At 34.2% G+C, this 51,326-nt stretch overlaps 1 protein-coding gene across 1 annotated transcript; it reads right to left on the reverse strand.

Moving 5' to 3' along the window:
- Positions 1–815: 815 nt before the first annotated feature.
- Positions 816–50,160, reverse strand: LOC129270704 (uncharacterized). The gene is made up of 31 exons (XM_054908024.2): positions 49,491–50,160; positions 40,669–40,989; positions 39,316–39,603; positions 38,503–38,640; positions 36,685–36,840; positions 34,353–34,490; positions 33,836–33,871; positions 32,557–32,841; positions 28,857–29,168; positions 28,316–28,389; positions 26,733–26,988; positions 24,114–24,349; positions 23,028–23,091; positions 22,101–22,203; positions 20,619–20,728; positions 19,629–20,059; positions 18,563–18,650; positions 17,898–17,974; positions 17,306–17,342; positions 16,871–16,968; positions 15,577–15,702; positions 14,085–14,257; positions 12,328–12,463; positions 11,658–11,807; positions 9,817–9,916; positions 9,128–9,204; positions 8,341–8,475; positions 7,030–7,161; positions 5,813–5,961; positions 5,022–5,157; positions 816–4,126 (listed from the first exon to the last, which is right to left on the reverse strand). Exons 1-31 carry the CDS (start codon positions 49,594–49,596, stop codon positions 4,049–4,051), a joined length of 4,746 nt encoding a protein of 1,581 aa, XP_054763999.2. The 5' UTR covers positions 49,597–50,160; the 3' UTR covers positions 816–4,048.
- Positions 50,161–51,326: the final 1,166 nt, after the last annotated feature.

Raw genomic sequence — 51,326 nt, forward strand, 5'->3', positions numbered from 1 at the left:
AAAACCTATTCATTCAGATTATGTTCTCATCAAGACGGTGTGCAATCTATCATAAATATCACTCAATGATGTAACGCGGTACGAGTTATTATCGGAGTTGGGGAGACCATTCTTGGGAAACCTATATCCATAATATGGTGACCTGAAGTTTTGGCATTTGTCTATATAAATTATAATTCTTCCCTCCTCTCATTTTCTTCACTTTTCTCCCTCCCTTTATTTTTTTTATCCTTTCCTTCCTTTTTATCTTCTTTTCTCGTTCCTCCCCCTTTTCACCTTTTTCCCAACAATACAAGAACCAATTTCTTTCCATTTCCCGTCATAATCTATGTGTCTGGTATATAAAGGCTCATAGGTTCACATGTCACAATTGATATTCTTCCCCCAAGACGTAAATTTTGATAAATTGATAGTGTTTTTAGTGCATTTGATCAGAATCTTAGAAAGGGTCTGAAAGCAAATAAAAAAGTGCAGTTTTGAGAATTAGAGCAAACCTTTCATTTTATGTATAAATTAGCACAATCAATTAGTTACAGATTTTTAAAAAGAATTATGATCTACAATATTGTAGATTATGAGCGCGCCAATTATCGTCAATAAAGATCTCAGCCCCCTCAGTCTTTTTAGGCATCAAAATAACCCCATCTTTTTCGGGTCATGGCTTAATCGATTTTTTTTTTTTTTTTTTGGGGGGGGGGGTTGCCTACAATATCAAATGGTCAAGGTAATGAACCTGGCTAGGGTTTCGTAAAAATATGACATGGTTTTGTAAAATTCAATACTGACAAACGACAAAATCTATGCCAAAAATACAATTAATTTCATAATCATTTATTCTAATAATTAAAAAACTATTTCAAAAATAATATGACATATATTTCAAGTATCAATTTTACATTCTAGACAGTTTTTGTACGGCTATTACACATCTCAATTGATAGAATATTTGTAAAGAATTGCATATTTCATAGAACGGTTTACATTTCTGAAAAGACATTGGTCTGCCTTGGTAAAGCTCGAAGTTTTATCACTCAACAGACAAATTTTGGATGCATATAATTACGTATCTTATACTTATAGTTTTGTCACACTACAAAAAGACATTGGTGATTGAGAAACAATTTCAAGTTATACAAATATATATTGCTTCGTCAATGAAATTATAATTTTTAAACAGCTTAAAAGTGATTTTTTCATAAAAATCAATCTCTTAAAAAATACACATTCATTTGAACATGCCTCTGGTAAAAATAATTATTACTAATCAATTTAGAGTACTGATATAATGCATCAAATACTAATTACTTTGTATAAAATATTTAGTACTATATCCTTCTCTAATAAAATATAATACATGATTTACTGCATCACTGTCCCAACTGCATTCAAATATCAAATATTGATAATGAAAATATAAAATAAATACGAACTAAAAAATGAAAGGAGAGATGGTCCTGCAGGAAATGACTAAAGACAAGACATTAAATAAAAGAGATTGATCAAAATCAATGTGCACAACATGATATATTTACACAAGAGATTTATGTTGTAAAATCATCATTAATGCGCAATGCAGAAAGTCTAAAACTCGATTAATCATATAAAATCATTGAAATCAAATAGATGATATATCATTATCATACAAAGTAATAAGAATGACATCTAGAAATGAGATTGAATGTAAAATAGATTTAATTGTGAGTACTACCATTATTTTTCAAATACCAATTTAAATATCTGTAGAATAGTAAACATTGGCTTAATGTGCAAAAAATGGTAAATGTTGATAAGTTGAAGAAAGGTATCGACTATCTACATGTAGTATTTGCCTGAAATATTTATCCTCATCAATATATTGTTTTCTAATCTTATCTGATATTGAATTCTCACATATGCAGTCACGGATCACACAAATGAAATGAATTAAAATGATTTAGGATAAGTGTTATGTCTCTAATAAGAAATAGTGGGAGGTTACTGTAGAAATATACCTAATATAAAATAGTAATAATTTGAGAAAGAACATAATGATAAATGAAGAAATGAATAAATAAACATAACATAAACATAACTATGCTTAAACTTGCAATGTATGACATATAAGTAGTCTTTAAAGGGGAATCCAGCCTTGGCCATAAAATGTTGTGTTGGGAAGGAGAAAAATCAATTTAACAGAATGGTGAAAGTTTGAAAGAAATCAGACAAGTAATAAGAAAGTTATAGCTGCTTTAAACTTGAGATCATTAATAGTATGTAATTTCAAATTGGCAACTGGGTAAGTAAATTATGACAAGAGGCAAGGACAACTTTCCCATAGGCCATGTACTTTATCATCAGGGATTTGTGGTTTTCTCCTTAGTACCCATTCCCCTGGGGCAGTAATCTAAATATAACCCAGGTAGTATATTGTTTTATGTCCTCATGAAAGAAAAATGTAATTTGAAATTAAACTTTTGGGAAAAATGACATTTTAGCCATAATATGTATTGGAGTACATGGAAGAGTAGTCCTTGCCTTACATCACTATGACATCCCATATGCGGCCAATTTGAAGTCTCCATGGGTATAGTGATTACCAATATTTACAACTTTTAAAAATGTATAACTTTCTTGTTGTTTGTCCAATATTGTTCAAACTTTCACCTATCAACTTGTCTGATTTTTATTTTTCTTATAAAAACAAGTTTTTATTTGGGTTGGATTCCCCTTTAAATAATGGCTGAAAATCATATTATTCACAGAAACCTTAAAGAAATCATCTAAAGACAACCTGAGTAATGAAGGAAACAGAATCCATTGAAAACTAGCAACAAAAAATAGAGCAAAACACGATACTTTCAAAAATAAAGAAGTCTCAAAATATAAAGTGAATGGTCAAGTCCACAGAAAGGAATAATGAGCTGTGGGAGGGGTAAAAATATCCAAAAGAAACCCCTATGTAATTTTCTAGGATATCTGATGGATTAAGTAGTGAGTAGACATTAGAATGGAATGCTTACTGGTGATACTTGCATACTATAACAGTTTTCTACCCGTTTTCTCTTTGTATAATTTTTTTTGCATAGAAAATTGTGTCAATTCACAGTTGACTTTGAAAAGGAAATTAACTCCTCATCTATATTAATGTGGAAAAGAAAGATTGGTATATACAGATATGTCCTGGTTTAAAGTTGTGGTTTAACTTCATAATTGTCTGGGAATGATAACTGAAGCAAAAGGAAACAAAATGGTAAACACAAGAAATACACAATATAAACAGAATGTTTGGCTCCCCATAATTTTAGTAAACCTGACTTCAGAATACGGGCCATTATACACACTGAAAATAACCAATGTTACATGTGATACAGACCCTCAGGACTTTCCTCCTTCCCGTAAGTTTCAAGTAATGTGGGTTAAGAGAAAAAAGAAAAGAGGTAAAGGAAGAAAAGGGGGAATGAAAACAAAACAAAACAGTCATTTAAAAGGGGGAGAGAGAAAAGAGCAAGAAAGAAAGAGAACAAGAGAGAGAGAGAAAAAGAAAGAAGAGAGTGGATTGGTTCTTGAAGTATGTCATCAGTAGTTCAGGTACTGTCCCAAGACGATTTCAGCTGCCCAAAGTTTTTGTTGACATAACGATGTTTTTAATCAAGCTTTTTTAAAAGGTCATAGAATTCATTTTTGGATATCATAATCGCACATTTTTTGAGAAATTAAATGAGCCCCTTAACCGCTCAAGAATTTAGAAATTCAACTCCGTTGTTCAAATCTACTTCCTTTTTAATTTGATTTTTGCCTCTTAGGTAAGACAACGACAATAGAATACCATAATACTCTTTTACATTAAAGGTAAAGTTCACCTTTCAGTCTTTATTCCTCTTAACAACCCCCCCCCCAAAAAAAAAAAATTAAAATATAAATAATCAAAAATACCCTGACACCACCTGTGGTTGCATTTTTAGGCACTTTTTTCACTTTACACTATTGAAGTAAAGTCATATGGTAACTATATTTCATGGTTGAGATTTAGCATCATGGAGGCAACCTTCTTCAAGGAGAACGAGTCTCTTCACATATCTAGGTTTGCATACTCATCAAACTTCTTCATATACTCCGCAATGCCATCATAACAGATCCTGTACTGTTCCTGTGAAACAGATGGAGAAATGTGCAGAAATATATGTTCAATGCGGCAATGGACACAATGGATCTCCTGTCTGTGAGCGTAAGGATAGTCTTGATATATAACCTCATTGAAAATTTTAAATATATTGTGAATTCTTTTTTTTTATAGATAATGGTCATTTGTTCTCTATTTAAAAAAAAAGGAAAGGCAGTCAGTATACTAAGATATACTATTTTCTTTTAAAATAGTGTAACCAGGTTTCATAAACTTGATCCATAAATTTTCAAAATTACGTTGACAATGCCACAAATATCCCAAAAATGGTCAAAGTTCGTTGACCCTAAGTGACCTTTGACCTTGGTCATGTGATGTTCAGTGATACACTATTACCATTATGTCCAAGTTTCATGAACTAGGTCCATATACTTTCCAAGTTATGACAACATTTCAAAAACTTCACCTTGATTAAGATTTCGATATTGATTCCCCCAACATGGTAAGTGACCTTTGACCTTGATCATGTGACCTGAAATTCAGGCAGGATGTTCAGTAATACTTGATTACCCATAAACCAAAGTTTCATGAACTAGGTCCATATACTTTCTAAGTTATGATGACATTTCAAAAACTTAACCTTGGTTAAGATTTCAAAGTTGACGAAAAAAAAGCGAAAAAGCGGCGCCTACATCCTCGCTCTGCTATGCAGGCGAGACAAAAATGAAGTAACAATTGTTGGCAATTAACTTTAGAATCTTTCTTCCAAAATCCTAAGACACCTGCTAATCATAACCTATTCACTGACTGGAATGTGTAAACTTTAGCAAGTGCTCAAATAAATAAAATTCCATCCCCAGTACAGTTCCTTGAGCATCAAAATTTGATGAAATGGTGGAGAGGTTTTTGGAGTTCAACTTACCGCTGTTTCGATCATACTTGGTCGATTTGCCCGTAATCTCTTGACCGCTTGGAAGATATCGACAGAGCTATCCGTTATCATCTTCTCAGCTGCTGAGTAGATAGCAGCAAACACACCACTCCTACCAATACCATTGCTGAAAACATCAAACAAGAATGAACAAAATCCCTTGTAATAGGTGACAAATTTCCATGTCTTGGCCAAATTATTAACTTTCTGGCCGTTTCATTTTCCCATGTAGGTCAACTACATATTTCCTACTTGGCAGATATTTCACAGTTCCTCTAGTGGATTCTTCATGTTATTTTATCTATGTATATATTCACCAATTCATAAATTCATTAACATATTTATTTACCTATCAATCAATTCCCGAATTCATTCATTTATTAATTTCTCTATTTTATATATTTTATCTGTGTTTTATTATTATTCATTTACTATTTATTTTTTATCTATTTATTCATCCATACATGTAAGTGCATTCATTGTGGTATAAAACATCATATAAGCAGCCTAGCATCTGAAATGCATAACGTTACAACTGTGCATGGCAACAAAGTATATATGTTACACCAAGAATATGATAAATACATCTTGATAAAAAGCAACTGAAAACAAAGAATATGTGAGAGGTCCATTCCAAATGACATTTGTATAATAATACAATTCACATTCATGCCAAATCCAACCATGAATTGGGTTGATATGAACTGAATAGCATTGTATCGAATTCAATTTATTGGATTGATTTGATTTGAATTGAATTGCATTAAACTGATTTGACTTACATGCAGTGTAAGACAATTGGACCTGATGCCTGTGATGTCCTAACACACTCGCTTACAGCATCAACCAGATTAAGGATAGGTGTTAATGACGTCGGTCTTGATTGGTTATGATCCCAACCAAACAAATGAAACTGCTTTACCGTAAGGACCTGTCATGGATGAATAAAACTAGGTTAGGCATCTGTTTATTGATTTGATATTTTTTTTAAGAATCTGAAGTTTTATAGATCAGCAAACATGCCATGCTGCTGTCAGGGCTCTTGTTCTTTCCAGAATGGACTCCTGCAATAGTTCTTCAGTGTTCTCAGCCGACTTCAGAGACTACAGAACTTAGCTGCTAGGCTTGTCTTCTCTGCTCCCCTTCAGACTCGCACAGAACCTCTCCGACTGCAGCTCCATTGGTTGCCTGTGAGACAGAGGATACCCTTCAAAATTTTGCTTCTAGTTTTCAAGTCTCTAAATCACTGAAGTCCGGAATACATTGATAACATCCTAATTCGTCGCTCTCAAATTCGTACTACTCATTTATCTTCATCAATCTGGTTTATTCAGCACCTTTCTAAGAGACGAGAAGGTGAAACGTCCTTCCCTGAGCTTGCTGCAAGGCTATGGAATCACCTCCCTGCTACTGTGAAGGCAGTCCCCTCTGTTGACTTATTCAAGAAAGCCATTAAATCACATCTATTTTGCTAAAAAGGACAATGAATTGCATGGTCTAAGAGGGAGCTAAATTAAATTTCATGTCTTATATTTTATATCTAAGTAGGATTTTCATTGGTAATTTTATTGTTGAATATTAATACTGTAAATTTGGTCAATATTCAAAATTATGTACAAATCTAATGACTTACAAACCTGAATGTATACCTATTCTTTCATACTATCCGAAAGAATGAGTGAGATCATCTTTAAATTTGATATGAATACAAGAACGGACAATAGCTATACATTTCTTAGCTTAAAGACGGAAAAGCACACCAACTATTCAAAACACCAGTGATAAAACAACCAGAAAACCTATAATATAAAATGAACATTTCACCCTTGTATAATCTATTTCATTACATGTAATTTGTTACTCAATATTATGCATATAAAAGCAGAGCTCTGAAGGACTTTTTACAAAAATAATTCAAATTATTTAACTGTCTATATCGACCTATGAAAAAATATTTCCAATAGTGTCTACGGCGAGTGAAAAAGAAATGAAAACTTACCCCTTTGCGTGGTCCTTCGATCTCAAACTTTCTCATGATGTAATCACTTCGGATGGTTTCAGCTGAAACTATGGTGACCTTGAGAGGACCAAACTCAACCGAGTCTTGATTTGGCCAGTATTGAGCACACGACTAGTAAAAAATAAGTAGAAGAGTAAAGTCGACAGTGACCATTTAACGAGGAGGCGCCAGGAGGCAAGAGGACCCTAAGGTATATATGACATAATTTCTCTTCCTTCAACTGAATAATAGTACTGAAGAGTTAAATGATTAAGAACTCTCTTTATGATAATCTTATTTCCCCTTTGGTCTTTTCTCCTCTTTTTTGTTCTACTACTTGAAAGATCATAGACAGGGCAGTACACCCTGCCCCCCCCCCCCCCTCCCCCTATGTAGCGCTGATCCTATTTCATAACAAACACATATGTAATCTTCTAATAAGAATAAAGTAAATATTCTCATGACATTTCAAATATACAAAATGGCTTTCATAGCAAATGAGAAATATCTTTAAACTATTCTTACCACATCATATCTTAACCTAGGCCTACAGCTTGATTCATTCTCTTTTCTTTTTTTTTGTTCTTATATTGTTAAGTGCTAGTTTGGAGTTTACTCAAAAAGAATGTTATAATAATCTAATAATTTGAAATATTGAAGTATTAAAATGAATATTGTCAAGAAAGAAAATATATAAATACATATGAGTGAATTTCTTCTACCAAAAGACAATACTTGACCCTCCATTTAGACAAGGATACACTATATTGATTAAATCTATTCTACATCACTAAAAACTTTTTACAGTTTTATCAACTTGAAAGATAAATATAGAAATGAGACAATGATGTAAAACATTCCTAATCAGTGTTATTATCTAATGCTATCTTTTCATCAACTTGATTTTCCATTGGGGGACATAATTTTGTACAGTTACCTTTTTTTTAACCATAAGAAAATAAAACATTGGTCATCTCTTTTCTAAATGTTGTGATTTTTCTTTTCTTAATAAATCGATCAATCAATGTCTAGGTGTGTATGGCCTGTATCCTGGAATCTGATTTAACATAGACCAAGGCCTATCTCTGTGCAAAATCACTGGACTCTGAAACGTCAAAAAGTTTCTTTACATTGTTCATTCATTATGTTAACTTTGCTTTTTCCTCATGTATTTGTCACTGTTGGCTAACCAAAGTTATACCACAATTTTAGACCAGAGTTTAAATTAAAATTTAGTTCAAAATATATGCTTATGAAATATACAAGCTGACCACCCACAACATTATTTTATGGCTTGATTGCTTTTCTCACCTTGTCTTCGAGGTCCAGTTCATTGAGCATAACGATGGCGGGACATCTCCAATCATAGACCATTCTCCACATATCACCGGTAGTATGAGGGAGAGGCATCTGAGTTGCTATGAACACGTCCTTCTTCATGAACGTCTGAAAACAGTCAAATTATAACCCATTGTTTTATCTCAGTTAAAATTGAAATAATACCTATAATATATAGATGTACTGGCATAAAAGTGAATTTACATCGTGTTCATAACATTATCTGAACAAAGGCATTGAGCTTTACCCCATAAATATATAAAGCCAAATGGCCTTTGGTCAATACCATTTTCTGACCTAAGAAAGTATCAACCATTCTTCTCCTTTAAAAAACAGGTCCAGTGTCTCAAAATAATCCATATCATCATTTTGAATATTCTCATTATGTTATTTTATTAATGGTTTTATAAAAAAAACACAAATTGATAATGTAAACTAGAATACCATATCTTTCCTGTGAGTGTGCACATATAAAATATTTAATCTTATTAAAAAACTCCCCTCAGACAATCCCCACTTGAATCCTTTGCTAACTATAGAAGGGAGTTTATTGAGGATTAGTTTCAGGCAAATAATAAATAGAAAAGGGAATACAAGAGCTACATAGCTGAAGTAGCTCATACGCAAGATATTCATTTGTAGCTTATTACTTGAATAGATCAGCCGAAGTACAAAGCATATCAGAATTCCTTGACTAAGAAGTATTTTAAGACTAGATACATGTATCCAAGGAGTATGAAGCTTTTAAGATTATACTTACATTAAGGAAAGAGGCATTGATGTAATCTGTGCTTCCTCCTTCTCCCTTTGTCACCAAACACGGTCTGTTTTTCTCCACTGGAAAAGAGATATGCTGTTATGATAATCTGACTTAAAATGAGTTATGCTGAGAGGAAATACCTTAACTGATCTCATTACTGCATTACTAGATGAATGAATTGAACCGTTTACCATAGCTACATGTATGGTAATTGCATAATTTTTACTGAAATTAGTACATGATAAAATAAGTTACTATTTGAAGCTGAAGTCAGGTGGGAGAATAATGAAAGAGATGTTTTTTTTAATTCATGGAGATATCTTTGTCTCAATCATTGAAACTAAAGGAACAAACCTGGATGTCATATTAAGAACTTCAGCTGCAGATCCGTCAAGGCACACCAAAGAAGCCTACATGTAGTACTTAGTATAATTTTATATTTTAAGAATCTGCCTCAAAGTTTGTTTAGGGAAAATAGAAAATTTAATGAAAAAAATAAGTTGGCATTTTTTACTATTAGTAATAAGCTACTGTAATGCTTGCATCTGATTGGCTAAGAGCATTTATATCAGTGAAAATCGCCAGCATGATGGTTCATGAAACAATTCTCAGGTCTACATGTAGTTTCAGAAGCAACCTGCAGTGGCATACTGCAAACGGATGAAGGATTGAAGAGAAGGTAAACTCACTTGGAAGAATGTTTGGGAAGCGGTTCTTGTCGATGTTAGCAGGTAGAGCAGCAGCTTTGAAAGCTTGTGGTCCGGCAGGAGGGGTGAGTTGGTCCAAGATCTATCAAGAATTAAAATACATAACTACATAACATACAAACATACAAAAAGATAATCGCTAGAGGGTATTCATTTGTCTCGCAATCTCCTATGGTCAACAAGGAAATTCGTGATCACTCTCGCAAAAAGTGTTCATACTAGCTTTCTAAATTGACTACCGTATCAGATAATTTTCGTCACTTGATAAAGAGTTGCAGCGGCACTCGAAAGCTCGTGAACTTGTAAGCTAGTGAACACTTTTTGCGAGAGTGATCACGAATTTCCTAGAAAGCTAGTGAACACTTTTTGTGAGAGTGATCACGAATTTCCTTGTTGACCATAGTAGATTGCGAGACAAATGAATACCCTCTAGCGATTATTTCATTCCGCAATAATAAACCTATTTAGTATTATACAAAAAGATTATTACAGACTGGTAGGGATGCCTGGATGAAACATGCATATTCAGGTCAAACAACAAACCCATTTAGTGCAGATACAAAGGCAACATTTAGAGTGATAACTGGATTAATGAATTATAATGGGTTTTAATTTTCTTTAATTGATATCCTAATATATTCACACTTTTTATCAGTTTTGCTTGAATGAATGAAGTACATTTATTTCCAACGATAAAAGCATTAATAAATTTTTAAGAACTTGAACAAAACAATGAAGGGGGAGCAACTCAGAAAGCACGGTTTGTGATGAGTGCACCATGACATAGACAATAATAAATACATAATACATGAAAAAAAAACTTGGTTAAAGGTAACGGTTCACGTCCATATATCCTGGTTGCACATTTTTTCTTTTTACACTATATCATATATTAATTTATGTTATTGTTATAAAGTAATTGATGAATCATGTTACCGTGTGTTGGATATTCACATTTATTCATAATTAAAAATCACATAGAGAACTATTATTACTAGTTATCATGCACTCAATGAAAATGCTCTATAATTATCATTCACAGATTAATATCAGCTCAAATACTTCAACCAAATCAGCTGAATATGCAAGCACAGAAAATGCAGGTATATCTAAAGTAAAGGATAAAATTTGATCTCTATAAAGATTAAGGGCAAGTCCTAAGAACATTTCTAAACTACATGTAATCTTCAAAGGGTTCTGCTTCAAGCATAGTTTTGTTAAGCTCTTAACATGCCAGGGAAGTCAAGTGGAAAATTTGTATTTTAAAATTCAGGATACATAACAAAGAATGACAATAACCACTAATAATTAGATATTGAGTTTAATTATGATTTAATTATGAAGGGGTCAAGGAGAGCAATATCACTCTAAAACATGCCTCACGTAAAAAAAATAAAAATAAAAAAAAAATAAACAAATAATTATATTCGCTGTACATTTTTAAATTATATGCAATGATAAATTCATTCTACATATATGTCTCATTCTGATTTAGACATTTTAATTCATCAATTTTTTCAATATGATATTAATAACAGCTTTGACTAAATCATCTTCTGCAACTATATTGCTATAGGTAATTATATATTGGTAAATGTTATTTCAATTTGTACCGTAATGTTTTGTTTTGTAACCCATGTAAATACTTTGACCTGCCTTTGTTTGGTATGAAACAATGGACCTTTGCTTTTTTATGTACACGTATTTGTTTGATACATTATCAATATCTTGAACATGAATAAAGTCATGATGAAACAACATCATCACTTCTTTATCATTTTACAAGCTAAGAAAGGAAATGACATCCTTGTTATCATATTTACCTCGAATTCTTGCTCAATGTTGAGTTTCTGAGTGACTGGATTCCTTTCCTTCAGTGAGGAAAGCTTTGCTTCAAAATGGGCCACAGGGATATCTGTATTGCCACTCATGTAGGCCTCAACGAGGGCAGTATGGATTAGAATGTACTGGTCCTGAAATCAGACAAGAAATAATCATAATTAAACTTTTACAAAAGAAGTGGTAGCATATGAAGTACAGTACCAATAAAGTATGAGAAATAGTTAAAGTTGTATAAAAAAAGAAAAAATAGCACTTAACAGCCTGGAGTTGCTGAAACAGGGAGGGGTGGGTCTGGGTGGGCTCCAGCCGCTCCCCTCCATTTTTTTTTTCCAAACCGTGTACAAAAAACATGAATATGACCATCTGATTGTGATTTGTTGCATGGTCAGCTCCCTTACCCCCCCCCCCTATTTTCAAAACCATTCCACAGCTGCAGTAGTAGTAACAGAAACAAAAGTGTCAATAAATGTATTATTATCTTCACAAGTAATTATAATGGATTTTAAATTTGAAAAATTGCACCAAACACAGTTGGAAAGTTCCCAATCAGTTCAAACATTGAACCTGTAGATTTTTAAAAAAAACATTAACATGTAGTCTGTGAAACACAAAATAAATGTTTCCCGTACAATTTCCCATGAAGATACTTACAGCAGTTTGAACCATATATGGTCTGTCCTTTCTCATATTCTGAATGAAAGCAAAGATGTTGATATGGCTATTTTCTTTGATCTTTCCCAGCATGCAGTAGAGTGAGATGAAAGTTCCCGTCCTTCCAACACCAGCACTAATAAAGACAAAGTGAAAAATCGAACAACTTTTAAAAAGAATCTATGAAACCATACTTATAATAATATATTATTTCTTTTCACAAATAAAGTTCGTAAAATATGGTATATCTTGATATCGAAGTCAGGCATTTATGTACAAAGGGAATGGGGGCAGGATCCCTTCCCTGTTAATTGTGAAATCTCTCCTTTTCTACAATTTCAATCCTAAAAAGCAAGAAACCCCTCTGTCATTAGCTGTTCACTTTGCTCCCTTTTTTATTTAATATTTTGGAGCATTATATATTCTTGCCTCCCCCCGGAAGAATTTTGCGTACAACCTTGAAATAAAAGGATTCCATCAGTCTTCTGAAAGAATGAATGCACATTCTCTGATTTCTGGGTGAAGTAACAATTAGACATGCACTTGAATGCACCTTTAAATCAAATTAAGCACAAGTAGCAAACACACATTTTGAATTGGTTGAAAATTAACTTGTGATTGACTGTTGGAGTTGCATATGATTGAGATATCTAATGCAATAAGGCTGCGTTTATGCGACCTCAAGCCAGAATCATGATTTGAATCATGATTTGAATCATGATTCAAAACACAAACATGAATCACAATATCACAGAATCAGCGTTTAGACGACCTTCGTTCCAATGCTGTTTCTCCTCAGATTCGGGCCAATCCAGTGCGCATCACTAGTGCGCAGTTTGACAGAGGAAGTTTTTCGCACGTGTTTCGGCTCTCGAAGAATATTTTGCTTCCAGAATCCAGTCTATATACCTCATTTTGTTTACTTCTATCATATAGTGTCCATATGCTTCATCTTGTTAGTTTATCCAAAATGGTGTTCGGAAGTGAATTTCAGCGTAGATCCAATTTAATATTGATACTGTATACTCAACAACAACTGAGATCATTGTCTGTCCAGTTAATTCATTTACTAGAACTTGAAATTGAAGACATGACCAAAGAATGAAAAGTAGTGGACGATGCGATGACCAACACAGACTTGAACATGACAAGAAATGCATGCATAGTACATAATCATGTACATACAATGAGCATATAGAGCGCCTTGATCTTGGCAAGAGTCAAACCGAAAGTAGCCCGACACAACAGTGAGGTCATGGAATCATGATTGTAATCACGGTATTGTTTATTCGAACATTTTCGTACGTGATTCTGCAGAAACGTCTTTCCAAACGCCCTTTTTTTCGTGTTTCATGTTTGTGATTCTAATCATGATTATATTCAATTTCGACTAAACGCAATCGTGATTCTGCAGAATCATGATTTGAATCATGATTCAGATCATGATTCTAGGGTAAAAAAGTGGCGGATAAACGCACCCTTAGAAAGACAATGCTTCTGCAAGTTACAATCAATCATATCTATTGATTTGATTTCATATTAAAAGATGGGAGTTATTGCTACCCTGTTTGGCATTCAACAACTCAAGGGATAGAGCCTTGTCAATCTGGCGCTGCACAGCGGCTGCCGGGCCAACCATCATTTGGGCAAAGCAAATTCTCAGAGTATTTCATTTCATGTCTATTTTGAAAAATATAATATGGATTTATGATTTACGATATCTTTGTGAAACAGGGTCCTATTACCATCCCACTCACCTGCAGTGGACGAGCATTGGAGTAGATCCCTTGGTGTTGGCAGTGATTTTCTCATGGACATGTTTGACAGCTTGAGTGAAACTGATGAGTGTGGTAGGATACTGCGGAACACCCATATCTGGCCAGGACTGGTAGTGGAACTGATGGACGGACCGGGTTTCACCACCACTCACCTGACGTAATGATCAAAATGGGTTTAAAAGATTTGATGAAAATAATCTAAAAGGGAACTGAACTCTAAAGAGCTCTGGGCCCCATCTCACATAGAGCTGCGATTGATCTGATCAATTTCAACTATGGAATACCAACAATGCCCATATCTGAAATGCATGTTTCTTCAAAATGTTTTCTACATATGATGTACATACATAAATTCATTGTTTTCTTGACAATTTGGTGTGTTTGGCTTTGTTTACAAAGGACATTTTGCAAATTTCATGTAGAAAAAAATATAATCACTGATGGATTTCCATAGAGTTACGATTGATTGAATCTTTGTAAGACGGGGCCATGAAGAACACAGTGAACCTCATGTATGCACATGCATATCATCCCTAGGGTGTTAAAAACCTTCTAACAACTCATAAAAACTTCTAAAATTTCAGAAATAGGACATAAGTAGCAACCTTGAATAGGAAAAGTTCTCTACAAGAATTAGGGTTTAGATAATATGAGGTAGCTCAAAAAATTGATATTTCAAAAATGCCTTTTTTCGTGAGCTACCCTAAAAATGTGTGAATTTAGCATAGCTACAGACTGTATATAATACACATATATACCATTTCAATAGACAACCAGATAAACAATACCGATTTTGCATTTCCAAAAGTAATGTTGGTATTTCAATAGCGAACAGGAATATTTGGAACCATGATGTAAACGTGTTTCCTGACATGTGATTGTGTAAATCATGGCACAAAATTATTCATCATTCTAGAGGGCATATGAGTACATGATCAGAATGATGCATCCTGGGTAATTATCCAGCTAATTAGTGTGTAGTTAGGTCTTATACTGGTGCAGCTTCAAAGTAGCTAAACCAAGTGTCTTGCCAGAACTTCTAAAAAATAATGGCAAATATCAATAACAATTACCAGAGATTAACAGATCAGTTCAACCTAAAAAAAGCAATTTAATCATTCTATCGCAAGAAGCAACTTCCAATCAATAACAAGATTTATTTAGAACCTGTTAACTTTTACTTGAAATCACATACTATCAAAATGATATTATAAACACTGTATTTTTACACAATAGTCATTTCATAATAAAAACATTACAATGAAACCTTTAAGCTCCTTTTACAGTATAATCAAAACTTTACATTCATATATTCCGAATGTACAACAAACTTCAGCCTTCAGATAAAAGCATAGCTAAACTTGCATGAGGAATGGAATCATCTTTTTCAATTAAGAACTTGTGACTATTATCACCCATCTTGTTTTGAATTTTGGATTTTTTGGATGTCTTGGATCAGATCATTCCCTACCTGTTTGACATCCATGACTCTGTGTACATGATCAGAGAACTCTTCTACCGTTCTTAATTTCACCTCGATGTCACCAAACGTCTTGCTGTCTCCCATTGCCTTCGGCCAGTATACTGTGCACCGATCCTTTCATAAGAAACAAATGAATTGTCAGTTTTAGGCATATGACTCTGGTTATGACTTTACAGTAAGATTTATTTAAATGAAAGGAAAATTGACACATCAGCAGGCCGTACAAGAACCATCACAATACCTTGATAAATGATAACATCACTCAAATTGATTTTACCAGACCAAATTGAAGGAAATGCACTTTCTTTGAATTCCTCCTTCTATGTTGCTCTTTGTTTGTATATTCCTTTTTTATTAATTTGCTGTTACTGTATTCGATATTATATGTCTCTTTTGTATGTAATTGTATCAAATGTATAAGCTGCATATAGATGAATAGAATCAAAATGACTTTTGTGAATGCATGATTAGACCTGTTGAATATTTTACAACTCCAAAGCAGTATTCATTTTCCATTATAATATTGATGGCAGCGGTGGGATTTAAATCCACACCATGTACATGCAGATGGTGACAACAACCCTCAAACTCAACTACAATTATCATTCTCATCAATTTATACAGGGTCTGCATTTAACATCCCATCCAAAGGACAGATGAGGTGTTCATGAACACCACTCCAACACATTTGTATGCCGCAAAAAAGGGAATGTAATCAGAGACTCAACAAAGGCATCTGGGTTGGATTTGAACCTGTGACCTGTGACATAGTTATACCTTCATTTCTTGGAAATATTGGCAACAAAGTCGCTATGATTTACTGTGTGTTTATCTCCATATTGACAGATTATTGGATTAGAATAGACATTACTCACATCATTTATTATTTCTCCTGTCTGTACTTATTAATGACCAGTAGACAACCTTTGTTATTATTGCTTTTCAATCATTCTCCCATCAAATTTTAAAGCATCTATCAGTTCATGCATATTCATTATTCTGTTATAGAAATGTCACTATAAACACTGAGTTAGATTGTTTTTGTTTTTTTGTTTTTAATTTGAATGCTTTGTAAGTTTGATTTCTGTACACAGTGCTACATGTGGGGGTGATATGCTTCCGAGCAACAGCTATTTATTGTGCTTTGCCTAACCAGCATGTACAATGTAGCACTGCTCCACTCTGCAATGTTTGTTTTTATCATGTATCAAATGCATTTATGTTTGTATCATGATTTGGTCAAATAAATAATAATAATAATAATCTATAATAGAATACTAACCTTGCCTCCCTCTATAGTGTTTGTTACCATGACAACAGAACAAACATTCTCCTGCCAAATGAGTCGCCAGAAATCATTGATGCTCGCCATATTGGGGGCTGAGAAAATACAAAAAAATATGACCAAAAAAATGACTCCATTTATACTTTTTCTCTACATATAATCAATATTTTAGATTGAAATTTAAAAAAATTCTATATAAGAATACATTTACAAAATTTATTTAAGCAATGGTGCATCATGAAAAATAGGTGTTGAATTTATTCCTTGAAACACAGAATGTATAACAGCTGATCTTGCTCTTCTTTAAAAACCATGGTAATTATAATGCACAGTTGTATAGAATGCTTAGAGATTGCTGATAGAGTCACTGTTAAATAAATATAATTATGATATTCATTATCACCCGTAAATAATTGATATACATATACATACCTTGAGAAGCAATGAATGCTTTCTTCCCCTTATCATCCTGTCAGAAAACATAAAATATTATCATTACTATCAAAATGATGCTCAAATTCAATCCTCAACAATTATCTTAATATAAGAACCTAATATATTAGTGATTCTCTTAAATTTATTTCATTTTTATTTGTAGTTTAATTTATATAGGGTGGCATTGTCAGTTTCAAAACTGCTTTCCACAACGGCCCTGTCATAACATACATGTATAATTTGTTATGATTAATATAATTGAATAAGTTATAAATCAGTGATTTAAACTCCATGCTGCAAAAAACTAAATAACAGCAGAAATTTAAACAAAGTATGACATGTGTATGAAGGGATGTACATTGTATATTTCATAAAACGTAGTAATCTTTAGTACAGAAAAAAAAAGGAAATTATTTGAAAAAAAAGAGTTAAACATAACTTTATTGTGATTTCATCATCTGTCCTCTATTTACTAATTGCCATGCAAACAAACCAAGGCTATCAACAAAGATCCAAATCAATAGGATTTACATATTGCTGTAGTGATGGCACATGTTGTTAGCAACAAAAATAATACAATAATCTTTACCTTGATGAAATTAGCATTGTAGTAATCTGAGTGAGGATCATCTTTCAGCTTTTCCAGGACGACTCTAGAATGATCAACTAAGAAGTAAGACAAAAAAGCAATAACAATGTATTCATTTTCTAAATATCATCTATGTGAATATGGTAAAATTTTTAGCAGTTTTGTAACAAAAATTCAATATATCCAACAAATGTCATGAAAAATTGTTCTGACAATAGCTCCCAAATAAAAGTTGAAACTGAACATAAAACCTCAAAGCTAATACTTATCCTAATTATTATCCTTATATTATTCTTCATCGGAAATACTATCAAAACCATAACCATACCTTCCGTATCCCAGACAATTTAAAAAATGAGACCATCATGAAAATATAACACCTGTTATTGCAACATTAGAAATTACAAATAATCAACACAAATCTGGGAAAAGCAATCTCACTTAATGATCTGAATCTGACATAATGAACATTCAATACTAGAGCAGATATTATCTTATTATGATACAAAAGATTTAGTCTATTGACATTCATTGAGAATTTTAAACAAAGAAAATCCATAAAAATAAGGTTCATGGGTATGGAAGGTCTCTATGAAGAAGTTGTTTTTCGGGGATACATCAACATTACTGCATTCATTAAATCTTCTGAAGAGATGTAAACTCACATGCCACGATGTTCTTGAACCGATTCTTGGTTTTGTTTTCTGGTTTCAAAGCAATGATCCTAGGAATACCTTCATCTGAAGACAATAACTGAAATAAAAATAAAGTGAGAAAATATCACAAGTAGTTGATTGTGTCGTGATCAAGAGCTTGCTTTCATAATGGAAAATTGTATTAACGCTTCGCTTCTCATGCATTCCCATAATTTTTTTTAAAAGTTAAAATCACGGTCTAGCGTCCTTTGGAAAGGTGTTAATCCACACTTTGTCACTCTTGACCCAGGTGCTAAATGGGTACCCGGTAGGATGTGAAAGTCACTGTAGCTTGTCCAGTACTGTGTGCGCCTCACCGGCAACCTACTGGAATACTCCCCAGGTAGTGGAGGATGTGCACACATTGTGTGCTGGAATGACTGATTGAATCCGATGACCGGGATAATAATATATCTGTAAAGTGCTTAGACACATTGTTCCGATGTATTAAGCGCTGTATATACATGTAAGCGGATTATTATTATTATTTTTAATACTTATACTTACTAATACAGCCCTCAACAACAGTTTTATTAGAAGTCTCTATAAAGCACTTCAAGCATTGCAGCATAATTACCATGGCCTGAGCAGAGATGCTCTGTGTTTTAAGGAATAAATTAAAGCCTGGTTATCTCACCTAGGTGAGGTGCAGCAAATAATAAATAAATTTCTTTGCAGAAAGTAATTAGCGCCTGGAGTAGGATTTGAACAAGAGACCCTCTGATTATGAGTCAAAGCTAGCCACTACCATGATATCATGATATTTTTTAACAGTGCACTCATTCTTATGTCAGTGATATCTAAAATTAATATTATCATTGTTTATGATCCCATTGCTATCAAATTCTTTGAAAAAATAAAACTTTTGGAATAATATTTCAGTAACTTTCTGTGGGAAGCTTGTTCTTAGCCAGACACATGCAAGGGATTTAAGGACTTATAAAAAAACTCTGAATGACATCGTTCATATTCCTTCATGAAAGACGCGTTTTAAGTGGCCAAACATGATGGTGGCCTACTTGAAAGCAATACTTACGCTAAATTCATGCGAGAATCCATCTTCTTCTTGTTCTTTCTTCTTCTCAACATGTTCAACCAGGTTAGCCACTGGGATAGATCCAGGAAGGTTAACGTTCTCATAGAGCTCTCCATCCGGTGTATCCGTCCCGGCTTCCTTTACAGTAGGGGACAAGGCAGGAACAGACACCACATCAGAACGTTTATCAGGTTTAGCATAAAGAGCATTCAGAGCCTCTAAAGTAAGGTCTCCCGTGAGTAATGGAAGCGTCTGACTCTTGCCGTTCGATGGCAACGGTTTCTCCATGGCAACATCGTAGGTTGTATCTTTCTTGATAGTCAAGTCGAGATTGTCAAGGTCGTCATTTAGGAGAGAGTTGCGCTCATGGCTGATATAGGCATACTCTGTCTCGGCTGGGTCACGGACTATTGGCTTGTCTGGGGTACGGGCTGGATTACACAAATTGAAAAGAGAAAAGCAACCCTTTAAAATTGTGACTACTTGATTCATTCTCTGCATTACTCGCTCTTGATCAACACAATAATCGTAAGACAGAAATGGGAACAAATCAAGAAATGGGGGAATCTAATGCAATCAAAGTCAAAATCTTAATAAGATCCCTAAAAATGTATAACACTATATAAAAATACTTCTCATCACATATCAAGGAAAAATAGTAAGACAAATTCATGCATACAATTCAGTAAGTTATTTCATTATCTATGTTTTTTATTTAAGATTTGGTAATTTATTCATTTTATCGATTACACTTTTAAATTTTACAATCCTAGGTAATTAGGCAATAGTCAGAAAAATAAATGCTTAGATACATCTCCATTAGGCTCCTTACAAATGTTTTAATTTTCATTATCAATCTCATTTTTAGTAGTAGTAGTAGTAGTAGTAGTGGTAGTATTACCATGTGTCCTTTTGCATATTATACTAATTTAAGCAATCCACCTTGCTCACATTATGTGAATGGAAATATAAAGTAATTGTTTTACTTACCAGTAGCATTGCCATGCTCATTAGGGGGTGAGGGACCTGCCTCATAGAGAACATTATCAACAAGCTCACTAGAACTGATCACACCAATCTTTTCTCCTCTCTTTCTTTTGCTGCATCAAAACAAATTCACATTAAAAGATAGTTAAATAATGTAAGATGCAGCAAAACTGGAAATATTTCTAACAAAACCCATCAGATAGAAATGAACACATTCAGCATACACAGAAATTTGAGTCAAGATTTTTATTCAAGTTTATTTTGTTTTGATTAGACAATGTAACTAGTTGATCCTGATAGAAAAATATGCAGGGACCTAGAGTGGACCCACTGGCGGATCCAGGGGGGGGCATTAAAATTTGTAATGTAAAAATGCCATTAAAACAGAGGTGTGCCCCCTCTTTTGAAATTGAAGACCTTTTTTTTTGCCCCCCCCCCCCTTAGGAAAATCCTGGATCCGCCCATGAGTGGACCATATGTACATGGACAAATTTCAAAATAGTGTCAATTCATATTCAATTAACTTTCTACTATTTAATTTTATTATGGTTTATCGTGTGGCAGTTCTGGGCCACTTTTCATCATTTTATGATGGGAACATCAGGCTCACACAAACAATCTAAAAAAAAAAGTTTTCTCATTTTTTTAAAGGTTTTCAAAGGTGAGATTTGATCAAAGGCCACTGTAACCGGCACACTTCATTTCAATGGGATGGGTTCGATCCCACCGTTGCCACCAGAGCAGAAATTTAAATTATATTTTCACTGATGTGTTATAAGCTACTAAAATCGGATTGGCTGGGAACAAATTTATCAGTATTCAAAGTCACTGGCAATGGGTTAAATGATATGAAAACCTTTAGTACTGCAGTGAAGATTATATTGAAGGCCGCAAGGATGATTCACACATGGCAAATAGGTTAAAAGCAGGCATTAACAAATCTGTTCATGCATTTCAGAAAATTGTATCCCTAAAACAAACCCACTAAAGAACCATCAACAGATTAATGGCTTATATATAAAGACAACACCATGGATGTATTCACTGGTATTCAATGAGATTCTGAATTCCTCAATTTGCTATGAACAGGCCAGCTGGATCTTTTTCAGAATATATCCTAATTAATTATTTATATTCCAAAGAAAATAAACATGACTTCATTTTGGTTTGACAAACACATTTGTGTTCATTCTTTTAATCAAGATAATAATGACTTCCAATGCAAAATAATTTGTGTTTGTTATTCATTTTTATTTTTTTGTAGACTTATTTCCTTTTTATGATAAAGCTGTCACTCTACAATGGATTGTGCAAAATAGATTAAATGCATATGAATTGAAGCCTCATTTATTTTTTTATTAATTTTATTAACCAAATAATCTCTTTCTTCAGTTTTATGCATATTTGTGCATTTTGAAAACGGTTCATAATATAATTTTATCAGTGGAATGATCTTCATCCAGTGGAACAGAGCGCTGTACCTACCTTGCTCTTAAAAGCATGATTAGAAGTATGATGAGAAGAATAACAACAATTACACCTATCACCACGCCAGCAATTAGGGCAACATTGGTCTCAGGGCTCGTAACTAGATGATAGAGAAACAAATAAATGAGTATACCGGTATGTATTCCTGATAGGCATTAACTTGTAAGCCAATTCAAATTTGGAGCCAGATGCAACTTATCATCAAGCATTTATGATAGAGAAACAAATAAATGAGTATACCGGTATGTATTCCTGAAAGGCATTAACTTGTAAGCCAATTCAAATTTGGAGAGAGATGCAACTTATCATCAAGCATTTATGATAGAGAAACAAATAAATGAGTATACCGGTATGTATTCCTGATAGGCATTAACTTGTAAGCCAATTCAAATTTGGAGACAGATGCAACTTATCATCAAGCACTTAACAGTACTTCAAACAATTTCTAGATCCATGTTATGATGAGCGAGGAAGAGTTTAGCTTCGAGTTTGCACAGAGATGTTCAAGAAGTGGCATTAATGGAACAAAAATAGCTCAAATCTAGATGTGGTGGCTTCAATCGCAACTTTGACATGCCCCATTTGTCATAAGTTTGTGAAAGCAATTTGTAAAAGCAGAGCCAAAGTTAAGAATCTTGCCTGTTGGGTGAATTTCGAGAAACATTTTAATTTTAAAAGTATGTGAAGATTATAGAGTTGCAATAAGTTGTCTTCACTTATTCGCTATTTGCTCAGATTTTCTTTAGAGAAGATAGTTAAATCAAAACTGCTACTATATCATCACTTCAAAATTAGTGATTATTTGCTTGAAACATAAAAAATATATGTTTTTAAGTATTTTGAAAACAAAATAGGTAATGTGGTATTGAGAATTAAGAAAGAAATGAATATCATTCATTTACGCTAAATCTTGTGTTCTTTTACCTGGAATAGGAGAGGTTAAGACAGATGACCATTCACCATATCCAGCTCCATTCAAAACCTGAACCTGAACATCAAAGATCAAAGGAAAGCAGAAAAGATTTCGGTCCAAATTAATATAAGCTATTTCTTTCTAAACTGATGTACATTCTTCTCATTCATCCAGTCGTGTTCAATATGGAGATTTTAATGAATCTCTATTTTATCAAATTGGCTTCTCTGGGTGATAGACTATTTATATCTATTCCCAAATCTACAAAAGCAACAGAGATAGGCATTGGACATGTCGGTCCAACTTTTTGGTAAGATCCATCATCCTGTTTGTAAGGAATGAATAACTTCAAGCACTCTCCGGATCGAAGACATACTGGTAAAATACTTCCTATTTGTAAGTTTATACTGACCTTGAGCCTGCTCTTGTGACAATTTTTACATGTACCTCTATGATTGACTTCAATGAAAATATAATGCTTTAATAAAAATATAACACTGTTGGGATTTGATGTTATACTATCCCTTTTTGTATCAAGATCAGGCCAGGTGAGCAAAATGAAGGACAGTTGAATAACTAACTTACAAACAAAATAAATTCTCAGGGTTTTTATTCTAGATTATCTATGTTCATCTATTCTTCCTATTTTCTTATCTGAATTCTTTACAAAATGGGACTGAGATTTAGTATAATCACTGCATATATAATTTGAAATGTTCATTTGTTATAATACTATAATGTAAAAAATATACAAAAAATAGTGAACAAAGTAATTAGAACAAATAACAATATCATACTTGAGAAAGTCAAGCAACACTTTTACCATATACAGTGATGCTAAAAAGTTAGTGAACCCCACCAGAAAATGAACATATTTAAAAGTGTACAGGTTCTGCCATCTTTTAGATATTTTATTGCATAGTCAGGTGATAAAATATGACATTCGATATAGTTTGTTTATCTGGGCTCGCCTGACATTGTAGTGTTGTTGTCTACATTCAACACTCAGCATTAAAGAGTACATCTTTTGGTGGGGTTCAATAATTTTTTAGCACCACTGTATGTTTCTAATATCTTTCGTTTCTAGAGGGAATTACCTGAATGTCATATCGAGTGTCTTTCGTTACTCCCTCAGTAATGACATACTCATTATCTGTCAGCTGATTGGTTTGTATGGGAACTGTGACTGGTGGGAGAGGTTCTGGTTTGGTTTGTGTGTATCTGAGCTGGTATCCCTGTATGTTACCATTGAGGTGGGCCGGACTTGCAGCATCCCAGCGGATGGTTACAGATTCAGCGGTCGATTCAATGTTTACGATGGGTGCTGGGGCAACTAGATTGAAAATAATGCATGGAGAGAAAAATAAAGGACATTATCTGTGGTGATGATGTAAAAACTGCATGTGCTGATAATGTAAAAACTGTTAATTCAGGCCATAAATTTTGATATTCTTGGGGCATGCATGGTTGGTAACTTTTAAGTAGCACACACTTCTATACAGGACAAATTGAAAACAGTTTTTAAAAAAGGGGGAGGGAATATCAAAGGCTAAAGAGAGGGGTAGTGAGTTCAACCAAGAGTGAATCAAAGCTTTAGCCATGATGTTGATGAATTAATAAGCCCTGTTTATTCAATTTCATTCAGCCTGGTATAGACATGTTAAAATACTTACAAATGGTAATCAAGACAATATTCCAATCATGATTCCTGGTATTGAATTGATATTGAAGATGATCAATATTGTAAACAAGCGGCTAATGCAATCAACATTTTTTTTTTTCAATTGCTTTTGATCTTCTCCTCTAAATATAGAATCATTACCAACTTTTTTTTTCTCAGTTTGAAAGTCCTGAGAGATCAGTTGTTGGAAAGTCTATTGTAAATTGCGTAAATTACACTTACAAAGAGCATCTGTCAGAGACGATCTCCCTATTCGTATTTTTAGAGATTTTGCATGTGAATTGAGTATACCGGTTTTACTAGGATACTCAATATATCTTTTAGACAAGGAATAGTACCTTCACAGAGGAAATTTGGTCAAGTAACTCCCATTCCAAAATCTCACCCACCTTGCATCAATAAATTACGTCCCATAGCTCGCCGAATCTTCTATGGCTCAATGGTTATTGAAAGACATTAATAAGCAAATTGATATGTATCAGTTCGGTAACAGAACAGGATTGTCTACATCACATTATCTTGACGGTCTATTATATCATCTCTATGGCAATGCAGAAAACAAGAAATCTGTGTCCACTGTTGTATGTACAGATTCTAAAAAGGCGTTTGATCGCCTGGATCACAATATTCTAATTAAAATATGATTAATATGCACATAAAGCCATGGATCATAAATTGGATTGTAAGTTTTTTTTTATATCGCAAGCAATGTACATTATATAATGGAACTTTTTCTGACATCAAAGTTAATAATGCCGGTGCGCCCCAAGGAACAAGACTTGGCCCAATCCTTTTTTTCAATTACGGTAAATGATTTATGTGAAAATATTCCTATACACTATTTTAAATATGTTGATGATTTGTCTTTAGTACAGTACCGTAAATCAACCGACAGTTCGCAATTACAGTCAGTACTTAATTTAGTGCAATACTGGTCGCAGTCAAATAATATGTCACTCAATCCCTTTAAGTATTTTACCTTTATACATATTACTTTTATGAAAAACCCCATCCCTCCAGAGGTTCTTCCATTAATAACTCTGCATTATGTAAGAAAGTACTAGAAAGTATCAAAATTCTTGGAGTTATTATACAATCTGATTTAAAATGGAATTTACATGTCAATGACTTGGTTAAAAGGTGCAGGAAGTTGAAAAGGTACAATTTACCTTTGAAGATTTAGTGACAATATATATGGGTTATATACTACCAATTTTAGAATATTGCGCTCCAATTTTCCAAAGCAGTCTTACAGCAAAACAAAATAATATTATTGAAATAATACAACAGAGAGTATGTAAAATTATCTTAGGACATGATTCCATCATATACACAAATGCATGTCTGCTATGTAATTACCAACACTTGAGGAGAGAAGACTGGCACTGTGTAAAAAAGTTGCAAAATCACTTTCAACTCATCCTCTGTGTAAGACATGGCTACCTCGGAAAAACATACAAACATATCTCTTCGTCATAAACAAAATTATCAACAATTTCTAATAAGAACAAACAGATTTAAAAACAGTCCATTGCCTTTTCTGGTTGACATACTCAACAAAAGATGAGTGTGTCGACTAGGAAAGGCGATGCACAATGGTCACCCCCACCCCACCACACAGTTATTTTTGTCAATTAAATAAGTACCAGTCTCTCCTCTCTATCATGTCTGCCATTATCATGTTACATCCATTAATTAATTCATTCATTGCCTTTTATGTTTTATGTAAATTGCATTAACTTCGAAATATATGGCCTTTTTAAAGCATTTTACTATGGTTTTTACTATGTATTTAATTGTGCCAACACGAACTTGTAAACATGATATTCAAGCTCCTGCTGTTTTTTTCATGTGTGACTGTTAACATGTTTGATTATCAATAAAGACAATTTTTTTATTGAATTGAATTAAATTATATTGGAAAATTCTTTTTGTACATCATTCCATCCAAAGGATCCTTCCTTTATTGATTTACATACATGATTAATTATTCTCATTTCAAGACAAATTGATGATAATTGTATTCTATTCTTACGCTGTTCCATTGTGACCACTGAAAATCCCTCTCCTCTTGGTGTCTCAGAGTCTTTATTATAGACTACCACCTGAATGACGTACTGTGAGTAAGGTTCAAGGGTCAACGTGTAGTCAGACACCGAAGAGTTAAATGGAATATCAATGGGATTGTTTGCTGCCCTCTTTGACAAACCAGACGGGATATCGGATCGAGTGAAGTAGATCCTGATTCCTCCGAGACCACTCCGACAGGATGAAACATTGGAAGGTGGATTCTGAAACACAAGAAAAGCAGAACCATAAAGTGACCTTCCATAAACAGTTTATCATATTTTATGGTAAGGTATAGTTTAGTACATGGTATGGTATGGTGTGGTATAGTATGGTATGGTATTGCATGGTGTGGTATGGTATTGTGTGGTGTGGTATTGTATTGTGTGGTATGGTATTGTGTGGTATATTGTGGTGTGACATAGTATGGTATTGCATGGTATGGTATGATGTGGCGTGGTGTAGCATGGTGTGGAGTGGTGTGGAGTGGTTTATGGAATGGTATGGTATTGTGTGGTGTGGTATGGTGTGGCATGGTATGGTATTGCATGGTGTGGTATGGTATATGGAATGGTGTGGTGTGATGTGGCGTGGTGTGGAGTGGTGTTGTGTGGTTTATGGAATGGTATAGTGTTGTGTGGTGTGGTATGGTGAGGTGGGGTATGGTTTAGTACGGTATTGCATGGTGTGGTGTGGTATGGTGTGACGTGGAGTGGTGTGGTATGGTATTGTGTGGTGTGGTATGGCATGGTGTGGTTTGGTATGGTATGGTATTGTGTGGGATGGTGTGGTGTGGTATATGATACATGTATGGTATTGCATGGTTTGGTGCGGTGTGGTATATGGTATAGTATTGTGTGGTGTGGTATACCACACCACATAATACATGATACCACACCATACCACACCACAAGAAAATAACTAATACTGCAAATTATACCATATTTACAAATAAATGGGGACATACAGGATTAAAAACATAAATGTACATAGCTAATAATACGAAAAAAGAAGATGTGGAGAGTGAATAGATTGTGAGGTGAAAAAATAAGAAAATGGGAAGGATGATAGGAACAACAGAAGGATGAGTAGGGTTGGTAAAGATACAAAGATTAATTGAGAAGAGGGAGAAGAAAATGAGGAAGAATATCTGAAAAATTTCTGAAATCTAGATTGCAATTCACCATTTTAATACCCCTCTCCTCCATATTCAATTCCCTTTCATACCCTGATGTACATAATTTTGTATAGTTATTTAATTCAATTTTAGTTCTGTGTGTTTGTGAATCATGGTCTGGGGTCCTTTCCAAAAAGGACTTTAAACTGTTGTAACTGTGCCATTAATGGCAACTACCATGGTAACAGTGCTCAGCAGCCAATCAGAATGAAGGTTTCCACGGTAGTTGCCATAATGGCAAAGTTACAACAGTTGTAACTCTTTATGAAACGGTCCCCAGGTTGTTGTTCCTTGATTTCATTTTTTCACTTTCATGTTTCGATCAACATATAACACCATGACCTTTCTAGAATATTCTTGAAAATGGTGATTACCTCCCAAGAAACCAAGTACTCTCCAGGTGATGTTCCATTAGTGACGTTAATAGATGTTGGTCCCTCAACAGGAGCTAAAACCACAAAATAAAAACAAAATAATATCTGTTACATCAAATTAAGCTTCATCTATAGTCTATTTTTCATTTCATATTCGTCAGAGATATTGCCATAGAGTATGTCTGAGATGCTAAGAGATGATTTTCATTACACCTGATTTGTTTTCGTTAATGAAATGATAAAGTCTTAAGTTATCAAGAACATTATTGAACATATATACAAAAAAAAGATAAATTGTATTTCATTTATTTAAACAATCAATGCAATTATGATATTTTAAAAATACTTATTAATATCAAACCATAATTAATACAAAATCAGAAAAAGAATTCCTTTATCCATCACATCCTATCTAAATTAAAAAAAAATGGAGAACAATAGCATTGCAAGAGATAATTAGAGGGTAGTCTAATGTTGACTAGAAAGGCATTTATTATAATAGATATTAGATATATGAAAAAAATTTCTTTTCTAAACTTACGTGAGCACTGTGTTGTGCCTAGGACCTCCAAACGAGGTCCCCCACCCCCTACACCTGGTCTAACCGCTGCTACAGCGAACACATAGTCTGTATCCGGACTTAGACCAGTCACTGTCTCGGATGGTGCAAGAGGATCAGACCGTGGGACTTGTTGTTCCTGTTCTTCTGGGTCGTTGAGCCTGTAATAGATACGGTATCTTTGAAGAGGAGGATCTCCTACATCCGTAGATGCATCCCAAGCATCCCACATCAGAGTGATGGATTCATTGGTTGTGCTACTTACGACAGGGGGACTTGGGAGCTCAGGCTGGGCTACAGCAAGACAAAATGAAAACAAAAGTGTTTTTGAAAAATCTACAATTTTTCAAAGAACCAGGACATCAATCATTTTACAATGTGTAGAAAACTAGAATACATGAAAGCATACCGGGTTGAGGCTAAATTATTTGCATGCGACGTTATACTATTCAAGTGGGGGGATGATGAACAATTGTCAATAGAACATCTTCCCCCCCCCAAAAAAAAAAAAAAAAAAAGGCAAACGCCAAGCATTGTCTCGCCTGCATATTGCAGTCATGAAGAGACTGCATGTCAAATCTGAAGGGTAACATTTAAGAAACTTTGACAGCTTTTCTATTGTACCATTGGCAAATGTGTGTGAATATTATAAATGGTGCCAAGAACTATAGCTCATTAAATAAATAACAACATTTTTTAAAGAATAAACAAGTAAAATACACAATCTGGTTCAGGTATAGAGAGTACTGAGTTCTGAAGTAAAATGTTAGTGTTAAAAAGTATAAAATTATAAAGTTCATGTCACTAGAGGAACAAAGTAGTGTGAAAGTTCATTGACCTTTGACCTTAATCAAATTCAACTCACATTCGAACCTGACCTGCACCTTCAAGAGATGGACCTCTGTTACGAGTTTGGCGATCCCACCTCGAAGCTATAGAAATGTATTGTGTGTACAACACAGCACAGTGCCAGTCATGGAAAGTTCATTGACCTTTGACCTTAATCAAATTCAACTCACATTCGAAATTGACCTGCACCTTCAAAAGATGGACCTCTTGTATGAATTTGGCAATCCTACCTCGAAGATATAGAAAGTTATTGTGTGTACAGCACAGCAGTGCCAGTCATGGAAAGTTCATTGACCTTTGACCTTATTCAAATTCGGCTCACATTTGAACTTGACCTGCACCTTCAAGAGATGGACCTCTGTTATGAATTTGGCGATCTCACCTCGAAGCTATAGAAAGTTATTGTGTGTACAACACAGCACAGTGCCAGTCATGGAAAGTTCATTGACCTTATTCACATTCGACTAATATTCGAACTTGACCTGTGCCTTCAGGAGATGGACCTCTGGTATGAATTTGGCGATCCCAACTCGAAGCTATAGAAAGTTATTGTGTGTACAACACAGCACAGTGCCAGTCATGGAAAGTTCATTGACCTTTGACCTTTGACCTTATTCACATTCGACTAATATTCGAACTTGACCTGTGCCTTCAGGAGATGGACCTCTGGTATGAATTTGGCGATCCCAACTCGAAGCTATAGAAAGTTATTGTGTGTACAACACAGCACAGTGCCAGTCATGGAAAGTTCATTGACCTTATTCACATTCGACTAATATTCGAACTTGACCTGTGCCTTCAGGAGATGGACCTCTGGTATGAATTTGGCGATCCCACCTTGAAGCTATAGAAAGTTATTGTGTGTACAACACAGCACAGTGGCAGTCATGGAAAGTTCATTGACCTTTGACCTTTGACCTTATTCACATTCGACTAATATTCGAACTTGACCTGTGCCTTCAGGAGATGGACCTCTGGTATGAATTTGGCGATCCCAACTCGAAGCTATAGAAAGTTATTGTGTGTACAACACAGCACAGTGGCAGTCATGGAAAGTTCATTGACCTTTGACCTTTGACCTTATTCACATTTCGACTCATATTCGAACTTGACCTGTGCCTTCAGGAGATGGACCTCTGGTATGAATTTGGTGATCCCACCTTGAAGCTATAGAAAGTTATTGGGTGTACAACACAATTGTTGACGACGACGACGCCGATGCCGGAAATAGTGATACATGTACCTATGTCTCGCTCCGCTACGCAGGCGAGACAAAAATAGTGATACCTATGTCTCGCTCCGCTAGGCAGGCGAGACAAAAAAAACAATAGGTTTGCCTCTTGGATTTAGGCTAGTGATTTCCACTATTACCTTCAAAATATTGTGGAAAAAATATTTTAGAAATAAATAAATCCTACCTGCAAATCAAAAATTTAAAAAAAATCCTAATCCTAATAGCCAATCCAACTATACAAAAGCAACATAATAACTTCATATGAATTATCTTTAGAGGACTCGAGATTAATCAAGATTTTATTTGATTTCTATGATAATGATAATAATTGGCTTTTTATATAGCGATTTATCAATCTACGACTGCTCACAGTGCTTCATAGCAGCCTGTTGGGCGCACACTTGCTAAACCAACCACCGGTTGTTTCCTACCAGTACACAATTAGCATATTACCATTAATGACTGAAAATGATATTACAAATTGCACTGAAGAGAAATACTATTTTGCTGCACTTTGATTCTATAGTGTAGTAAACATGGCCTTGGGAAGCGGGAGTGCTGGGGATGCTGCATCATTCTCAAGATTTTTTTTTGCATGTGTTATTCACTATTAGGCTACACCCACTGGTATTCTGGTAGGTGTGGAAAAATTGAGAGATGTAACAAAATGACCAACATTTTATAGTGAAACCTTTTTTTTTCACTTGTCAAATTTCGCGGGTCCAAATTGACCCTTATTTTGTAGTGAAACCTTTTCTATTTTTTGGGGCTTGTCAAATTTACATCAGCACCCCCAGTAAAAAAAAACTGTTCATCAATGACAATGAGATTGGTTTTTGAAGATTTGCAAAGACCAGTACGCATAACATGGAACAGGCTTACATTTCATTACCTAGTTAGTCTTGAAAAGGACTGTTGGATTGTGCAGTAATAGAGATTGATATTAAAAGGTGAGAAAGAAAAAGAGGGAAGTGATAAATATCTTTAACGACATAAGGTGAAGTTCTTCTTCTCCTTCTCCTCCTTCTTCTTCTCCTCCTCCTTTATTCTCCTTCTTCTTCTTCTTCTCCTCCTTCTCCTCGAATGTTTGAGCTGTGCCTAGGCAGCCCAGCTAAAGCACAGGTAATAACAATAGCAGGGCCCTCTGGGAGAACAGTTTAAATTTAATCTTCAAATGGGATCTGCAGCCTCGAAGATCTCGAAGATCAAATCAGAATTCCATGACTTTGAGCAGAAAAGTAGGTGGCTTGAAAGGAGTTGAGAACTCCTGATAGAGATGAGTAGATGAGCAGTTGAAGAAACAAAATGAGTTGAAATGTGTTGACAGGTCCTTGCAGCGGTGATTCCTCTGCTCCAAGTCATCAATTCCCATCTGGTTCAGTCCTTTCAAGAACTTCATCTAATATCACTAAAGATACATGTAATTATCTTTCTCACCTTTCAATTTTGATTTCTATTACTCCACCATCCAGCAGTTGTTTTCAGGACTAATCATAATTGATGTGTAAGCCTCATCTATGGAACAATAATAAACTAAGTTTGATGATCTCTTATGTTTTCCCTTTCTCTCTAAAACAAAAGTACATCAATTTTTCTTACTAAATTCTCCATCAGCAGTGACCGTCTCACTCCTGAAGGTGTTTACATCAGAGAGGGAGCAGTAAAATAATTCTCCAACTTTCACATCAGGAACAAGAAATGCAAACTTTCCACTTGGGACGTCTCCTGTTGAACTTATGTCTTCTCCTGTATAATTCCCACTGCCATATTTCCGGTAGAGATAGACCAAAGGAGTTGCTGTGGAGAGGTAATTCCGACCTTCTGGGCAACAGAAGAAATTGGAGTATTGTCCCTTGTTGGTTTTCGTAAATTCAACAGTGAGAGCTAAATCCAAAAAAAAGTTGAAGTAAATGAATACTGGTAACTGCAATTATAAAAAATATATATTCAAATGGAAATTGATACAGACATGCAACATGTAAACTCAAGCGTACTGCCAAAATACTCCAAGGGGAAGATCGGACAGTACATAGAGCGTGTAATGAATCGCTCGGGAAGAGCACCCCACAGCATAAAGTATCTACATGTACCTTTCTTTACCTTGCGTAACGCGATATGGTTGTGTACAAAACATATGAGAGAAATGGTGGAGGGGTGAAGGAATAGACAATTTGTACATTTTAAGATTTTTTTTCTTCAATTTGCATTCCTTAAATTAGAGATGAATATGTTTCTGGGTAATAAAAGGTGGAATTATTTATATGCGCCGCCCTTGTGCCCTCTCCAAACTCCCCTCTCTCATTTTCCCCATATGTTTTATACACAGCAGCAGGCCGATGTGCAATGGTTTACTTACTCAACGCTAGTGAGCGCCCTTCCCAATGAGCATTAATTGAGCGTTTCAAAAAATTGCCAGTGTCCATCTTCCCATTGTAGTATCTTTGGTACTGCATACTACATGTACCATAACAGAGCTTCATATGCAACTTAAGATATCACAAGATATTCAAGCAACCATGTTGAGGCTCACTGTTTTGTGTAAAAGTTTGTTTCAGCATGTAAAATATTACATTGAGATGTTACAGAAATTTAACTACAATATGTACTTTTTATTTCCCTTAGAAAACAAATAAATGCACATTCTGAAATGATATTAACACTACTGTTCTTTTGGAATGGAAAGTCAACAAACATGTATATGCATGTCAAGGTAAAGTTGTACGGGGAATAGGGGCTATTCTTAGCTCTATGGGCCTTAAATAACAACAAAGAAAAATGCTACTATAAGATACATGTAGCTCAATAACATTTATCTTTTGTGTGCATCCTGAACTTTAATTATCATGTAAAGATGATTGATATCAAATGCGATACTTACGTTCACAATTTGGCCCATATCTACCAATCATACATTCTGTAAAAAAAAGAGTACATTCGAATAAACTTTTTCAGCAAACAATTAATAAGCAATAAACTTGGCAAAATGAAATATGTCAATACTACACTTGCAAATGTCACCATCATTAAAGCATTTTAATCCAATTAACGTTGCCATCAGAGGGGAGGAATTTATGATAATTTCACTGCTAACATAAATCTTGAAGATTGAAATAGATCACGTATCACTTAAAACTGTTGGCGAATCTTATATGTAATGATGGGATTTTCAAAATTCTATGAAACATTAATTGAAACCAGCCTACAGATATTCAAAAATTGAAATTCCATGAGCAGACAGATCCCTCCACGTACACAGTAAATCAGTTTAGTCTACAGTGAAAAGCTCTTTAGACGACAAATTGTGCATATATCTATACAGATGCTGAGTACTATCGAAACTGAAAATGTGCTTGAGACACAATCAAACAAGCAATAGAAACCTATTATAAGCTAACCTTGACAATTGGTCCCCGTCCATCCTTGTTGGCAATCAGAAGAGCTTCCTGTACAGACACCAGTAAACCGATCGCATTCACCAGATACACAATGGCATGTCTCGCTGCAGCTAGCTCCAAACTCACCGATGTCACATTCTAAAGTAATATCATTCAAAGGAAAGACATGATTAAGATTAATTTTGAAGATCCCATCAGCATTATATTTGGGGTGGGGTCATACAGCTGTAATAATAATACTCCGCATTTATATAGTGCTTAATACTTCGGAACGACGTCTCTATAGCGCTTTACAGATATATTAATACCCCGGTCATCGGATTCTTGCTTGCCCACAAACAATGTATGCACCTTCTCCACTCCCTGGGGAGCATTCCAACAAGAGTTCCAAGACTCAATTGCTAGGCATACTACATACAGGCTTTTGCATCCTAACGGGTACCCATTTAACACCTGGGTGGAGAGTGGCAAATTGTGGATTGACACCTTGCCAAAGGACGCTAGGCCAGGAGGATTCGGCCATTGAGGATTCGAACACACAACCCTCTGATTACAAGGCGAGAGTCAGAACCGCTACACCACAACGCTTCACACTGTATACTAATGCACAACTGAAATATACAGAGCCAAAATGTGAGCCGTCAGTAAATCTCTGTAAAATCATAAAGAAAAGTGACAATTATTTGTTTTCATATTTTCAACTAAAGGTATAAAACTCTATATTGACTGTCAGCATGTTTACATTTTGGCTAATATGAATCTATTGAGGAAACAATATCCTGGGTTTTTAGCTATAAAGCAAAAAAAGCTGCACTTTATCAGGAAGCATAAATTGCACTGGTTGAATACCAATTTTTTTTTTTTTCACTTATATATTAAAGTGCTTAACAAAAAAGAGAGATAGACCTTGATGTTTATTTTTCTCTTTCCTCTAATCTCTTTTTCCTCAAAGAATCTAGAATACTGTATGATATCTAAGAACGTGAAAATTATATAACATAATATAAAATAGAAAATCTACTCATAATTGATGTTCAAGTGAAGAATTCAGTCCCTCTGAAAAAATATACTTATAAGAATAATATAGACTCAAAACATTAATCTAAACCACCAGGACTAAACATAGAACTCTGTAAGCGTATACATATATTTTTGTAATGACTCCAACTTCTTCCTGAAATTGTTGTATCTATGCTGTAATATAAAATTAGAACAAGATCATTGTGTTGATTCCTATATGCATGAGCCAAATGAGTGATGCTCAATGTTGCATGACAATAATTATACAGCATCCAAGAAAATGGAAAATTGTTTCCAAAAAGAGATATCACAATCATCTACATGTAATACACTTTGATTACAAATTTGATGCTACAGGTACGTGTAAATAGAATATGAGACCAATAAATATTTGGTCTCAGATGCATGCAAGCTATGGGCACAATACAAGTAAACAATATTGTACAACGCCTACTTAGCTTGTTTTACGAGAGCAAATGGGAGGCTGAATGTCAAACATTCGTACCGTTGCACAAAAGACGTACCATCCAAAATGTACCGTTGCACGGCTTTAGAAGATGACCTCACAATACGATTACATTAATTGCGCTCAGTAAAAATGAAGGTGCAATATGCGTATAAGCCTGCTGGCTAAATGCGCAATGCTGCCCAAGAGCATGTGCGCTTGTGGGATTTTCCTTTTGCTTACAATATTTTGCTCCCTTTTCAAAGATTACTGCAGGGAAAAACTCTTGTTTTTTCATATTTTCACAAATTCCGAGGCGTTGTACAACACAAATGGCGAATATTCTTATTCGTGCAATGGTGCGAGATTTCGCATTCGGTGAAAGAAAGATGCTCTATTCAACTCGGCTAACGCCTCGTTGAAAAGAGCATCTTTCTTTCACCTCATGCGAAATCTCGCACCATCGTACTCATGCCTATTCGCTATTTATATACTGTCATATCAAAAACTCATGCACATGTAAATCTGAATCCACTCTCATTTAGAAATTTAGTGCAAGAAACATATATATTAAAACAATTACTAATGAACCATCCCATTTTTACATAGGCTTGTATCCGTGCAAATCTTGACCAATTTTTTGTGCAACTTGATTTTGATAACGAAATTTCAAAATCTTCTTGCTCACCTATGCACAAAGTCTTATTTCATACATGTAGGTATTAAAATGAAGAAAAAAACATGAATTCATGATATAGTAAATGAAATACCAATAACTCTTTCATCTACATTGAAGAAAATAACTGAGAATCTTGTTTTTTATGAGACACATTGTAAAAGGCCTATTTCCTAGTGTAGGTTACACACCTGTAGTACAGTCCAATCCTTTATATCCTGGTGTACAAGAGCACCCATAGGGATCTGGTACACAGACCTGGAGTCCACTACAAGCTGTCTTATCATCTGAAAGGTCATAGTCCCATCGGTACTCACAGTTACGACCAAAACGATTCCCACCACAAGCTATAAAATTAGAAACAAAACAAACAAAAAAAGAAAATATTGATGTTACAGCTAAATTCTCATGCAATTAAATCCAATTGCCTTCTGCTACTGTTCTTGATTTCTAAAATAATAATATCAACAACTTTTCTATTTTGTTTTCTTCTTAACACCTTATTTTGGGGTAAGCCCTGCTCTTCTCTTTATCAAACTATTCACTTTCATCTAGTGTCAATAATGATGCTCTTACTAGTACCTTCACATTCAAAAGACTTTCAATCTCTAGTCAGAATAGTTAAATTATAATAATAATAATAATAGCCAATTTTTATATAGCGCTTTTCCCAGAATGGCTCAAAGCGCGTTACAGCATATTATTTCCCCGGTGATTGGATTCATTTCAATCCCACATGAAAAGCGCACAATTTCCACTTCCTGGGGAGCATTCCTTGCATTCATCACAGCCTCATTATGACGCTGGCAAATTCAAACATATAATATCTTTCGCATCCTACCGGGTACCCATTCAGCAACTGGGTCGAGAGTGGCAAAGTGTGGATTAACGCCTGGCCAAAGTACGCTAGACCGCCATGGGATTCGAACACACGACCCTCTGTTTACAAGGCGAGAGTCAAAACGACTACACCACAGCTCTTACACAACTATGAATTGGTCTACATCTGAATCATGTACTTCCTTTTTGTTCTCATCCCACATGGTCTAATCCTATTTTATGTTTAATCAGTTTGTTTACTAACCATTTGCTTAATAGCTATTTAGCACATTAACCATTTTATCTCATTTCCAGTTAGGTTATACCCATTGTGTCAAGATATTCTTTTGGTCTTTGGTCTAACAACAAGTCTATACAGATAGATGAACTTTTTATGAAGCAAGTTTTCATTTGAAAAGGTAAAAATTAGTACACGAAGTGGAGATGAGACGAATTCGGTATTGGACGAAGTAAGAACAAGAGTAGAGGGTACCTGAAAAAGCATAATGTAGACCAAAAGGTAATAAGACCAAACTGATAGGAAAACCAAATGGGTTGAGCCCTAGCTGTATCAGAATGATCTGAAAAATAGATGTAGACCAACTGCTTGTATAAACAAGGGTTGGTATTCAGTTAAAAGTAGCGAATTTGTAAGTATTTTACTTAGCATTTTACTTGGCTAAGCAAAATGCTAAAACTTGTATTCAGATCACATCTAAGTATTTTACTTTATTAAGCCAAATTTAAGCAAAATGCTTACTGATAACCATTGTGACGTCATAAAGTTTGAGCCAAATAACGTGTAATGTATGAATCCATCTGTGCGAAGAATATATGACTGCACATACATGTATCACATTTGTAAACTGCACGCAAGCCATACTTAAGTCTGGTAGGCGGCGGACTTAATTAGATTTGATAATAATAATAATAGTAATGGCATATTTACCCAGGGTAGCCACTTCAGTTCCGAAAACTGTTCTCCCAGCGGGCCCTGCTATTATTATTTAAGCTAAATACTTGCCAAAAAATGCAATTGAATACCAAACATGGATAAGTAGTATACTTAAGCAAAATACTGAGCAAAATTCTTAAATTCCTGGCTTAAGTATCACATTGAATACGGGTCCAAATGAATATAAACCTAAGAATATAATCCATGGGATATCTGTGTATTGTTAATATCTCACCCATTTCACAGTTATCTCCCTGGAAGCCTGGAGGACAGATGCATTCTCCTGTCTGATCATGACATATTCCTCCATTATAACATGATGGACATAGCAGTGTACATCCACTAGATTCATCGTAACGACCAGCCGGACATGCTAAAAACATAATAATAGCTTGGTCAATATAATTAGAATGCACTATACATATGCAAAGAAACAAGGTCTTTATAGGCAATGGATTGATGAAATAAGGTGATTTGTTCTAATGAGGCATTACAGTTGTCTGACTTGATAATTTTTACACTCACCCAAAACAAGAGAGCTATTAAAGAGAAAGGGGCTTATCAGATAACTCACAGATTATGTACCTACATGACCATGTACCTGACATGATATCAACTAAAGGATCAATAAAAAAGAGGAGAGATTGAAAAGAAAAATGTTTAACACTATTGGATAAATGGCAACATGATGAATAGACAATTTTGTAATCAACCAGACAATCCTATGCAATAGGGCCAACCAATCTTTCCTTTTTGGCTTTTTTTTTTCAATACACAGCCAAAACCATCAAAAAGTTAGAAGTTGAAGCCTTCAAACTACTTTACAATAGTTTATGTTTTGTTGTTGCATGGGTTTATGTTTAAAAAATCTCAATCATAGTAAAACCAAAAATTTGTTTATTATTATCAATTTCTTATATTTTGACGGGTGCCCTATTCATCTTTATATATAACTAAATAATTATTTTATTAAATCATATTATTAAAGTACATACATGTACTATAATTCCCATCAAAAAGAAATATTCAACGTTATCTAATTGCTTACCTCTGACAATCAATCGAAACAATCCAGCTATAGCAAGCCCTCTCTCACCCATCAAATGAAGCTCATACAAACCCTCATCAGAGGTATCTACCTCTCCAACTATTGTATACACAGTTAAACTTTCAAAGACTGAATTCTTAGAAATAGTATCATCGGGATTGGTTGTCCCATTGAACCGCCAGTTCTTGGTAATGTTACTCGGATTAACCTCTGTAAAATTAACAGTAACATTCACATCTCCCTTGTTTACAGTCTTTGAGAACCTTCCAGAAGTGGGCACAAACTTAGCTGCAGGGAAAACAAAGAAATAAAGAATCACAAAATAGTTTAGACAATTAAATAAATCAGTGACTTAAAATCTGGCTTCAATTAGGAATCATAGATTTACGTTGTCATTAAACAATTTTAATTCAAGTTTTGAAAAAAGCCCTCTATACAGGCTTGTTACGAAAGTCTGCATTACAAAGCAATGGTTATGATGGTTGAGTGGGGGTGGATACACCATGCTGTGTTGAGTAGTCTTCTGAATCAGTCGTTTAAAGGAAAAGTCCACCCTAACAAAAGTTGATTTGGAAAAAAATATATATAATTATATCACTGAAAATTTCATCAAAATCCGATTTAAAATAAGAAAGTTATAACATTATAAAGTTTCACTTAATTTTACAAAACAGTTATATGCACATCCTGGTTGGCATACAAATCAAAGGAGTGATGACGTCACCCACTCACTATTACTTTTGTATTTCATTACGGTATCTAAAATATGAAATATTTCAATTTTCTCCTCATTGTCCTATGAAACAAAGTTTTCCCTGATGATTCCTCCCTGAACAAGTGGAATTACCACTGTTTTAACATTTTATGGTTCTGTCAAGTTGGTAAGTTTTGTCAAATCTTTGAAAAATTGAAGTATTGTAAAGTCGAACAATAAAAACAAAAGAAATAGTGAGGGACATCATTGACTCTATCATTTGCATATAACTGACAAACTGTTTTATGAAAAATAAGCAAAACATTAAAATGTCAGAACTTTTACATGTAACTTTCAGTTTCTTTGTTGTTCTTTTACTGAGATACCTTGTACTTATATCCTTCTTTCTTTTCTTCTTTTTTAGCGCTTTGAAACTTCCGTATAACGTGCTTTATAAATTTTGTATATTATCATTATTATTTAGATCTGGGCTGGATTTGATCACCAGAATCCTTACTTATTATGTAACTTCCAGTTGTAATGATGTCAGATGTCATTTCCCTGAGAAAAGTAGGACTCAGTTCATGAACCAAAACAAATATTTACCTTAAATTCCATATATTTGAATTAGAAATCGTGGATATAAATATGCATCTTACCATCAGATCTCAAGAAGATAGTTGGTACTGCTGAGTACTCTCCATTCAGTGATGAAGCGCAGTAGAAGACACCGTATGACCTGTGTTCACTTGTACCAAGGTTTACTCCATAGACATCAATGGATGGATTACCAGCCGTGTAGAAAGAAATTGGTGATGGATTATCATTAGCTGCATTATTCATATCATTGTACGTATGTACATATCGCCCTAGAAACACTGTGGCTTGCAAATCAGGGGCACTCCTGTAGCAATCAAAGAAAGGTTCACCTGTTTCCGTGCTTGTGAAACCTCTGCTAATAGTAGATATATATGGGTCTCCTGTAAAAGTGATAGAAAAAAAGTTGGTTAGTTAACAGATCCTGTTTAACATTATAAGATATACATGTAGCTCCATCTATAGCATTCACATATTGATATTGACCTCAGTCAAATTTCAAAAGGACTTAATAAGAGACAGAAAAGCTGCAGGGGTGAAGATTCACCTTCTGCCACCAACATTGGCTCACTTCTGTCGAATGTGATTGGCAGTGGACACTATGACTTCACATGACTATAGGGAGAGCCTGATATATTCATCATGGTTCTATATATGATTCTATCGTGGAGCGTTGTGGCCCAGTGGATTAGTCTTCGGACTTTGAAACAGAGGGTCGTGGGTTCGATTCCCAGCCATGGCGTAATTTCCTTCAGCAAGAAACTGATCCACAATGTGCTGCACTCAACCCAGGTGAGGTAAATGGGTACCGTTAGGAAGTTATTCCTCAAGAAGCTGTGTGCGCTATGAACGCCTAGCTTAGCCGGGTAATATAGGAGTGCCTTGAGCACCTAACAAAGTGGATATGTGCACAATATGAATACCCTATATTATTATTATTATATAGTTGCCATTAATAATGAATGATTGTTTTGCTTTTATTTATTATTGTTTTTATTTGATTTTAAAGTAAATTACGATCATTTTAAGGTTGCACACACTGCCATTGAACACAATGCATCAACCTTTAATTTCATTACACATAGAACAAAGTGTTAAACATGAACTTGATCAACAAAGATTAGTCCACTATCCCTTGAACTATGTTACTCTTCAATCAACATGTTACACAATCATTCCTATCCTATCATTCTATCATTACTTTCTCATCTTAATTAAACATAAATGAAACATGCTTTTGTTTCTTTTTTAATACATTTTACTCATTCTTATTATTTGCTAATACATTTTTATATGAAATATGTTTGTTTGTGATTATTTGATTTGAAAGTTTATTTTCATCTTTGAATTTGTATATATTTGGGGATGAATTGAATGAAATATCTTTAAATGAACTTTTACTACCATTGTTAGATAGTTAGTTCTGTCTTTAAAGGACAAGTCCACCCCAACAAAAAGTTGATTTGAATAAAAAGAGAAAAATCCAACAAGCATAATCACCAAAAATTTCATCAAAATCGGATGTAAAATAAGAGAGTTATTCTAAAGTTTCGCTTAATTTCACAAAACATTAATATGCACATCTTGGTCGGTATGCAAATGAGGAGACTGATGACATCATCCACTCACTATTTCTTTTGTATTATGTGGAATATGGAATATTCTCATTTTCTCCTCATTGTCAAGTGAAACAACGATTGATTCCTCCCTGAACATGTGGAATTAGCATTGTTTAATACCATATGGTTCAGTCAACTTGGTCCTTACTGTCAAATCTGTTAAAAAAATGAAATATTGTATAAAAACAAAAGAAATAGTGAGTGATGGACATCATCGACTGACTCATTTGCATGATACTGAGTTGTGCATATCACTGTTTTTTTTTAAATAAGTGAAAGTTAAAATGCCATATCTTTCATTTTAAGCATTATGCTAGTTTGATTTTTCTCTATTTATTCAAATCAACATTTTTCTGGGGTGGACTTGACCTTTAAACAAAGAGTGTGGGATATTTTTTAATCTATTTCATTTGTTTGAATGGGTGATGGATGATTACATGCCTGATATCCCTCCCTGAATGGAGGAACTTTGAAGCATCTATCTAAAATAGATAAAGTTGTTATTTGTTGCTATCAGTATCATATCCATGGACAGACTTTTAATTAGCTTTGTCCATATGATGCATAAGATGCTTTCATAAAACTATGTAAATGGGATCAATGATCCATTTACATCAAATATTACAAGCCAGAATAATTTAGCAAAACAAACATGGTAAAATTCCTGTGAAAGCACAACATTATGCACTTTACAAGACCAGAAAATTTTATGATTTTTTTTTGTTATTACTTTTTAATCAACATTGTTAATTCATCAATTCCTTTTCATTTTGTATTATTTTTCCTTTAACAGGGAAAACTTATATTATCAATCAGTGATCAATTAATGCTGCAGACAAAAATATCCTAAATTTCAAACTCAGCCCGTTTCATATACTGGAATAGATTTTGAAAGAAGAAAAAGGATGCAGCAGGTATCATATTTTGATCTAATATCTGATCAAATTCATATAAAAACTAAAATTCATTTTCATATTCTTTACATCATAATTGTTTAAGGGGAATCTAGTAAGGATATTGAATAGTGATAGAGTAAAGCTAGAGTAAAATTCGCTGAGGAAAATGCTGAAAATTTCATCAATACATGATAGGGCCTATAGCTAAGTTTTTTAAGTTTAAAGTTTAGCAATATTTTGTGTTGCACATGCATGCTATCCTGAATGGAGCATAGTGGCCCGGTAGAATAGCCTCTAGAGTTGGTCATGACGTAGGTTTATCTATTCATTTATTCATTTGTTTATGTCATACTATTTAAACAGGGTAGCCCCATCAGTAGTCAAATACTGTTGCACTTTGGGGCCCTGTATAACATCCTTCCTTCCTACTCTTAATTGTTCCTGAATCTATTACTGTTATATTTGTACTTTTCTCTTTCTTTCTTTCACTGCGCCTTGGGTACTCTGCCAAGTGGATTTGGCGCATTACAAATCATATATATTATTATTATTTATTAAAACAAAACAAAATACAAGCATACTTATATAAAATACAAATGGAAAATGCAAATCCTAAACATAAACAGATGGAAATTTCCGGTATACATCTAGTAATTGAAAATTGTATATGACATTGAGAATAATGTAACCCATAGCTACTTGTAGAAAGCGATAGGGAAAAGACAGATAGAAGGTAAGGATGAGATTGAGGTCAAGAAAGAAAATAGAGAGCCAGAGCAGAAGAAGAAGGCACATCACCATACATTAACACTATATTATATAACAATATCTATCAATTCCACGCTGCACGGATCAAGGTTTAACCAAACCAGATCTACCGCGGTCAGGGACCAACCAAACTCAGGACCTGCTTTCAAATCAAAACCCAAGATGATTCTAAATGAAAAAAAACAAAATATATCCAAACTCTGGCTGGTCCCTATTACCACAGCCATCCGGGAGTCGTCCTGAGTTAAATCATTATTATAGTCGATCCATCTTTTTTTTTCATTCTTGGGGACAAAATATAAATCATATTTTGTTAAATACAATTGAATAAGTAGGGATACGATGTCCATCATTACTTTACTCATTGAATATAGCCATGCATAGAAATGTTAAACAAAAATAATTCAACCAAAATTTTCAGTGATGGGTTTGACTTATTTTATGTTAGGCCTATCTATTAAAATCATAATATTTTCAGCCTGGATTACCCTTTGATTCCTAACTCTCCCTTCACTTTCCAATCAATAAATTCATATTTAAATGTAGATCCACATTTTGGTTGCTGGTGCTACCTTAAAGGAGAATGAAACCCTTGAAACCAGCTGAATCCATATCAAAGAGAAAAATCAAAGAAACATATTGTTGAAAGTTTGAGGAAGATTGAATGAATAATAAGAAAGTTATGAGCATTTGAATATTGAGATCACTAATGCCATGTAGATCCTCCCATTGGCAATGCAACCAAGATCTGTGATGTCACACACGTACAACTCCCTCATTACTTTAGTACTTATTTCACTTATATTCTCACTTTTATAGAGTCTATCACAAGGTGAGGTGTTCTCTTTATGAGAGGACAAGTACAGAGGTTTCACAACATTATATCATTGATGAATCGTTTGTCATACATGTATAATTAGAATGAGCAAAAAGAGATGTTTTGGGGTATATTTTCAGTGTCCAAAAGGGGAGAGTTGTTCATCTGTGACATCATAGATCTTGGTCGCATTGCCAATTGGAGGATCTCCATAGCATTAGTGATCTCGACATTCAAATGCTCATAACTCTTCTATTGCTAGTCCTATTTTACTCAAACTTTTGTTGATCTTATTCTTTGATTTTTCTGCTTTCACAAAAGCTAACTTGCTCCAAGAGTTTCATTCTCCTTTAATAGAAAACATGTTCAAGTCTGCTTTAAACCCTTTTCTGGTATCTGGTAAAATAGTAAATTTATTAGGTCAAGATTGGACCCCTCGGACCCACCCCCCCCCCCACACACACACACAGACAAAAACAAAGGATGTAGACATTTGAAGCTTCTCTTCGAAATACAAATTAAACCAGATCATTGTTTAAGGAGACCTCTTATTTATAGTGCTTTCAACTCATCTTATCTCACAATAATATTCAAGAATTATCAAGATAAGAAATTTCGTAATTTGCAAACCTACTTTAGCATAATTTACTAATCCTTAAGTTACACTTTTACAAATCTGTCAGCAGAATCAGTAGATATCATTAGTTTTAATCAAATGTTTGGTACAGCAACGAGTCTGACCTCTAAAGTCTTGACCGATTTAAACCAGGGAATTGTTCGTGAGACCTTAAGTGCATGTGCCAGTGCTTTAAACTGCACAGTAATATTTCAGAATTACATATGAATAGGATGAATTTCATAATTGCCAAACAATTACTATCATTCTCTTTTTTTAGTATTTATTTCTCATTTACATATTCCCAGAAAATCATTTAGTGAAACAATTGGATATCCATCAATTTAATTAACTTTATTTGTAAGTTTGATCAAGTGTATAGTATGAGACAGAGACCCATGCATTGTGTCTGGACCGGTCTAGAGTCTAGACCATTATATAAAGAAATGTATTAGTACAAGTAGTACTGTAACTATTCCCACTCAATCATAATAACTTTTTCATGGCACATGATTCAATGCATAATTCATGACTGAATATGGAAATTTTATAGTCCATACTAGGCAGTCATACAGTAATAATGTTCATCCAAGCAAGAAATGTATATTGTAGCAAGCCAAGGCAAGGGTACCGGTAGGAAGTAATTCCTTAAAAAGCTGTGTGCACTATGAACACCTAGCTTAGCTGGGTAATATAGGAGCGCCTTGAGCACCTAACATGTGCGCAATATAAATACCCTAATAGTCTGTCATTAATCCTTGTAAAGTTGTAACAAAGCCAATCATGTCAATAAGGGATGTCACAAGTAGTTAGTCAGAAGCAATGCAGCAGCAGCAGTAGTAGCTTTTATTATGAGTTAGGTTTTTTCTAAGTTTGAATTCATTGCCAGATGTATCATAAAGCACATGCTTTGTGTCAAATTCCCAATCAAAATGTCTAGTTTAATAAGTTAGGTCCCTACATTTTTTTTTCATTTAGTTAGATAAAACTTTTCAAGCATCAATATACAGGCCTTGCAGGGGATATGATAATTTCAGGTTACAACCTTTGTGCATACTATATTAACAAGATATGGTGCTTAATCTGAATATCAATTTGAATTTATTTACAAAGAGTCAAGAACTGGTGAATGATATTAAACTTTTTAAGTTAGAGTGTACATGTAAGAAAAAATGTCATAATCCAATATGATTCACAGCACTGAATCATTACCAAATGAATAATAAAAAGTGAGGATTAAAAACATTAATGTTCTACACTCAACAATAATGTGATATTTAATCTTCACTTGCATTACTGTATATACTTTCAACTCAGGCATCACTATATTGAATTACTTCCTGGTAATATTCTGTAAGTCAGAGTGCATTAACCCTGCTATCTGTTTCAAAAATTATTGGCTGTTCGACAAAAAATAAATAATATTCTGCCAACCAGTGCATAGCCTACTCATTATTGTTTAAATATTTTCTGTAAGTGAAATTTAGCATGAAAAAAAACAGCTTCCTTTTTCATGTTTTCCCCTTGCATCAAGTTTCACTTTACATAACACATGTTAAAGTGATGAAATTCCTCTCATTTATCCAGTCCAGTAAATGGAGAAGGAACTAAATCTTTAAAAATGGAAATAAAAACTCGCATACCACACATTGTTTATTCTGTTTCTACTCCCCCCTTTCTCAAAATACTTCAATGATTTTAATACCTCTTATTAAAGTCTTTTTCATGTCTTTAAGCATGTTTATCATATAATAATAATGATAATAGCTGGATTTGCAGTGGTGTGTCCTTATGTGTCCTACCCCCCCCCCGCCCCCCTGCCCCCCCCCCCTGGAATGGGTGTTGATCTTTGATCCCACACTATTATTATTGTTAGGAAGCCCGAGATGGGGGTTCAAACCCCCCCCCCTCCCCCGATCCCCAACTGCTGATTTATATACTTGTTTTTTGCCTGAAAATACAAAGCGCAACTATTATTACCCAGGCTAAAGTTGAGCTAAAATGTTCTTCAGAAGCACTTGGTGCATTCAAGGAATAACAAGGAGTGTGGCAGTGTGGAAAATGGGTCAGATGCATTTATCGTTTCATTTTGTCATACATGAGTGAATAATGTGTCTCTTTTATAATGAAATAAGTTGCAGCAATGAATAGGCCTATCTAATGCACTAAATCAGTTGTCAATCCATTTTTTTAGATCTTGGTAGAACTGTAACCTAATTTCATATAATACAAAAGAACAAGTGGGGATATGATATCATCAAGTTGCTCATTGAATATTCATGAAGACATGCCTAGAACTGTTTCACCGGAATAATGCAAATCTTTAAAACGCCATAACTTTGTTATTCCTAGTAGGATTTTGATCAAATTTTCAGTGTTTTGTTTGTTTGATTTTTCTTTATATATCTGTTTAAATCATATTATTCTCTGCCCGGAGCATCCCTTTCAGTAGTGAACGTCCTGATCAAGCAAACGCTCAAGCTGCTCTGACTGAGCTTGAAAAAAACTCAAGTTAGTGCTTAAACGCACAAGCAAAATGTTCACTTTATACATACGCTTTTAAGCAATGGCTTAATCATGAAGCAAATGCTAGCAGGCAGTGAGGAATTGCTTGAACTTACATGTACTAGCAAAAGCAATTGCTCGCTCATTTGTATGCATGCGGAATCAAGCAAAAGCTAATATAGCAAAAGCAATTGCTACTTTTTATGCATCTGACCCATCATCTTGCTGTAAGAAAAGACAACATAGAGATGGCTATAGGATACAATTAACCCACAACCTAGATGAGATAAGCTGATTCTTTAACTTATCAATTCAAACCACACAAATTGCATAATTATTAATACATGTAGTAAAGAGACACTGTTTTGCTCAGTCTCAATGTACCGCTATGTATGTAATTAATTAAGTGCTCATACAAACACAAAACATCTATTGGCCTATAATAGACAGTCTAGGCATATAATAGCTCTATGGTCTAGGGTAGGGATAATGAATAAAGTAGGAAAAGAAACGGGAAGGACAACGGAAAGAAGACCCCCTCCCCAAAGTGAGGTTGGAAAGGGTTCTCAACTTATTGTCAAAGCCAAGGTATAGGCCTCATAGAGATAGAAAGAATGGAAATTAAGGGGTAAAGGGTAAGCAAAAGGAAGAATGAAAGAAGATAGAAATGAAAGAAAGTAGGAAAAGACAACATAAAGAATATAACTAATGTAAGAAAGAGAGAATGTATGAAAAAAAGAAACTTTGAAAAACAATGAATGATTGAACAAAAGAAAAAAAAGGAAAGAAAAGAAAGAAAGAAAGAAAGAAAGAAAGAAAGAAAGAAAGAAAGAAAGAAAGAAAGAAAGAAAGAAAGAAAGAAAGAAAGAAAGAAAGACTGAGAAAAGAGAAAATATTAATAAAAAATATTAAAAAATAGAAAGATAGATAGATATATAGACAAACAGATACATAGATAGATAGATAGATAGATAGATAGATAGATAGATAGATAGATAGATAGATAGATAGATAGATAGATATATAGATAGAAAGAAATAAAGAAAGAAAGAAAGAAAGAAAGAAAGAAAGAAAGAAAGAAAGAAAGAAAGAAAGAAAGAAAGAAAGAAAGAAAGAAAGAAAGAAAGAAAGAAAAAGGAAAGAAAAGAAAGAAAGAAAGAAAGAAAGAAAGAAAGAAAGAAAGAAAGAAAGAAAGAAAGAAAGAAAGAAAGAAAGAAAGAAAGAAAGAAAGACTGAGAAAAGAGAAAATATTAATAAAAAATATTAAAAAATAGAAAGATAGATAGATATATAGACAAACAGATAGATAGATAGATAGATAGATAGATAGATAGATAGATAGATAGATAGATAGATAGATAGATAGATAGATAGATAGATATATAGATAGAAAGAAATAAAGAAAGAAAGAAAGAAAGAAAGAAAGAAAGAAAGAAAGAAAGAAAGAAAGAAAGAAAGAAAGAAAGAAAGAAAGAAAGAAAGAAAGAAAGAAAGAAAGAAAGAAATAAAGAAAGAAAGAAAGAAAGAAAGAAAGAGAGAAAGGAGAATGAAAAGGAAGAAAGACGTGTGAAGAAAAATAAATAAATGGATCTATACAAAGATGATGAATAACTCAAACTCATGTCAGAGTGCAGGAGCATTATTATTTAATCATATTGCTTACCGTGAACTAAAAGTGAACATGATAGCATCATATGAGAAAAGTATATCACCCGCATCACGAGCAGTGTCCAAGCAACGGGAGGCTCGCCAGACTTTCGGCCAGTCATCGCTTCCTATATTCGGCTTCACAGCCAACTGTACCGACACAATTAAAACTGGCGTAAATATCCAATTACGAATTCACGTTCCTTCTACAGAGTAATCCAATTAATGAAAAGAATCCAACGATAACTGCAGTATAAACATCCACAATGTCAATGACGTGAAAGCCAAACCAGATTTATAATTATTTGTTTGACGAACTGTCACGCATTATTACACAAGTTGACACTCGCAAAATATTTCATAAACACCAAAACAATGCTTCAATTATGACTGACTTGCTACTACATACAGTACAAAAACCCATCCACGCATTCAAAACTTGCATTGTCCGCAAGCAGTATCCGTCTCCATTATACTCGGAAAACATGTCAATAAATAATTTCGAAATTGAAACGAATCTGTGGTTGTAAATAAATCAGGGAAGCTGTGAAACGTTCCTTGACAAAATAATTTTTCTGGTGCTTTTATATTTATTATTATATTTTGCTTCGCTTAACGAGACGGTGCCATATCTATCTAAGGAACTTGCTATACATGTAGGCCTATACTCCATTAGTCTTCGTCTCCCTTCTTCTTCCGATTTAAAGGGATAGCCAAGCTGAAAATATTTATATCTAAATAACTAGAGCAAAATCCACAGAGAAAAATGCTGTATTTTATGTTATTGAATTTTAAAATAATAACATTTTTTTGTGAAAAAAGTTATCAATTAGGAGGGCTGATGTCATATCCCCACCTTCCTTTTTCTTATGTTATTACATGAAATCATAATTGTTTCATTTTTTCATAAATGTGCAGATGATGTCTCCATTATGATGAAATAAGTTGCAGCAATAAATAACTTATGTACTTAATCAGTTCTCAATCCAATTATTTTAGTTCTTGGTGGAACAGGCCGTAATACAAAATATATGACATCATCAACCCACCTAATGAATAGGCCCAATTCAAAAAGACATGCATAGAACTGTTTCACCGGAATAATGCAAATCTTTAAAAATCAATATCTTCGTTATAAATCCGATTTGATAATTTTTTTTAATCTTGATCGGCGAATTTCACTCTATTCATTGAGATACAAATATCTTCAGCCTCGGGAGCATCCCTTTAAATGCCCTTTAAGGCATTGATTTTCTCTAAATACATTTGTTAATTTCTTGGTTACTGTAGACTACTGCAAAAAAAAATGTCAAAAGATTATTGGTCAAAATTTGTGTTTTGATCAAAAAGTGGTCGATCGGTACATGTTTACAGCCAATAATGAATAGTCACAATTTTGGCCCATGCAACCATAGTGGTCAGACTTTTGGACCAACATAGAGTGCATGCACTTTTTTGTCAAGCATTGCCCGATCATGCAGTATTAGAGGGGAAAAGAGATTCATTTCATTGCCGATTAGCTCATAACAATCTCCTATTTCTACACCCCCCCCACACACACACGCACACACACACACACACACACACACACACACAAAAAGTGCGTTTCGTTTGAAAAATATAAACAGTCTTTCTCAGTTTTACGGGCATTGGTAATATGTCGGAATGATACCATTTTCAGTGGTATGCTGTTCGTATTGACTTGAAAACGAAACGAAATTCCATTTATTGGACAATTATAATCAGAATAATATGTGTTTCGGAGTCCAACGTAAAATCATGGTTATGGTACATTTTAACAAAATGATTTGGTTGAAGTTGACCAACCGCCTTTGTTTAGAGTTAACACACC

Source organism: Lytechinus pictus, chromosome 11 (genome assembly GCF_037042905.1).
Source record: "Lytechinus pictus isolate F3 Inbred chromosome 11, Lp3.0, whole genome shotgun sequence".
NCBI classification, from domain to species: Eukaryota; Metazoa; Echinodermata; class Echinoidea; order Temnopleuroida; family Toxopneustidae; genus Lytechinus; species Lytechinus pictus.

Bases quoted from the DNA above. Each gene is read 5' to 3' on its own strand.
- LOC129270704 (XM_054908024.2), bottom strand. From the start codon at position 49,596: ATGACTGGCCGAAAGTCTGGCGAGCCTCCCGTTGCTTGGACACTGCTC. The intron at 26,989-28,315 runs GTAATCACCATT...CTTGTGTTTCAG, and splicing joins AGTACTTGGTTTCTTGGGAG to AATCCACCTTCCAATGTTTC. The intron at 12,464-14,084 runs GTGAGTGGGATG...TGTCTTTATTAG, and splicing joins CCAATGCTCGTCCACTGCAG to TGCTGGTGTTGGAAGGACGG.